At 39.8% G+C, this 72,089-nt stretch overlaps 3 protein-coding genes, 1 long non-coding RNA gene and 1 pseudogene across 6 annotated transcripts; 4 read left to right on the top strand and 1 right to left on the bottom strand.

The window, feature by feature from the left end:
• Positions 1-1,087: 1,087 nt before the first annotated feature.
• LOC108438908 (cytochrome P450 2K1-like) lies at positions 1,088-10,776 on the top strand. The gene is made up of 9 exons (XM_017717033.2): positions 1,088-1,362; positions 1,457-1,619; positions 1,794-1,943; positions 2,264-2,424; positions 3,604-3,783; positions 5,677-5,818; positions 5,915-6,099; positions 6,179-6,320; positions 10,408-10,776. The coding sequence occupies exons 1-9, from the start codon at positions 1,156-1,158 to the stop codon at positions 10,593-10,595; spliced, it is 1,518 nt and encodes a 505-aa protein (XP_017572522.1). The 5' UTR covers positions 1,088-1,155; the 3' UTR covers positions 10,596-10,776.
• A 10,605-nt stretch (positions 10,777-21,381) lies between these two features.
• LOC108438911 lies at positions 21,382-22,907 on the top strand (annotated as a pseudogene).
• Positions 22,908-28,304: 5,397 nt separating this feature from the next.
• Positions 28,305-28,976, bottom strand: LOC119265106. Its single transcript, XR_005131407.1, has 3 exons — positions 28,782-28,976; positions 28,516-28,676; positions 28,305-28,363 (listed from the first exon to the last, which is right to left on the bottom strand). It is a non-coding gene; the product is annotated as an uncharacterized LOC119265106 (long non-coding RNA).
• Positions 28,977-32,544: 3,568 nt separating this feature from the next.
• LOC108438907 (cytochrome P450 2K1-like) lies at positions 32,545-55,699 on the top strand. Of its 3 annotated transcripts, none has more exons than XM_017717031.2 (9): positions 32,545-32,850; positions 38,495-38,657; positions 39,945-40,094; positions 44,858-45,018; positions 45,178-45,357; positions 50,275-50,416; positions 52,454-52,638; positions 54,022-54,163; positions 54,254-55,699. In XM_017717031.2, the coding sequence occupies exons 1-9, from the start codon at positions 32,653-32,655 to the stop codon at positions 54,442-54,444; spliced, it is 1,512 nt and encodes a 503-aa protein (XP_017572520.1). In that variant the 5' UTR covers positions 32,545-32,652; the 3' UTR covers positions 54,445-55,699. The 3 variants fall into 3 exon arrangements, with proteins under 3 accessions (XP_017572520.1, XP_017572521.1, XP_017572519.1); XM_017717032.2 differs by having other exon boundaries at positions 39,912-40,094; positions 45,289-45,357; XM_017717030.2 differs by having other exon boundaries at positions 39,912-40,094.
• LOC119265147 lies at positions 32,867-34,279 on the top strand. The gene is made up of 2 exons (XM_037544903.1): positions 32,867-33,073; positions 33,290-34,279. The coding sequence occupies exons 1-2, from the start codon at positions 33,003-33,005 to the stop codon at positions 33,891-33,893; spliced, it is 675 nt and encodes a 224-aa protein (XP_037400800.1). The 5' UTR covers positions 32,867-33,002; the 3' UTR covers positions 33,894-34,279.
• Positions 55,700-72,089: the final 16,390 nt, after the last annotated feature.

Here is a 72,089-nt window from a genome sequence, read left to right as displayed (position 1 = left end):
GACAAACACATTGTCCATTCAAGCACTGTTGTGAAATCACATCTAAACATGTCTCTTTACATTAATTGTACTTAATGTACAATCTACTCTAACCCTAACTTTAAAATCAACCCAAAGTCTAATCCTAACCCTAGTCCTGAAACTAACTTTGGTGTTAATCCTAATTCAAACCCTGGAACACATGAGAACAAACTGGTCTTCTGGTTCCACCAGAAGAATAATTTTGGTAATAATATCATAAAATATATAACATAACATCTGTGGAGTATCTATGGGAAGTAATCAAATAAACTGGGACTATGTTTTGGTACAGCAAGTAAGGATCTTTTCAGTGGAAATATTGAGTGATTTAATTCCTTTTTCTAAAGATACCTTAACCTACATTATGTGACTAAATTCTTAACATCACCTGAGAACACTGTTCTAAGGGGCCCTGACCCAGACAGTTCATTAGAAGCTTGCACTTTTGCAAGTCAGTAAGTTGTAATGTTTTACTGACACTCCAGTAAAACTATTACAGCACTAAAAATAATGTATTGCAGCACTCCTTTCAGTTGATTCCTTGATTTATTCAGGACTAGAATAAGGGTAAACCATGCCCTGCTATAATAAACAGCTTCTTCTGTAGAGCTGTATCAGCATTCACACACTTCCATTCTTCTTACAGGTCAAATGGAAAAGTAGATAAAAGGTCACCAGTTTAAAGTGTTGCAGAGGTTACCGACTATGATATTCAGAAGTGGAACTAGGAGGGCAAGTTATCGGTTCAAAGGCATGAGGATTGGTGAATGATTGATGAAGGTATACATACACATAATGGCTTAGTGGGAGAGTAAATTTTACAGAAGAAGAGAAAGCTTGGGAGAAAAGCTTCAGTATTCATATTACTTTAAAATATATCTGTGAGTTTAGAAAGTGTTTATGCAATGCATAATTTGGTTTAGTGATTTATCACAAGGTGTAATATTATTATGCAGATCATTGTTATCTTTCCCATTATAGCCTATTATTGTAAAGTTACTCCTCCCCTCCATCAGTTTAAGCCACTCCCTTTTTTTCTATAAAGGGTACAGCAGCTCTTGTTGTCACCAGAGGGGCTAGGAACAGAAGTACCTTGACTTGTTATCAGACTTTATACAACAAATTCTAATTCAAATGGCTTTAGTGGAAGGACTTCTCTTACAGGCTACCAGCACAGGCATATTACTTGGTCTTGTCATCTTGCTTGCGGTTTTTTATTTTCTCTTCTCCAGCTCGAGCTTTAAAGAAGCAGCTAATGAACCTCCAGGACCCAAACCACTGCCTCTCTTGGGTAATCTGCTCCAGCTGGATCTGGACAGACCCCATGAGTCTCTCTGTGAGGTAAGAAAAACAAGCAGAAAACACTGGACAGCACTCAATAACACAAAAAGAGGACATTTATTTGCTTATAAGTGTTAAACTCTGGGTTCTACAGCTTGCCAAGACGTATGGATCCGTGTTCAAAGTGTATTTTGGTCCCAAGAAGGTCGTTGTATTAGCAGGATACAAAACAGTCAAACAAGCACTTGTAAACTATGCTGAAGAGTTTGGAGAAAGAGAAATTGCACGGACATTCAAGAATTTCAGTCAGGAGCACGGTAAGGAATCAGGAAATAAGCGCTTATGTTACAGCATATGGTTGTCCCTAAATCATATAGTGTCTTTACCTTTTATATGAAAACAAAGCTTGTTAAATAATTTATCCTGAAATATAAAGCAAGTGACTAATCATAATTGCTGTTACCTACTGGACACCTGTTTTGTGTCTATAGGCATCCTGTTTTCTAATGGGGAAAACTGGAAAGAAATGAGACGCTTTGCCCTCACCAACCTTCGAGACTTCGGAATGGGCAAGAGAGGGAGTGAGGAGAAAATTATCGAAGAAATTCATTACCTTAAAGAAGTGTTTGAGAGCTTTGGAGGTATGAAAAGCATAGATTTGTTCATTTCCATCAGTAGTATTCAGTAGCACACCTGATTTATTTTAATGAAACAATATTAGTCAAACTGCATATTCAATGGTAGCTATAAATACTGGACTTCCTTAAGGAGAGGTTTGTTTAACCTAATACACTGATAGACATAAAGCATAATGTTTGGTTTGTATTCATCCTAATGCTTGTTTTTTTTTATAAATATATGCTTACAGCCCAGATAATTAGCTTTACATACAATTTCTCAGATGATTCTTTGAAGAATTTTGTGCAAATATGTTTATTACATATTTTCTCCTTCTCTGTAGGGGAACCTTTTAATACAACTCAGCCAGTGAATTACGCCGTCTCCAACATCATCTCATCCATTGTGTATGGAAGCAGATTTGAATACAGCGACCATCATTTTAAACAGATGGTTGAAAGAGCAAATGAAAACGTCAGGATTGGAGGATCAGCTCCTATTCGGGTAAATGTTTGCCCTGTGCATTTACAGTTAAATACAGCAAAGTGTTCTAGTCTGAGTCTTCCCACAAACTTATACTTGCTTATACTAAGCTCATAAACTATTATCTATATTGAAAACAGATATCGCTGCTGTCAGATCAAAACCTTGTATCTCCAAAATGGTTACTTTACAGGAGAATGAAAAAACATACTTTACTTTGAATGTAAGTTAATGGAACCAAAATTTTTCCATGGAATTTTGGGTCATTTCTATTGGTCTGTACATTGTCAAATTTACATACAATGTAAAAGGCAATAGGTATTTTCAAAAATAGATCAAAAACTGAAAAATGGTCAAAATGGAGATACAATGTCCCGACAGCAGCTATATAAAACATTACAACAGAGTACAATCTGACACAATGATGCACAACTGAAGGTGATCTGATGTTTTGCCTCAGAAGTAGCAATAAATCTATGAAAGTGCCTGCTCAGCATGGAATCTTAATATACAAGGTGATAGCTTGCTTGAGTGGCAAGACACAGATCATTGAACTTTAGAGTGGAAGTAACTGCAAATGATAAAACTACTGCTGATGAATGATAAAAGCTAGGGCTAACTAGGTGTAGGTATACAAAACTACGTGTTTTCTTAGGTTTGGTTTCCTAGTCCAGCCCCTTGTTTTGTGACTCCAACCTTAATTGTCGCCACCTTTTTTCCGCCTATCCCTCATTATCCCTGTGTTTTATAAGCCCCGTGTTTGCCCTTTGTTTTGGCTGGTCTTTGAACTGTTTGAACGTGTTTGTATGTGTTGTAGTGTTTGCTTCCTGTTCTGTGTTTTGGTTTGTCATGTCTGACCTGCATTCTCTCCATATTGGCTGTTTGAACCTAGACCGTTTCAACTATGACCCTGGATTTTGCTTCCACCTCCTCGCTCCCCGTTAGAGTCTGAAAATTGCAGTTATTCAAAAAACAATCAAATACATACTTATAGACATGCCAAAGTCATATGTAAAATGTTGCTCATTGAGCTATATTAATAATTAATTAATATTAATATTATCATCAAAAGTATGATTCAAAGGGCAACTGTCTGGGATCTTATAGGGAGAGAAGAATGGTACACATATAACAGCCTCTCTGGAAATGTATTGGAAATACAGACATGACTCTGATTTGTGTCCCTTCTCTCTTCTCTAGCTCTACAATGTGTTTCCCTGGATAGGCCCATTCTTGAGGAGCAAAAGAACACTTGAAACAAACGCTGAAAAGAACAAGAAGCAGATTAATGAGCTAGTGAGTGCTCTGAAGGAGACGCTAAATCCAGATGACTGTAGAGGATATGTTGACTGCTTCCTCCTCCGCAAACAGAGGGATGAGGTACAGAACACTAACCTAACACTTACTTTTAACCTAAGGTTTATTTGTAAGATATGATTCTTTTTCCATCAGGCGCCACCGGTTGCATTAAAAAAACAATTTTTTTCTCATTTTTATGTTCTGCAGCATTTGAGCACAGCAGTTATCTTTTAAATCCTATTACAATTTTATCATGAAAAGACCAGCAGAAATGTTCCAAATTTACCAAACCTGTTATTATTATTAGATTATAACTATTATAACTATCAATATTAAACAGGTTTTTGCCTTCTCCTATAATGTTACCATTTTGGAGATGCTTGTTTTTTCCAGTCCCAAGTTGATTTTCAAAACTCTTCACACACCCTGTAAAGCACTTTGGACATGAAATGAACTATTGTGTTAAGCTGCATGTAAACATATAAACAATAGTTCATTTTATGCCCAAAATGCTCTATAAGTATAAAAACTGCAGAAACACTTCAAAATAAGTAAATAAATAAAAAGTCCATCAGAACATCAACATTAGGAATACTTTATCAGAGTACAGTTACTTAGAAAACACTAACAACTGTTAGCATTAAGGTAGATCCAATGTTTTATGCTGCTAACAAGCATTTTCAGTACTGAGTTCTCATTTATAAAAGTCTTTAGACAGTAAGTACAACATTCTGTTTAGACCAAACTATGAACAGATATAAAACTGCAAATCAATTTGCCAAATCACAAATATGACACTGGACAACAATCAAAAATAGCTTATTGTGTGTAAACGGGCCAGTCACAATGGATTCCTATCTGATCCAAGGCTAGCCCGAGCCTAGACCATCTATAAAAAGGGGTCACTTTCAGAATTATTTATAATGGATAAGGCATTATGGACCCAGCACACAATAAACAAGTCTTTAATTGTACATGCATAAACATTAGAGAACATTAGGCTTGATGTGGATAAAAATATGTGGCTTTTTTAGATTCTAAAAATTCCTAAAATAATCATGTCATTTTGTTTTGTGCTGTTTTTCTGATATGATGACTTTTTCTTCAACTGTAAAAAAATACAATAAAATAGATTGTCAAATCAACATAAAAAATGTATGTGGTGACAAACAATTTAGCTGCTTTTATGTAACCCAAATAAATACTTTCAATTAAAGAATGCAAAGAAAACATTTAGATTAGATGAACAAATTCAAGTCAATTCAAAAACACTTCAAATCAGCTTCTATTCATTTTTTCTTTATAGTTTTGTGTATATGATCAGCCATAAAACTGATTACAATTACAATATAGATTTGAATAAAATAGTGGATCTAGCTTAATGTCAAAAGTTGTTAGTGTTTTTCAGATGACTGTACTCTGATTGACAAAGTATTCTGGTTATAGGAACACTAGGTTTGAGGGAATTATTTTATTTTGAGGTGTTTCTGCAGGGATTTTATAACTGTAGAACACTTAACATATTAACTGTGATGTACTATAGGGTATGAACTGTTTCAAGCTACATGTTTCTCCAGGAAGAGGGTAGAAGAGTTTTTAAAAATGTAAACTTCGCAATGAAAATTACTTCTTTTAATACTTATGCATTTTTGCTTCGGAAATACTTGTGCCTTCTGTGCCCAGCTAGCTTTAACTGCCTCACTTTACTCATTCACAATTTCCATTTTTGATTGTCTGTTGGAGTAACTGCGTGAGCAGGATGCTTAATCTTAGGCATCCCTTGTCCTGGATGTATACCATAAACCTATGATCAGGCTTTATCAATAGACTGACTTAAAGAAAACACACAGTGCTCTATAAAATCTCACATTGCAGTTTTGTCATTTTCCTGCCTGGAACTAAGTTCTTGTTTTTGAAATAGTAAAACTGTGAATTCTAAACATGCATAATGTTCTGTGGATATCTGTCTATTAGCAATCAGGACAGAAGAACTCTCGATTCAATGAGAAGAATCTCTTTACCACTGTTGTAAATCTCTTTGTGGCTGGTACTGACACCACTGGCACGACACTGCGCTGGGGGCTGCTGCTTATGGCCAAGTACCCTCACATACAGAGTAAGACCATAGTGTTATGAACTAACAGCTACAGTTGTTTTTAGTGGAAGTTTAAGTTTAATCCTAAATTATTCACAACCATGTTTCTGTCTGAAGATCGTGTACATGAAGAGATTGACAGGGTGATTGGAGGTCGCCAGGCAGTGGTGGAGGACAGGAAAAACTTGCCTTACACAGACGCAGTGATTCATGAAATCCAGAGACTGGCCAACATAGTGCCCATGAGTCTCCCTCACACAACCAGCTGTGATGTCCAATTCAATGGCTTCTTCATTAAAAAGGTAATGTGAGCTATCAGGTGTATCATCACTGAAAATGTGACCTTAGCTTGGGAGTAAATTTACTGTTGTCTTTCTTCAGGGCACAACAGTGTATCCTCTCTTGACATCTGTATTGAGGGATGAGAACGAGTGGGAGAGCCCCCACGCCTTCAACCCAGCACACTTCCTTGATGAGAAAGGCAGATTTGTTAAGAAAGATGCCTTCTTGCCCTTCTCTGCAGGTATTTATTTTAGTTTATGTTCTAGTTGTTTGTCTTTTTTGTGGAAGTCAGCAGTTTGGCAGCCCAAGGATAAAAATGTCTCTTGAGTATTTGTTTGGCCCTCAGTTCTCTTGTAGTGGTGGAAGGTGCTAGTCAGTCTGAGCTGTCAGACTGTATAGTTACGCTCTCCTTTGTAGCTGTAGACATATTTTTGGATCTGTGGATCAGATTGCCAGATTGCTGTGTGGATCTTAATGTTGAGGCAGGGGCTTCTCTAGCCTGTACTGACGTGATCTGGGGGCATGGTCCCCAGAGAGTATTTTAAGGGCTCCTCTTCTTCTTTCGGCTGCTCCCTTTAGGGGTTGCCACAGCAGATCATCTTCCTCCATCTTGCCCTATCCATTGCCTCCTCTACTTTCACACCAACCATCTCCATGTCCACCTTCACTACATCCATAAACCTTCTCTGAGGTCTACCTCTTCTCCTTCTACCGGGCAGCTCCATCTCCAACATTCTTTGCCCAATATATCCACTATTCCTCCTCAACACATTTCCAAACCATCTCAACCTGGCCTCTCTGGATTTATCTCCAAACTGCTCCACCTTCACTGTCCCTCTGATCTGCTCATTTCTAACCTTGTCCATCCTTGTCACTCCCAACGAAAATCTCAGCATCTTCATCTCCGCCACCTCCACCTCAGCCTCCTGTCTTTTAGACAGAGCCATAGTCTCCAAACCATACATCATAGCAGGATGCACTACTGTCTTGTAAACCTTCCCTTTCACTCTTGCTGCTATCCTTCTTTCACACATCAGCCCTGAAACCCGTCTCCACCCACTCCATCCTGCCTGCACCCTCTTCTTCACTTCTTTTATACAATGTCCATTGCTCTGGATGGTTGACCCAAGATATTTGAAGTCATCCACCTTTACGACCTCTACTCCTTGCATCTTCACCTTTCCACCTGCCTCCCTCTCATTCACACACATGTATTCCGCCTTATCTCTACTGACCTTCATTCTTCTCCTCTCCATGCAAACCTCCACCTCTCCAGATTCTCTTCCACCTGCTCTCTACTCTCACCACAGATTACATTGTCATCTGCAAACATCATGGTCCATGGAGTCTCCTGCCTGACCTCATCTGTCAACCTGTCCATCACCATTGCAAACAAGAAGGGGGTCAAAGCTGATCCCTGATGTAACCCTACCTTCACCTTGAAACCATTTGTCACTCCAACTGCACACCTCACCACTGTCTCACTATCCTCATACATGTCCTGCACCACCCTAACATACTTTTCAGCTACACCTGACTTCCTCATACAGTACCACAGTTCCTCTCTCGGCACCCTATCATATGCCTTCTCTAGATCCAGAAAGACACAATGTAGCTCCTTCTGACCTTCTCTGTACTTCTCTACCAAAACTCTCAACGCAAAAATTGCATCTGTGGTGCTCTTTCTGGGCATGAAACCAAACTGCTGCTCACTGATCTGAACCTCTCGCCTTAGCCTTGCTTCAACAACTCTTTCCCATACCTTCATGATGTGGCTCATCAACTTTATACCTCTGTAGTTACTGCAGCTCTGCACATCACCCTTGTTCTTAAAAATGGGGACCAGTACACTACTTCTCCATTCATCAGGCATCCTCTCACTCTCCAGGATTTTGTTAAACAACCTGGTTAAAAAGTCCACTGCCTTCTCTCCTAAACATCTCCTCCATACCTCCACAGGTATGTCATTTGGACCAACTGCCTTTCCATTCTTCATCCTTTTTAAAGCTGCCCTCATTTCCACCTTACTAATTCTCTGCACTTCCTGATCCACTATCTCTCCCCGTTGTCCTCCTCTCTCTCTCGTTTTCCTCATTCATTAATTCTTCAAAGTACTCCTTCCATCTACTCATCACTCTCTGTTCACTCACTAGTACATATCCCTCTAACCATCCTCCTCCTTCAGCTTCCACCATCTAATCTTTAGATCCAGTATGGCAATCATATTTGTGATCCGCATGATAGTTTTGACACAGGTTTTACATCGGATGCCCTTCCTGACGCAACCCTCACCATTTATCCGGGCTTGGGCCCGGCACCAGAAGGACACAAAGTACACCCCTAATGGCTGGTTTGAGTTTTTTTAAGGGCTCAAAAATGTTTAAAATGCATTTTTAGAGTGGCAACAGCATAGTATATCAAAAAAATGTCTATGGTCAAATTGGCACACAATATATCTGTCCCTTCATACACTCTCAGAAAAAAGGTATGGCACTGTCTCTAGGGCAGCACCCTTCTCGTCACTGTGGTGGTACCCTCAGGGGTACATCTCAGTACCTTTAGTCAAGGAACATAACTGTCCCATAATCCACTGAAATGATATTTTCTAAGATATATTGACCCCACACACCCTGTCTTGTCTCCAGGCTCTTTATTTTATTGTTCTGTTTTAAACAATTAGTTTATAAAAATATGCAAATATCTACTTTTCCACTGGGAAATACTTATTTAAGGTACACAATTGAACCTTGAAAGCACTGTTGTACCTTTGAGGGAACATTTACACTGTTTGTACCTTGATGAACGAATCGTGTACCTGCATGGTACCTTTATTTCTAACAGTGTAGTTTGTATCCATCAGAGTGCTGGTATGACTTAAATACTATAGCCATCCACTTACAACAGGCACAGATCAAGCAAAAGTACTGAAGTCAAGCAATGCTATCTCCTCTCTCTAAAATAAGTCCTAAATACAGTATTCAAATACACAGATTACAGATGACTCTCAGTTGTGCAATCAGAAAGCTGAATATTTAATTAGCTAGCCAATATCATTTATTTATTTTCTCAGTTAAGTTAAATAATATTAAGTATTCATTTTAAACGAAAGCTAATAAAACACCAACCTCCATCTGATCTGCTCCTTCAGTCCCATCAGCCTCCTATAGCTTCTTTCTATCTCTCTCTCTACCTCTCTCTCTCTCTTCCTGTGTTTAGTAATACACTAATTTTATTCGAATCAGATTTACAAGAACCCAAGGAAATAATGCTCCATCAATTAATTTAGTAGCACTAAAAATCTCATCTGACTGGCCTTCAATAGAGCTGCTGCCTCTGAGTCTGAGGAATTGAGGGATATAAAAGTGTATTTTGATGACCTTTTCACACAAAGCTGAAGTTAACTTCTTGTTTGAATTTTCCACCTTAAATGCTAACATTTATTTTAGTGAGCTTTTAGCCAAAATCCTGTCTTCAGCTCGCCTATCGATTTCTTTGTAGTGCATAAACAGATCCCTGGGTCCCGCAGGTCGCGACCCGCAATTACAGTATATATCGAATGAAAATGAACTTTAGATGATTTGGACTAGTAATGTACATTTACTTAGGAAGGAGGGGAGAGGGGGCTAAACATTAACATTTAGACTAAAGTCCCTCTAAAACTGGAGTTGCAGTGCCCATGTGTGGTGGACTGCAATAACCTTGAAGATGCTCACCCTTTCCATCAGCTTTTTTTTTGGCTGAAATCAAAGGAAGAAAATAAACAATCTGTTTTAGACATGCTTAATCAAGTCTTGCAGCAATGCTGCAGTAGTCTCTAAAGTGATATTTTTTTAGCTGAAAAAATAACACTTTGCTACACTCTAATTCAGGCTTCAATGCATGGTCATGCACGTAATCAGCAGTGCAAAATTCAGTTGTGGAGTGTTTTAATCAAAGAACTTGTTAGATCAGATTCATCTGATAATTGTACTTCATGCTGAAAATCATTAAAAAAAATCTTCCAAATGGGTTAATGGAATGTCTATGATTCAAGAGTTTTATTGTCATATGCACAGCAGAACAGGCAATTACACTGTACAATGAAATTCTTACTTTGCTGTTCCTCCATTCACCAAATATAATCTTAAGAGAATAAAAAAAAGAAAATATAAGAATAACTCTAAAAACAGTAGTAAAAAGTAGGAGTAAAAATATACAGTATGTGCAAAGTTGAAATAAAATGAAAGTTACATGTGTGTATGCACAAATATGTAGCAGCTCATAAAGTGTTCATAAAGTGCATCAAGTAACAGATGTAAACAGTAGATCTAAGAACTGTTTTTTTTTAGGGCGCAGGGTGTGTCTGGGAGAGAGTCTGGCCAGGATGGAGCTCTTCCTCTTCTTCACCTCCCTCCTGCAACACTTCTGCTTCTCTCCTCCACCAGGCGTGTCTGAGGATCAGCTGGACCTCATGGGTGTGGTTGGGATCACACTGAATCCCTCTCCTCACAAGCTGTGTGCAGTGAAACGGTCCTAATTTCTGCATTTTGCAGATCTTAGGAGACTTGGGCTGTTTTGCTTTTGTAGTAGTTTTGTTGCTTGGGTCCATTCTGCTGCAGCTTTGTGGTCTAAAATATAAAATATTTCATTATCCTTGTGTTCTGTGATGCTGAAGATGAATGACTGACTGCTGACTGCCGCTAACACTTTGCTAAAGCACAAAGATCTGAGAACATGTTTTTTTTTTTTTTTTTTTAATTGTATATTTATTGGATTTTATAATTAACAGAGGGAAACAACAACAAAACAACAACAAATCAGAAAAAGAGGAGAAAAAGAAGAGAGTAATGTAGAATAAGATAAAATAAAATATAATAAAACAAAAACATATGTTAATCGCCACTATGATATATGCAATTTGGCATTATTGCAAAATGTTCAAGAATGAGTGAAAGGGTATGGTAAAAAAGTGTTAGGTAGTAATTACATAGAAATTACAATGCAGGCAGGGGTACAGATGAGGTGCAAGAAGAAAGATCATAAATCCTCCAACACTTTCCAAACTGGTGACCATATTTCAGAGAATTTTTGTTGTCTGTTATGCATTTCAAACGTGAGTTTTTCTAGTGGAAAGACATTCAACAGTTGTGTCAGCCACATCTTGACTGTTGGGACAGTTGGAGTTATCCAGAGCAGTAAAATACATTTCTTTGCTAGGTATGACAGTGAACCCATCAGGTAGGATTGGTTTCCATTTAGCACCCCATTGGGATCATGAGCCAAAAGATACAAACATGGTGACATGTGGAAATGTTTTTCTAACATCTTCTGAATGACCTAATGAACATCTTTCCAGAATACTTGGATTTTAGTGCACTCCCAGAACATGTGCATAAATGTACCTGTATCAGAGTTACACTTAGGACATAGTGGAGATGGGTTTTTACACATCTTATACAGACGTGAAGGTGTTAAATAAGATCTAAAAAAGAATTTGAAATTCTGTTCTTGGATGTTAATGGAAGTGCAACTAGGAAATATTTTCTTATGCATATTATTCCAAGAGTCATCGTCAAATTTAATAGAAAGATCTTTCTCCCAGGCCTGTCTCAATGGATTGTAACATGGCTCATTGACATCAAAGAATGTAGAATACACATACGATATTTTACACAGACGAGGATTTGGCTTAATAAGAACATTTTCCATGTCATTCAACTCCGTTCGGAGTTTGGTTTCTTTGGAGCTTATGAAGTGACGTACCTGAAGGTATTTATAAAAATCTGATTTGGGGACCTTAAACTGTTCTGTTATCTGCTCAAAAGACATTAGACTTTGTCTGTATATGCAGGATAGATCTCTTATTCCAGATTTGACCCATGTATGTAGTCCTATAGACCTTAGTTGAGAGGGGAAGTCTGGGTTATGGCAAATTGGAGAGTACAGTGAGATATTTTTTTGGATTTTTAGATATTGTCTAACGTCTTTCCAGGCCAAGAGTGTGTTATAAACTGTGTATTTGTCTTTTAAACTGTGACATTTTTCTAAATTGTTTATAAATGGGAGAGATTTTAATTCCAATGGTTTGCAGGACAAAGACTCAATTTCAACCCATTTAGAATCATGTCTATCTAAGAACCAAGATAGCATTTGTATAATTTGTGCTGACCAATAGTATAGTTGGAAGTTTGGTAAAGAGACCCCTCCCTGGTTTTTCGTTTTAGTGAGTATTGAGAACCTGATTCGAGGTTTTTTCTTATTCCAAATATATTCCGTTATTCTGGAGTTTATATTCTTGAAAAAACTAGCAGGTATGTAACACGGGAGAGTTCGGAAAAAATAATTAAGTCGAGGCAGGACATTCATTTTAATTACATTAATTCGGCCAAAAAAGGAATTTGGGAGAGCGGTCCAGACACGCAAATCCTGCTCAATTTTGTCCCAAAGTGGTGTATAATTAGTAGTGAATAAGTTGTTCAAATTGGGTGTAATTACTATGCCGAGGTATTTAAATCCGGTGTCAGAGATATGGAAGGGAGTTATCTGCCGTATATTGTCACTTTGTGAGATATTGATTGGTAGGGCCAGCGATTTATCCAGGTTAATTTTATATCCAGACACTGAGCTATAGTCAGAGATCAAATCTAAGACTATATTAACAGAAGCGTTTGGATTGGACAAGTACAGAAGGACATCGTCTGCATAGAGGGAGATACGATGGTCTTCTCCACCAATCTTGATGCCTGTGAGGCGTGTACTATTTCTGATTGATTGGGCCAGAGGTTCAATTACCAGACAAAAAAGAAGTGGAGAGAGCGGACAGCCCTGACGACATCCCCTGCTCACTGGGAACACATCTGAATGAAAAGTATTAGTATTGACCACTGCGTTTGGATAAGAGTAAAGCGATTTAATCATATTTATAAAAGACGAACCCAAGTTAATCTTCTTTAGTACCGCAAATAAGAAATCCCAGTGAACCCTGTCAAAAGCTTTTTCTGCGTCGAGAGAAACAATAAAAGCTGGATCTGGATTTCTGCTAAGGTGATCTACAATGTTTAGAGCACAGCGTACATTATCTGAACCATGTCTTGACCTCACGAATCCTGTTTGATCTGGATGTATCAAGCATGGCAGCAGGGCATCCAGTCTGCGTGCAAGGACCTTGGCAACAATTTTAAAGTCCACATTCAATAAACTGATTGGTCGATAAGACGAACAGTCCGATGGATTTTTATCTTTTTTTAAAATAAGAGAGATGGAGGCAGTCTTCCATGAATTTGGTATGACATTGTGTTCGTATATATGATGGAGGGCGGGCATGAGTATAGGTTTTAGTTCGGGCCAGAACTTCCTGTAGTACTCTACGGGATACCCGTCCAATCCTGGGGCCCTCCCGGTGGGCATTGATTGAATTGCATCCCAGACTTCTCTCTCTGTGAATGGGGCACTAAGGGTTGCTTTTTCAGATTCTGTAGCCGATTGTAAGGAGATCTTGTCTAAATAATTTTCACTATTCACATTGTTTGGAGGCGGACACGAGTAGAGATTTTTATAAAAATTTGTGAATGCTTCATTAATTAAATGTGGGTCGTATGTAATGCTCCCATTATTTGTCCTAATTGCTTTAATGGATTTCATGGTCTGTTCTGCTTTTAGTTGGGAAGCCAATAGTTTACTTGATCTGTTGCCATATTCGTAAAATTTCTGTTTGGTTAGGAAGAGAAGTTTCTTTATATAATCTGTGTAATTGAGATTGAACTGTGTCCTGATTTTGGTTAACTGATTCCAATTCTTTGTGGTGGGTGTGTGTTTATGTTGACGCTCCAAGTGTAGTAGTTTAGCCTCCAGGGCGCGTTGCTTTGCTTCTCGCGATTTTTTAATAAAAGAGCTCTGGCAGATTATTTGCCCACGAATTGTTGCTTTGGCTGCATCCCAAATAGTGCCCGGGGATACTGGGGAGTGTTGATTATCTGACCAATAATTCTTCAGTGAGTCCCGAATTGATTCACAAAAAGCATCATTGTTCAACAAAGACAAATTTAACTTCCAGTTTTTTGTTTTTGGTGAGGATACATAAAAGTTGCAGTTTAAATAGACTGGACTATGATCAGAGAGCAGTATGGGTCCAATCTCACATGCTGTTACTGTGTGGATATGAGTGGTATGCATAAAAATATAATCTAACCTGGAGTATAATTGATGAGGATTGGAATAAAAAGTATAATCTTTCGTCAGAGGGTGGCGCTCTCTCCACACATCAATCAGCCCAGTGTCTTCACAGAGTTTTTTAAGTATTTGGGGGGATTTTGGATTCGTCAATGGTGAAGGTGATGATCTGTCCAGTGCATCATTAAGAACGCAGTTAAAATCACCAGCCAAAAGACCAAATTCTGTACAGTGTTGGTTAAATAGTAAAATGATATGGGACATAAACTGAGGACGATCTTCATTTGGAGCATACACATTCATTATGGTAATAGTTTTTCCCAGAATTGAACCGATAATTAAGATGAAACGGCCTTCAGGGTCTCTTATTTCAGAATCGAGAATAAACGGAATATTTTTGTTGATGAGGATAGCCACGCCCCTTTTGTTAGATGTAAAGGAGGAGAAGTAAACTTGTCCTACCCAATCACGTTTAAGTTTGGCATGTTCTTTGTCTGTAAGATGAGTTTCTTGAAGTAATCCTATTGACACTTTATCTTTCTTTAACAATGTTAAAATTTTCTTCCTTTTGATAATATTACCAATACCCTTAACATTAAATGTTACCATCCTTAAGGCATCATTCATGATGAGTATAAATTAAAAGCAGAATGAAAATAATGATGCATGACAAAAACAATTTGTGTGGCGATAAACTGAACATTTTTACAAAGAAGGAAAAAAAGGATAAAATAACGTAACAAAAACCCAGGCCCACCCCCCCAGCTCCGTCCCCAATTGACGGAGCAGGAAGAAACAAATCTAGTTGGTCACCCAAATTGGACATGTCCCGAAAAAAACAAGTCAGTCCACAAGGACTAGCTACAGCTCCTAATATAAGATGTGTCAGTGGTGAACCCCACAATGAGAACTAAGATAGGGTTATAATACAAAAACACTGCACACATTATTATTATTATTACTGAGTTATAACCCTGTAACACGAATATGTGAGTGGGAATTCACAGTTAGTGTTTAGTGTTTAGTCTCTCCGGAAGAGGAAAAAAGTTAAGATCCACATGAAGTCAGTGCGGACTCACTCAGAACCAAGGGAATCCAAAAAATCCGTGGCAGATTTTGGGTCCTCGAACAGCCGAACCTGGCCCTCGTGAACGCAGCGGAGTTTAGCGGGGTATGCGAAGCCTCGGAACATGTTGCGCTGAATCATACGTTTGAGCACCGCATCGAAGGCGCGGCGTCTCCGGAGCACATCCGCTGATAAATCCGCATAAAAACGGAGCCGCGATCCTTTATACGACACATCCCGCTTTTTAATAGCCGCCTTCAGAACAGCCTCTCTGTCTGTGTACCGTAAGAAACGGACGCTCCTCGGCCGTGAGCCCGGCGCTGGTACGGGAGCGAGAGAGCGGTGGGCCCGCTCGATGTCGATCGCGTGAAAGTCCTGCGGGAGACCGACCCAAGAGGGAAGCATATCCTGCAGAAACTGGACCAACGGTACAGAACCTGCTGCATTCTCGCATAATCCAATTAGTTTCAGATTCTTACGGCGACCTCTATTTTCCAAATCGTCCACTTTTGTCTGTAACTGGGCCACGGCCGTGGTCAGCGATGTTACGGTCATGGACATGTTCTCCCCCGTGTCCTCACACGCGGAGATTCTGTGCTCGGCCTCGTCGAGTCTGTTCTCAGTAGATTGAATCCGCTGAGTAAGAGTACTGATGTTACTTTCCATGGTCGAAATAGATGAAACAATTGTATTTAATCGTCCATCCATGGTGTCTAACTGCGAGCCGATGGTTTTAATCTCTTCTAAGATCCGGGCCGCGCTAGCTTCCATATTAGCTTGCGTAGCTAGTTCGTCTGCGGCTTGAGGATCTTTTTTCTTTTGTCTTTGAGGACGAGACGAAGAGAAAATGGAAAAGTCTTTCTCGCTCCTATGTTTTGACATGATCAGGCGTCAGTTTTTAAGAAATATGTGATCTCTTCCGGAGAAAAACACTAGTTTAAAGACTTATAGGAGCAGAGCCAAGTTTCAAGCAGCCATCTCCTAGCTGGTCACGTGACACCCCCCGAGAACATGTTTTTTAATGTGAAACATATTTTCCAATGTAATATCAGTTTTGAATCATTTTGTTCTAAGACAGCCTTATTGTGAGTGGGTAGAGTTAGAGTTTTATGCAGGGGAATCCATTCCCAACAGGAGGCCCTTTTCTATAGTGTATTTGAGAGAGCATGGGTTATAATTTTTGTTAAGGAACAAGAACAGAATGATATAGAATAAACATGTATATTAACAAACATTGTGTATATAATAAACTTTGTATATGTATGTGTGTTTATGCTTATGTTTTTGCATGACTCTGGAATCAAAAGTTTTCTTGATCCTTTCATTAAATGGACAGTGTTTTTTAATAAAGCAAAGAGCCAAATAAAGCAAATGAACCTCTGGTTAACTGGACACTTGGTTCAGTGCAAGTGGAATGTACAAATTGTCAAGTTTGGCAGCAAGGAAAAACAAATGTAGCAAAAAAAAAATTGAGGCATAGCCTTGTTGTGTATCGTGGTGAGAAAGTAAATACATTTTAATTATTTAGCACATTTAAAGCCAACATGCTTTATAATAAAAGAGAAAAGATTTACACTCTCTGTTCAACACTTTTATAGGCAAAACATTCATACAACAATAAACAGTTCAACAGCTGCTGAATTCTTTATGATAAAAATGTTTTTTAAGGACCCTGAAACTGGAGTAATGCGCTCACTTTTCTTCACCATCATCATCGTCGTTAACCGCTTAGTCCAGATAGGGCCGCGGTAGCAGTTGGGAGAGCAGAGAATCCCAGATGACCCAGTACCCTGCAACTTCCTCTCATTCCCAGGGACCCCAAGCCGCTCCCAGGCCAACATAGGGATATAATCCCTCCAGCAGGTCCTAGGACAACCCTGGGTCCTTATCCCAGTAGGCCGTGCCTGGTACTCCCCCTGGTACTCCTTTGCCTTATGGCTCAGCTCCCTATTCACCACTACAGTCTGGTACAGTGACCGCATTACTGCTGCCGCCTGTCCCAGCTTGCAGCCGATCTTACAATCCCTCTTCCCATCCCTTGTGAACAAGACCCCGAGATACTTAAACTCCTCCACCTGGGGCAAGTCCTTTCCCCTTACCTGGAGTAGGCATGCCATTCTTTTCCAGGCTAAAACCATGGACTCGATGGATTTGGAGGTGCTAATCCGCATACCAACCCGCTTCACACTCAGCGGCAAACCGTTCCAGTGAGCGCTGGAGGCATCCATGTGATTCAGCCAAAAGAACAACATCGTCTGCAAATAGCAGAGATGCCACCCTCCTGCCTCCACACACAATGCCCTCCAGACCTCGGCTACACCTTGACACCCTGTCCATGAATATCACGAACAGGAGGGGAGACAGGGCACAACCCTTTAAAAAAGGGGACCACCACCCCAGTATGCCAGTCCAAGGGTATTGTTCCTGAGGTCCATGCAATATTGCAGAGGCGTGTCAGCCACGACAGACCCACAATATCCAGAGCCTTAAGCATCTCCGGACGAATCTCATCCACCCCTGGTGCCTTGCCACCGAAGAGCTTGCCAACTACCTCAGTGACCTCCACCAGGGACACACCAGAGGACTCCAGCCCTGACTCCTGTGAGGGAAGCATGTCTCCCAGATTAAGGAGTCCTTCAAAGTGCTCCTTCCACCGACTGACAATACCCTCATTTGAAGTCAGAGTTTCTCCATCCTTGCCAAATACAACTTGGGCACAGCCACTCTGACCACTCTTGAGTTGCCGTACTGTTGTCCAGAACCTCCTTGAGGCTGGCCAAAAGTCTTTTTCTATGGCTTTGCCAAACTCCTCCCATGCCTTGGATTTTGCCTTGTCACCTTTTTCGCCTGTCGGTACCTCTCTGCTAAGTCGGGAGTCCTTCGGGCCATCCAGTCCCTAAAGGCCTCTTTCTTTAGCTTGACGGCTTCCCTTTAAAAAGGCTGAATAGGAGAAAGTGGGTATGAAAACCTCTGGGCTTCAAAATTACATACTCTATATTGCCAAATGAATTTGCTTGTCTGCTTTCGCACACATATGAACTTGAGTGACATCCCATTCTTAATCCATAGGGTTTAATAAGATGTTATAATGAATATAAAAGTGGATCTAATAGATCTGTATATCGAGCCATAAGAATGACAAAACAATTAAACAGAACAAATTTAATGTCAACAGTTTTCTGTGCCTTAGTCTCAGAGATGGGGGAGTAGCTAAGTAGCGCACTACTTTTTGTTGTTAGCTGCAAATTTTTTATGAAATGTAGGTAGTAGCTGTAGCGCAATTTTTTTCATAATTTTGCTACAGGCTTCAGTCAATCCATGCAAAATCTGAACCACAGAATGCAGTCGTCCACTGAGCTGGTGGCGACTGTGCAATCCTGATTAAGCCGCGGACTGTTCGAGCAAACGGTCACGCGCTGATCACCCCTTACTAGTAGGCTTAGCTCAGGGATTACAACCAAGGCATTTCATATCTGTTTTACCATCTTGGCTGTTAATAAGTCTCAACATGTGATAAATGTACTAATATAGGCTAAAACACAATATGAACAAAACGCAGACTTACAATGTTCTGCTTTAAGCTTTAGGTCAGCTGTAGCCGTTTCTCGCATACATCAGTCAGGAAACTTTAAAATGTAAAATGTCTGTGAACGTCTGACTTTTTCTGAGGCTGAAGTCAGATTATCAGTTACCAGGTTCTTAATCGGATTGTCCCATTTCACGTTAAATGGTGCATGAGGCGCCTGGATGTACGTTACTGCTGCACCTTTTAAGGTGGACTGGGAGAATTTGAACAAGAAGCAAACTTCACAACTTAGTGTTGACAGTTTCTCGTTGCAAATTAAACGGATCTGCAAATAAGTCATCTCCAAATTATTGATGTTCATCTTAAATCTGGGGACAGACTACTATGTGTAATGTTGGGGAGCGAGGAGGCAGTACTATATATACATATATATATATAGGAATAATATACTAATATGCTGAGATAAGCGACTTTTATTATGAGCAAATCCAGGCTCATGGTCAAAAACGGTCCAGGTTCATATAGCCAACACGGATCGAATGGGGGCAGACATGATGAAATACAACCACGAAAACCAAACACTTCCAACAGAACAATCAAACAACTCAAACATCAAACAAACAAAGACCAGCACTAGACAAAGGAAAACACAGGGCTTAAATACAAGTGGGCTGACGAGGGTTCACAAGACACAGGTGAAAAACAGGTGCAAACAATCAAGGGCAGAAACAAGAAACAAGGAAACCAAATAAAGAAGCACATGGATGATAAAAAGTAAACAGAAAAGCACATGGAGGAGTGGGAGGAGCCAATCGTGACACTATGCCTCATTTTAGTATGAAATTTGATTTGTTCTTTGTGATGTCACTGAATTATCAAAATCTGCCAAGCTCTTTGTTATTTTCTCAACCAATCACTGCTTATTAATTGTTGCTGTCTACAATTCCTTCAGTAATCAGCGCCTGTGATGTTTGTAACTAGCGCTAGGACTTTGAGCTCCTCAGAAGTATCTCAGGGATTTATAAGATTCAAATAGCGAAGAAACTACAAAGCGAGCAGGCAGAGGTTCTCAGCTGACCTCAGTACAGCTGTGGCTTGGTCATAGACTGCTCTGTTTGTCTCTGTATGAGATGCTATAGCCCTGAGCATCAGAATAACTTTGACTTGTTGAGATAATCAGGTATGTGCCACGCCTGCTGCAAGTTAACAAATATCACTATGGCAAAATTGTAGCTAGCTGAGAGTTTATGAGCACAATTGACACATTAAGATTGTGAAATGAAAACCGAATATTTAATTTTTAGTGCACTACTTTTCATAAAGTAGCTAAAAAATAGCAATTACTTTTTCTGGAAAAGTAGTTAAATTGTAGCTAGCCACAAAGTTTTGGAAAGTAACTACAACATAGCTAACTACACATTTTTCAGAAGCTATCCCAACCCTCCTTAGTCCTTAAAACAGGTTGATGTGAAATTCTAACCATGACACTGTCATACAACACAAACACACCTTATAAGCCGCTTCTCCTTCTGGGTCACAGGGTTGCTGGAGCCTATCCCAGCTGTCATTGGGCGAAAGGCAGGATACACCCTGGACAGGTTGCCAGCCCATCGCAGGGCAGGCAGACAAAAAGACACATCCACTCACACCTAGGGGCAATTTAGCATGTCCAAACTGCCTGACTGCATGTCTTTGGATGGTGTGAGGAGACCCGCGCAAACACAGGGAGAACATACATACTCCACACAGGACCGCGGTTGCCCGGCCGGAGACTCGAGCCCAGGCCCTCCTTGCTGTAAGGCGACAGCGCAACCCACCACACTACCATGCCGCCCCATGCAACACAAGCCTTTATTTTAAATAACAGTCACACTGCTGGCTGAAATAGACTGCACTGTGTGTATTGTATGGCAGTTTAATGGGAATAATTCTGAAGCAACTTATCTGAAGGACTAAGGCACAGAAAACAGTTACTAACGAAGTGGGAGAGTGCACTGTTTGACCTTACACTTACACCTAAACATCGTTCTGTTGCATTATCCATTCATTCTTATAATAAGCAACAATTTTTAGAAAGCTCCATTTCATGTGGGGTTAAGGTGACCCAGATGGGGTTACAGCATGCAATGAGAGAGAAAAACAAGAGCTTGCCTGTCAACTAATAGATTGATGTTTTAATGATGGAAAGGATAAAAAGATAATGGTTTCAAACTATACATCTCATGAACATGACTTAAACCCACAGAATCAGGACTAGTAATGTTTTCCTATTTACATCATGACAATAAATTCCTTATTAATAAACAGACTGAGTTAGAACTATGTTAATAATGAATGACTGCCTTTATTAATGGTTATTCATATTTGAATAATATTTGATTCAGTTCTTTGTCATATACACTTCATTATTTCCTGATGTATTAAGTTTTAGTCCATTAATTAATTAAATTAAATTAAAATAATTGTGTTAAAAGAAAGAATTAAGTACTAATACATGCTTATTTGTGGACCAGTATTGTAAAATGTTACCAAAATAGTTAAGGAAACAAGTGACATAGTACTATGAAGAATTATTTTCTTGATTTCTTGCAGATCTATGATGTGTTTCCTATACTGAGATCCCTGCCACTTCCCTTTAAGAAGGCCTACAAAAATTACAGTTCATAAAATGGCTGCACACATGCTCAGCACACCAAGTATCCCTGGAAAGCCAAGAGACTTTGTCAACTGCTATCTGTATGAGCTTGATAAGGTGTGTGCTATTGTGACTGGGAGGATTGTTCTGGGGTGATTTATGTGAACTCATTTCATCATTGCACTTCCACCATCTTGGTTTTCTTGTTTGAGATAAATGATACGAAATTATGTACATATTCTTATCAGATAGTGTCACATGTTCAACAGAGAGGAGATGATGGATCTTCCTTTAATGAGGGACAGCTTGTGAGATACATTTTGGACTTACATATAGCTGGGACAGATACCAACTTCAGCACCCTCCTAACAGCGTTCCTGTACCTCATAACACATAGAGACGTTCAAGGTATAAACGAGAAATATTTCATTGAATCTATTCATTAGCTTTGATTTATTTAACAGAGACAGCAATGGTGCTGCGTGCCTCCAGTTTCTTTTTTTCATGTTGATGAATCTAGTTCAGGTTTACATTACGAATTTAGTTAACATCAGTACAATAAAAAAGCAGAATGCAATGTGTCAAATACAGTGACAGTGGAAATAGCATTTAATAAGATGGTAACAGTGCCATATGCACGCTGGCTCATGTTCCTCTAGGGAGATGTCAGAAGGAGATGCATCTTGTGAGGACAGACTCAAAATGGCATACATACAGGCCGCCATCCATGAGTGTCACAGTATTGCCAATATTGTCCCTCTGAGTGTTTTACTGCACCAGTAGAGATATTGATGGGTTACAGCATCCCAAATGTGAAGATATCAATTATTTTCCAAGCATTACTCTTACATATTAGTGTCATGTGCTGATCTATTTTCTTCTTTGTCTTTCTCTTCGTTGCAGGGCACTATCATCATCTCGAACCTCTCTTCAGTGCTGAGTGAAGAAGGCCAGTGGAAGTTTCCTCATGAGTTCAACCCAGCTAACTTCTTGAACGAGCAGGGACAGTTTGAGAAGCCCAAGGCCTTCATGCCCTTTTCTGCTGGTGAGAGATCATGACAGTGTATGACATGTAAAAGCGCATGACATGTAAAAGACACAGCAAAACTATTCACATCCAATTTTCCCTTTTGATTTATTTTTGTTATTTTAGGATAATTGTAACTAAAGTGTTTAAACTTGGACCTTACAAATGACTGTTTTAAGGTAAACAAACACAAATTCACCAACAAAGCATATTGATATGTTATATATGTCTGCTGGGACTCGTACGTGTGTTGGTGAAGGTCTGGCTCGCATGGAGCTCTTCCTCATCTTGGTCACTCTGCTGCGTTGGTTTCAGTTCTTCTGGCCTGAAGATGCAGAACCAGACTTCACTCCTGCATATGGAATCACACTCAGACCCAAACCATACAGGGTGGTAGTCAGACTGAGACAGCCAGCTACAATATGATTCCAAATATCCATAAAATGTAATGACAATTTCTCTGTAAATGTGTACAATAATTAAAGTTTACAATAAGGATTGTGTAACCCACCTCAAAAGGACATTTTCTATACTACTGTATACTGCTTGCAGTTCACAGCACATTCCTGTAGGGGGCAGCGTAGCGCAGAGTAGGCTAGAGTTGCAGCTTGCAGCTCCCCCCCTTTATGAACTGAACTGAAGTGTTTGAACTGATTTAAGACATATTACAGTCAAGTAGTGAGAAGGATTAGTGTTTTTTCCGATTTTTTGGGAGAAGTTGGTGTTCTTTTTGGAGGGTTTCTAATCGAGAATTCCTCATTTTGGTGTGCAACTCCGGTGAGTCATATTTTTCAGTGCTATGCTAGTCACTATATTAGCCGGTTTCTAACTTTAAAAAATGTAAAATTCAAGGCAGAAGTGTGTAAAAACAGTTTTAAAGAGAGAAAAAAAACAATTGGAGTTGTGATTAAGTTCATTTTGATTATTAAGCAACAGTATATTTTGTATTTGTTTTTCATTTATGGTTGATGCACGAGGGAAATAAAAGCTAACTGCTAGCACCAGTATGTGGGGCTAGTCACACCCATGCTTGTAATTTGATATGTGATGTGCAAATTAGCCTCTAAACGTACCATTTTGACTCTAAGTTGTCATATATCATAGAGCTATAAGGTAATTTGAAGTATTGAAGCTATTTTTACTGTTCATAAGGGAGAAACATGTCTGTTAGGCATTTCACTTGTTTTTTTTATATGTGAGAATTGTGGTTATTTTATACCAGCTTTCAGATTTAAATCTGTAAAAGAAATGTGTGTAATATGAAGTAGTAACAGTTGTGTTTGTTTGTTGCATAGATTGTTTTTTTTTCTGCCTGTTGAACTGATCTGGATTGTGAAACACGTGAGTGCAGATTATTAGGAGAACGGAACGGCAAGCCAGACCCTGTGTGGACGAGTCATTCTGCTTTCGTATAGGGAAAAGACAGAGCCGGAGCTGCAGATAAGACTTCAACCAGCTATTCGTGCACATTCATAAGCAACACACTTTTTTTTTGGAGAATACACACACATTTTGGACTGCAACAAACAAGCTGAATAACTGAGTTCAGGTTGTCCTGGAATTGAACTCTCTTTGTTTTTTTTTAGAACAGTGAGATCTCTTGACTTTTTTCAGAAGGAAAAAAAAGAAAACCCAAAGAGCTCTAATTTTGTTTTATTTACTTTTCCTCATTAATATCATTTTTCCATTTTTTTGTGTTGGGTCCTTTTCAGTGTACATTACTGTGATTTTGATTTGTAAATTTGGTGATTTATCAATACAAATAGTTGTGTTGAAAGGGAAATTTATCGTTGTGTTCTCAGTCTCCTTTTTTTCTGAACCTAGCAAAACCGTGACATACCCTTTTCAGTAGAAACAAAAGGGTTACAATTGTATCAAAAGTAGTATTAGGAGTCTTGCCCATGGACTCTTATTGTCATAGTGAAGGGGGTTGTGAGCTGGGAAATTGAACCCTAGTTTACAACATGGAGGGCAGACATGTTACCCATTACACTGTACCAACCACTATACTAGTTTTGCACCATGATCCAAAAAGTAAAATTCTTGTTAGCTAAAATCACATTAATTGGGCATTTTGATGTACACATCAAAGCACTGTTTCTGTGTATTTTATTTTTTAACAGAAGTACTACAATACTTTGCGCTTTGAAAGACTAGCCATGCCACAAACAAAGTCCAATCTCCCCACCTAACTGGACCCCCATTAATTTGCATTTTGCCCAAACTGCTGCATACCGTCTTTCATTCTGGCCTTGACCAACTTGGAAAACAAGGATAGTTAAGTTAGAATTCTCTTCACACACTTCAAGTCAGCTTTTAATACAGTTATCCCACAGCAGCTAGCAGGAAAACTGAAACTTGCAGCTAGATTCTGGACTTCCTGTCCAAGAGGCCCCCATTAGTCTGGACTGGAGACAAAACTTCAGTATCATTACACTGAGGACTGGTGCCTCCAAGGAGCACTTACTCAACCCTTTACTTTTTCCACTTTTGACTCATGTCTGTCCTGTCAGGTACAGCTTCAGTCACATCATTACAGCATACACTGTCATCAAACCTGTGCAGGTGCAATCCCTTTAACTGCTCCAAGTGGCATGTAGCCTAGTGGTAGGAGAAGAGAGTCAGCAGCTGGAAGGGTGGAGGTTCAATTTCCAAGACTGAATGGGTGTATCTGGTTAGACCCAAGGCATTTAACCTGCCCTGCTATCCCAGGCGACACTTCTCTGCTGGTGATCCTGTGCTGTTCCAAAACTGGGAATAGTTGGGCAGCAAGTGGATCGCTAAAGTACATAACCAACGTCTAAAATTCATGTAGATCTTCAATTATTCTACTTTTCATTTAGTTTGTGAAGCTAATAATATAATTCATAATGAAAAACATATTAAATTCAAATGAAAGGCAAAATAGGCACATATTCACCTGCAGTGTCTGATTTTTATGGACCCCACTGTATGTATCATTCACCCTATTTTTGTAATGTACTTGTGTGTAACTGTAATGGAATACAGTTACCTTTTATCCTGTGTATGTAATGCTGTTACATATATGTATCATTACTACCCAGCTCTGGATGTATATTATGTCTTTAGTTGGCTGAGCACTATGGGAACACATAGAAGCTAAATAGAAGCTGGGTGAGATGTTGTCAATGTGCACATCATTCTTTACTATATTACTACAACAAATTCCCCCCTGCTATTGTTAGACATTACTGTTCCTGTTTATTCTAACATCAGAAAAACAGTGGCCCTTACCATCTTTATCTGTTTTCCAGATCTGAATCAGATCAGCTATGGTGAGGCTAATGCTATTGTCAAATCTAAAATATGAGCTAATGCTAAACTTGATGATTAAAGTGGCCAGTTTGTAACATTTAATTAACATTATTGAACAAGCCCATCTTGTGAATCAGACATTACAGTCATTATTAATGATGAGGATTGGAAACTCTTTTTGAAGGCAATTCCAGAAATTTAGAAAGTGTGAGAGCATAACCAACTGCAGTCCTGCAGCCATAAAACCCTAAAACCACTGCACTCTAAAAAGAAATGTGTTAAAAATGACACAGACTGTGTAGAATTTTAACACATTCTGTGAGTGTGCTCAGAGACAACACATGTTGTGTTGATTCTGACACATCCAGTGTGTAATCCAGTTTTACACGCTAAATGTGTCAGGCTAATGAACACACAAATGTGTCATTTTTACACAACTTGTGTTGATTATGCATAATCAAGATAATGGATCAAATAAAAAATCTTTAAAAAAGAAGCATGAAACATGATTCCATTTTTATTACCATGCCTTGTACATGGTTCAACTTTATTTTCTTTTGGAATTAGCAATGATTTAACACTCACAACCGTGTTTGTAACATTTTGAATGTAAAAACAGACATATTTGTAACAGTTCAAAATTATTTTCTTTTGGAATAAGTAATGAATTAACACTCAAAAACTTGTTTGTAACATTTTAAATGTAAAAACATGCATGGTTGTAACAAGTTCATTGTCTTTTGTGATAAGTAATGAACACCTGAAAACAAAAGGCCAAACAGTAAAGGGATGTATAAAACATAGCTCATATAAAATTAGTCACAAACGTTCACTGTTCTCACATATTTTTACATAACCTTATGAATTTAACATCGAACATCAGTACCTCTTTCACACAAGTAACACTCCTTGTTACATCCATTAGTGTTACATTTGATCCAGAATACATTTTTGCAACAAATGACACTGCACTGTCACTTATAGGGGTAGTTTTAAAAACTGGAGAAGGCATGACAGTTTCCTCATTAGCTGGTGTCCTAGCCTCGGATAAATCTGAGGATTCCATTTGCCATGTGTGAAAATACTCACTGTTCACGGTGGTACACGTTAACTGGTGAACTCTGTAAAGATGCTTAGTAAATGATTTGATGTTGTGGTACGTCCTTGGACAACCATCCTGGCTGCAAATGAGAGTGAAGTTCAGTCCCTCTGACAATGCATGTATTTCACGAAGATGCCAAATTAGTTTCTTTACTTCTGTGAATTGTGACTGTCGACATTCTGGACAAGTGTACATTATGCTGTGAATTGTACAGCTTTAAGCTTCGAAATGAGGTTCAGTACCTTGGCTTTCCGGCTAGTTGAGAGAGGCATGTCATAGATGTGTTCAAAGAAGCAGAACACTGAGCTGAGCTGACATGGATAGGCCAGGTTACACACCCAGTAGAGCTTGAATAGCTTGTCCACAGCACGTCAGTCCTTCTTCAAGAGGAATAGTAATTCGGTCACTCTTTCCAACGATGACATATGCCTTGCAGCAGCCCTCAGATTTCCAACACAGATTAGCTGGGGCTGGTGGGTCTGTGAAGAACAGTCATCACAAAGAGAAGCAATGCTGCTTCCAGCCTAAAATGTAAACAAACAAAAAAAATAATTTGAGTGTAATCAGCTGTTACTACATACACTTGCTAAAAATACAAACGATCGATTTCTTTCGTTTTTAATTTTTAGGTTACTCCAGTTAACAAGCATGTCTACAATTACATACTTTCACACTTGATTAAACTAATCAGCCACCTACATGTCCTTTATGATTTATTTGTTGCACTAGAAAAGGCAAAACGTATCTGTCTTATAATAAAATTAATTCTAGATAGACAGACAGATAGATAGACAGACTTACTGGAACAAAATCAACAAGGAATGTTATTGCAGACTTCACTGAACAGCGACTCATTGCAACTGGTGGCAGTAGATGTGTAAGGACTACAAGCATAGTGTAACACTTCTCATCTGAAAATGAGACACAGACACAAATAAATTTACTAGCCCACCAAAACGATTACACAGAGACTGTGTTATATTTGAGATGTATACCTTCATTCTGGTGTTCCATGTTCTTAATAAGAGATGCAAGATCACCCGTCTCCATGATGCACAATTGCCTTCAACTTGGGAATGATGGTAGCCTCCCATCTTCTTAAGAACAAATCTCCCTTTTCCTCATACATTTTACCAAACGCTGTATCAAGCTTTTAGGAAACAAAAAAATTAGACATTTTAATTTAAGGAACATGATATTACCAGCTATAACACACACAAATTTGAGCAGATGCTTATCCTTAGATCAGTTAACCACAACATAAATAATATAACATGCATGTGCAAGAATCATGTTCAATTTTAAAAACAATATGAAAAATATTATGTAGTAAAAAAAACATTTTTTCCTTCATTAATTAATATGATTCTGTACGATCTACAACTGAGAAACAAAGCATGTACTTACAAATCCTTCCCCTTTTCCATCTACCTGGACTCTCAGGGACGGGAACACAGTGATGATGTTCTTTGCTAGAGCCACTTTTTCAGTACTTGTTGGATAACTAATTAATAGAAGAACAACAAAACCAAGTCAAAACTGAAATATGAAGCATATGCTCTGCTCTACTTCAGCAGTATAATACAAGCCACTATAAATTGCTGCATTTTTTAATTTGCTTTTTCATGAATATGTTAAGTGGTTTGTTTTACTCACAATCCATGCTTTTCCACCAGGTCAGATATGCATACTTTAACAAGCTTTATTCTTGCTTTTTCTGTCACAGTGCCTTTGGTTTTGAGTTCATCAAGTGTCTCTTGCGCTTTCTTTTCCAAAAGCGACCTCAGTTTTTCATGCTCTTGTGAAACTTGAGTATGCTACACAAAGAAAATCAGCATATACTAATATACTTTACCATCACAAATTCGGACAACAATCTTAAACACAAACAAAAAAATATAATACAATATAAATGTAAGTACCTGAGCTTGGCAGACTGCAGTGGCCATAGGCTGAGATGATTCAGTCTCTTTGCATGATAAGAACAGCTGGAATGTATCAAAGTTACTGATGTCTACATTCCTATCTACGTCAATAAATTCCTGAAACTGTGGGTTGAATTTCAGAATTCTCACTACAACATATCCAAGTTGTTCTGCCGATGCTTTTTCAATAAGATGCTCAGTGTTGCGAACATCATAGATCTTCCTTCAATATTCTCTCTCATCCCTGTAGATGGTGGCAAGAACTTGAAAAAAATTGTTTGCAGATTCTTGGTTCTGAAAACAAATGTGAGAAGAAAAAAAAAAAATTAAACGTGAGAAATCTTACGTCACTCTCTGTCCCCAGCACGCCACTGTACTCTCACAGATAGCTAACCTAGTTAGCTAACTAGGTCAACTAGCTAGGTTATCTAGGCATTTTATTACTCATAGGAAAATATTTTGGATTAAACTATTGAGTTTACCGGGCACTTAGCTAAGCTAGTTAGCTGTTAAGTTAGTTAACCTAACCTAGATTAGCTAGCGGTTAACTAGTCCTGCACCAAATTTAGCCAGCTAGTTAATGTTAAGAAAACAGCCAAATTGTGCAGGGTGTAAATAAACTAGCTAATTTTAGCTGTTAGACGTGCAGGAGTAGACCCTTTTTACTTCACCTTGCTGTAGCTGCTGAGGCACTTTTTAGCACCATTTCCTGATTAAACAATGGAGTTGAGGTAAAGTTACACTAACTAGCTAGGTTAGCTATCTTACCTAGGTTAGCTTGCTAGCTAGCATTATCCCTTTTTACTTCACCTTGCTGTAGCTGCTGAGGCATCAACTACGACAATCTTTTTGGCGCCATTTCCTGACTAAACAATGCAGTCGAGCTAAAGTTACACTAACTAGCGTTAGCTAGGTTATCTTATTTGGATAGCTAACTAGCTAGCTAACATGAATTTACAACTTAATATAACGCTAGTTTATAATCCAGCTCTGGCATTAAGGCTAATTTAATGTTAGCTGACCTAGGTTAGCTAGCATTGATGCACTTGTTAGTTAGTTAGCTAGCTAGGTTAGCTAGCTAGCTAGCTAACTAACCTAGTACAGCTAAAACATTAGCTAGATTGTTAGGTTAGCATTAAAAGCGTTTAATGCTCTCACCTAAGCATGGGTGCTAACATTAGCCACTTATTAAACTTTTGTTTATCCCAGAAGTTCATATTATCAAAAATAAATAAATAAATAAAATCCTACCAGTATTGCTGGAACCTCCATCCTGACCACCAATGTATAAGAGACTGAGGCGATTGCTGGAATCTTTGAAAAAAAAAATGCACTGAATAGACTTGGTCATTTTTTTTCCCTTACATGTAATGCAACAAACAAATTTATTTTACCAATTTGCGCCTGAAATTACATACCCACATTTTAAGGCTTTTTCCTCTAATATTAAATAAGAGGAAATTTTATGAATTAACATTACTTAGAAGCCTTTACAAAATGAATTTGTTCTCACAAAAAAAAAAAATCTCCTGTTTGAAATAACGCACTCTTCTGGCTCTAATTCACTAACCGTTCATTCTACAACATGGTAATTCTGAGAGCCAGACGGTTTGATTAATGTATAACGTGCCCACATTGGATAAAATATGGACGTAAGAAAAACGCAAATATGGAATCATATTTTTAAATAAAAAGGTATATTTCGCCCTAAATGTTTATTTTCTGAAAGGAAATATAGCTAAATTGGCTAGATAACAGAAAAGCAGATATTCTAAGCTTTAATATGGCATATTGAGTGTCTATATTGAGCCTATAATTATCCATACAAACTGGCAAATATGAATTATGACCTATTTCTGGCCCGTAGGCAGGCCAATGCACGTTAAGAGGTTAAGTAAAATTCAATCACAATTTTTCCTGTATAAATGTATTTTCTCAGAGGTTAACACATAAATGTGTGGATTTTCTAGGGGTCATATTACACAAGTGTGTATTAAAAGAATCCAGAATTGGCACAAAATGTGTTACAGTGCTCACAACATAGTAGATGTGTAGAAAAAATAACACATTTGTTCTTAGAGTGTGAAGGCCCCAGTACAGCAGCCTTAAACAGCTGAACTTTTAATCAAGGATAAAATGATTAAATAGCTAGTTTAAAATGATTCACAGTAGTTTTCACATGCTTGTTCCATGGGACACACATTGTAATATAGCAGTTCTGTGAAACCTCAGCTTGTGAAATCTCACCAATAGATCTTTAAGCAACACCAACTTTACTGCTCATCGCGTCCTCACAGTCAGAATAGCCCCCCATGCAGTAAAACTGTTTCAGCACTAACCCATTTAAACTTTTGGGTACTAGGAAATGTAAATTTGTCATTTAAATTCAACTTGTTAATTAGATACATAGGTGTGTGTGTCAAAATGAAATACACTCATCGTTGTTAATTTTACTTCATTTAATGCTTACAATAACTGCATTTATTTTGTTTCAATTTTCCAATGTGCTGTTGCTCCACTCAGTATTCTTTAGAGGGCGCTCTTGGAGTTTTGGACTGGGTTTCCAGCACTGATATGAGTTGGACGCGTTGCAACAAAATCCGACAAAAGTACAAAATAAATATTATTTATTTGTTTTACAATATTATTTAAATATTGTTTTGACATCTTGAAATATAGCTCTATTAAGCTGCACTTATATTGTTTTGATGTTCCAGAAGAGTGGACATTTATTATTTCTCCAAGAACTGTGAGTGTAAAAGCGTCGATTTTAACTGCATACTGAGTGCTAGTCTGGATAAACGTTTTTCAGCACCTGTGGCCAATCCAAAATCATCACACGCTATAGTTCTTGTGTTGGTAGTCGGGTTTAGTGGATGTATGGTGAGAATTTCACCCCACCAACAGAAACTACACATTTTAATTGAATCCACATCATTCATATTCCAGATTATACTGTTTCTTTATGCCTCTCAAGCTTATGCATGTTATGGGAAGTTGGAGGAATGGCCCTTTTGTATTGTCAGAACAAAACTATGGAAGGCAAATCCTGCCAAAATGGAAATGAAAATGAAAACAATAAAATGTAAATGCAAACCTCTATTTGCCATTTCTTTTTCCAAACATCTGCGCAAATATCCTGAAAAACTTGAATGAATGCCTTCATTTGCAATTTCATTTTTCACATGAGCACGAGCTGTTTGTGACAGAAATAAAAATAAATTGAAAATGCCTATTTATCATTTCATTTTAGTCGTTATTTTTCACGGCCAAATCTAAAATGAAAAAGCTAACAGACAAAAGACAACGTAAACTTCACTTTGGCTTTTCTTCACGAAATGCAGTATACATGTCTAAAAACTAAAATCAAAATGCAAAATTTACTTTCTTATTTCTTTTTGATAGCGATTGGCTGCAAATCTGACAAAATTAAAATGAAAATGCAAAATGGATAAATTAACAGCAAAGTGCCAGTCTGTGATTCCGCTTTCTTCGTGGGCACACTTTAAGTATCAGAATGAAAAGGAAAATGAAAACGAACATCAGAGCCACCTGCTATAGATTCACATTTAATTTTCCAGTTTTCTATTTCTTTTTCTATCTGACCAACATGCAAATATATGTTAAGTACCACTAAAAACTGTTTTAAAAAACTGAAGTTTTTGAGTTTTGAAAAGTGATCTCTCTCTCTCTCACTTTCTCTGAGCTCTATATTTTAACATAGCTCCACCCCTGGTGCAGCCACTCTTTCACAGCTGCTCTTAAGGGACCAGGAGGTACCTGTTTTGCAACCTGTTTTGCAAGGCTGTTCCTGTTACTCGCTTTGCGCAGATTTTGAATTTTTTTTGCAAAGACTGTTTCTTTAGCAATGGCTTTGCTAACAGAGCTTCTGCCTGTCAGCACAGGCATATTGCTTGGAGTTGTATTAATGTCACTGCTGGTTGTTTATCTCCTTTCATCTGACTCTCAACAAGAGTGGAAGGAACCTCCAGGTCCCAAGCCGCTACCTATCCTGGGAAACCTACTAGAGCTTGATCTCAAGAGACCCTACCTCAGTCTCCTTTCAGTAAGTGTTAACTGAACATAAGGAGGCATGAGTCTGTGAAAATGACAAATGAAACTAGCTGTGAAAGTGGAATATACATATGATTACATGTTATTACATGTTTTCTCCAATGGATTGGTGACCTGCTCAGGGTGTTTCCTGCCAATTACTCAATGACCGCTGGGATAGGCTCCAGTACCCAGACCCAGAAGCAGAAGAAGTGGCTTAGAATATGTGTGTGTGTGTATCCTCTTGTTAATATATCGAGATGTCACTCTGATGGTATTGATTTGAAATTGTCCTGCTCTTAAACTGTCCTCCTCATGTCTTATCTCTAGTAATGTTTATGGCTTTATATGTTTTGGCGTATGATGACCAAGATGGCGTCGCGACCACACCGCGAGGCCCGGCGTCTTACCAGTTTCAGTAATATAACACTTATTTACTTAACTATTCTCAGTATTTTCGCTCAGATCGCTCGTGCGAACTACAGCTACAGCAGACAGACACTTTTGGATATCAACATTCATGGCACAAACATCGGATTTACACATCAGTTTCACTTTAACCAGCTTCCTCCAGAGTTGATCCGGACACCGGGACCTAGCGAGTCACTCTTGCCGACCGCAAGTGCCCGACGCCGGCGACGCCAGCGCAAACAAAGACGGGGCAAGCGCGGAGGTTTGCGTGCTAAGCTAAGGCTAAACCCACACCGGCCGGCGTTACCTAGCGTTTTTCTCGCCAATGTTCGCTCGCTGCCGGGAAAGCTGGACGAATTAAAGATCTGGACCCTCACACAGAGATGGCTCAGGGACTGTAATTTGATGTTTTTCACGGAAACGTGGCTAAGGGGCGATGTGGCGGACAGCGTGGTGGAACTGGAGGGACGTGCGCTGTTCAGAGCTGACCGGTCAACCGCGACAACGGGGAAGACCCGCGGCGTAGGAACCTGTATCTACGTAAACAAAGCGTGGTGCACGGACTCTGTTGTAGTGGAAACCCACTGCTCTGCGGACCTGGAGTTCCTGACCATTAAATGCAGGCCCTTTTTATACGGCTCGTGAGTTTAGCTGCTGTGGACGAAACCAGTCCTGCGTGTTCGTTGATGCAAAATAAATGAGACGAGTAGATCAGACTGAAGTGAAACAAACGGTTTTATTACAGAATTCTGGAGAGGTTACAAACAGAGAACATGCATCATGTATCTCCCAAGTAAGCTCTGACCCCTTCTCATCTGACTCCCTTTTTATAGTCGCATGGCCGCTCCTTCCTTACCCAAGATATCAGTAGATTCCATCAAGCCTCCAATTGTGTGTGTTAGGCCATCTCACCAATCCACATCATAAAAGTTTAAGGATGCGCTCGAGACGTGAGCGCGTCTGCAAGGTCAGCTTAAGGTATTCCCTGTGTTTACCAACTCCCCCCGTTTTCCAGACAATGGCTCTGCTTATCTGACCAGATGAACCACATGTGTGGTGTGCTAATCCCAGGGTCTACTACAATTAGCTTCGAGGTATTTCCTGTTATCTGACGTCCTTGTGTATTCCAACATTAGTCAGCACACAGCCTTATGTGCTGACTCTTAGCTCTTAGAATTGTACAATATAACCATTAAGCGTTCAATGCTAAACATAATACATCTTAAAAAGTAATATGAACAATACTAAGGCTAATAATTCCACACTGCATCGTCGCTTTATTTTCTACGGAGCCTCAAGAAAGCTCACCTGTCTCGCAGGATCCTGGTGAACTTTTACCGCTGTACCATTGAGAGCATACTCACCAACTGCATCTCCATATGGTACGGCAGTTGCTGCGCTGCTGACCACAAAGCACTCCAGTGGGTAGTAAAAACGGCGCAGTGCATCACAGGCACCGATTTACCCACCATCGAGGACATATACTACAAACGCTGCATGGGCAGGGCAAGAAACATCATCAAAGATGTTACCCACCCAAATCATAGACTTTTCAGCCTCTTACCATCTGGCAGGCGTTACAGGAGCCTCCGCTCCCGCACCAGCAGGCTTAGGAAAATCTTTTTTCCTGAGGCGGTTATCCTGACGAACGCTACACAGTCACTTTAAAAAACTGCACTTCCTACACCTTCTGCACTGATGATATACTTCATTCATACAACTTTCATTTGTATTGCTGCTCCCTGATCTGTACAGTATCTATTACATCTACATGTCTATATTTGTATATGCATGTGTATATAATAACCTACATTCATATTACTGCATATCTCACTTTATGTATGTTATGTATATATGTATATTATATACTATATATTCAATATGTACATTCCTGTATATAAACTTAATACACAGATAGATAGATACATATAACACTGCATATATAACACTGTATATTTTATATTGTATGTCTCATATTTTATATTTCATATTTCACATACACACATGTATATAACAGTTATATTTATGCACTGGTCACTGTTACCACCGCACTTTATGTAAATAATGTTATATATTGCACTTCTGGTTAGATGCTAACTACATTTCATTGGCCCTGTACTTGTACTCTGCACAATGACAAAGTTGAATCTAATCTAATCTAATCTAATATACAGTAAGGTCCAAAATTCTGGTAAAATTCTTCTATTTTGCATTCCTTTCTAATTTAATACAAGGTTTTAAACTACAAATGATATTATCAGCATAACAATGAGTGTGTTTACGTGTCCTTAACAATCCGATAAGTGCAGAAAATCATATATAATGGGGACACTCCTTTATGAGTCTACATGAGTCAGGCAGTAATTGGATTTCTGCTTTACAACCAGCCAATGAGCTTACAGAAGAAGATCTGACGTAAATGTAATGTAAAACTCAAAATTTGTGCTGCGGCTTTTTTTTTTTTTTTAAACATTGACCCACGAAAATATAAACTTTCATCTAGAAGATGAAAAAATGTAAATCCTTCATTTCATCAAGCATGTAGTTAATTTTAGTAGCGTGTATCAGAAAATAATCAGATAACTCTAGAAATCTGATTATGATCGGATTATTTAGTGCATGTAAATGCACTCAAGTTGAGTGAAAAGTCGAATCTTTGAATGTTTATGTGAATTTCAGAATTTCTTAGTATTTGATTTGCCCTTGTTTTGCTTTAATGACAGTGTTTTCTCAAGTTGGCATGAACATGCAAAAGCACTCTGATCAGTAGATCAAATCCACCTGAGAGTCATCTGAACACAGGCTTCAATGAAAGGAATAAGATTAAAAAAACTGACCTTGATGACACAATCTATGTCTGAGTAGTGCTACTCTGTGCTACAAATACTACAAACCTCACATAGCTTGTTTTGATTAACTTGAACTTGTATACTATACAGTGTGCATGTTTTATTCACTTGACCAAGTGTTTATCAGCTCTACTTAATTAAACAATTACAGACTGGAGTCCATCTGTTTCTCTGCATACTTTATTAGCCCCCTTTTACCGTGTTCTTCAGTAGAACCCCAGAGCAAGTGTTATTCAGGGGGGGTGGATCGTTCTCAACACTGCAGTGACAGTGACATAGTGGAGGTGTGTTAGTATGTGTTGCGCTGACACAAGTGGATCAGACACAGCAGTGGTACTGGAGTTTTTAAACACCTCACTGTTACTACTGGACTGAGTATAGTTCACCAACCAAAAATATCCAGCCAACAGTGTCCTGTGTGCAACATCTCTGGGGCAGTCGTGGGCTGGAGATTAGGGTTCCAGGCTCGTGACTGGAAGGTCGCTGGTTCGATCCCCAGAGCCGACAGCACATGACTGAGGTGTCCTTGAGCAAGACACCTAACCCCCAACTGCTCCCCGGGTGCTGCGGATTGGGCTGCCCACCGCTCCGGGCAAGTGTGCTCACTGCCCCCTAGACTAGAGCAGGGGAGGCAAACCTTTCAGACATCAAGAGCCAGAAAAAAAAAGCTCATTACTACTAGGAGCCACAGGCTATAACTACACAAACATTTATAGTTTTTAAACCCATTTTACTACCTGTCATGTAGATGAGTTTAGTGGGACTTCTGGCATTCTTTGTTTTCCACAATCCGTTTCAAATCTGGCTTGTATTTAGTTGTTGCTACTCGAAGCAGTTCTTTCACATGTGTATCAGTAAGAACAGAGTGATGCTTTGATTTCACGTTTCAGGGTGGAAAATACTGATTCACAAACATAGGTTGAGCCGAACATTGACAGGAGCTTCAGTGCAGTGGGATACTGCTCCACAGGCACGATTTTCCAAAATTTCAGGGGTCCCTCACTCAGTACAGACCTGAGTCTGTCATCTTCAAAGAGTTCAGTCATCTCCATTTGATATGTAGCTTCATCTGTCACCAGGTTTCAAACCGTCTGAATCAGCAGCAAAAGGGTTAACAAGGAATGTAATCTGTGGCCTTTTCAGCTGTAGATCATGGAATCTGTCCTCAAAGTTCTGGCGTGCAGTGAGGTAAAGTGGTGCTGAAGATTGGAAGCTTTAAAATTGGATAATGACGTTTGGCATATCAAACAGAATGGCTTCCCTTTCTGCTCAATAAAAAAATACAAATCCTCTTACTCTGGTAAGAAGGTCCTTTGTTCATCTTTATATTTTCGTTTGGCTTTACATTTCCCAGACGCTGCCATGTTTCGGTGGTTGGATAGCTAGTAGCCTGGCTCAGTGCATGGTTCTGCTGCGACGTTCTCCTTGCAGGGGAGGGGCAGGGGTGTAGCATCAGCATGGCAACAGAATTTGGCTTCTTCCAGTGCTGAAAATATTCAAGCAGTGACTCAAATACACAACGTATGCTACAAGTGTGCAACAAAAATAAATGTGTATTATAATTGTAAATAGAAGAGCTACACACGTGCAGGCAAAGAGCCGCATGCCGCAGGTTGGCCACCCCTGTACAAGAGGATGATTAACACAAACTCTGCAGCAACAGATGAGCTACTCTCTCTAACTTTACATCTACAAGGTAAATCAACATGGTAGGTTTGTCTAATAGAGTGGACAGTGAGTGGATACAGTGGTTAAATACTCCAGCAGCACTGCTATGTCTGATCCCCTCATACCAGCACAACACACTAACATGCCCCCACCACTTCAGTGTCACTGCAGTGCTGAGAATGATCCACCACTCCGATAATAGCTGCTCTGTGATGGTCCTGACTAGGAAAGAACTGGGTAAAGGGTGGCTAATAAGGTCTACAGAGAAACAGATGGACAACAGTCTGTGACTGCAGAACTACAAAGTGCACTTTTTTGTTAAGTAAAGCAGATAAAACAGACAATGACTGAAGATATAAGAGGGTGTTACTGAAAATGCTTCTATTTCACATTCCTTTCTAACTGCAATTTTTTCATTACAAATGATGTGATCTGAGTGAAAAGTTGAATCTTTGAATGTTTTATATGAATTTCAGAATTTCATTACTATTTGATTTGTCCTTCTTTTGCTTTACTGGCAGTGTGTACTTAAGCTGGTGTGAATCTGTAAGTGTGGGTTAAAGCCTCTATCAAATCACATCCACCTGAGAGTTGTCTGAACACAAGCTTAAATTTTTCATTTTTATTATAAATAACATAATTTGGGTATTTTCATTTTCCATTGTATTTCATTTCACTGTTACATCACATAAAGACGTTTACTGTCTTATTTTCTGCCGTTGTTTGCAGATGTCAAAACAATATGGATCCGTATTCACTGTGTACTTTGGTCTAAAGAAAGTGGTTGTTTTGGCTGGATATCAAACTGTCAAGCAAGCCCTGGTGAATCATCCAGAGGAATTCGGAGACAGAGACATCAGTCCCATATTTTACGACTTAAACGAAGGATACGGTAAAAATTCTTTGCTCTTCATAAAACGTCATTCAGAAAAAAGTATTTTTTTATACTTGTAGTTTCTTTATAAAGAATATGGTTTGCTGGGGGTTAAAAAGGACCCTCTGGTGCAGACACATTTGCACTGTAAAGACTCCATCCATCCATCCATTTTCTAAGCCGCTTCTCCCTCAGGGTCGCTGGAGGGTGCTGGAGCCTATTCCAGCAGTCATCAGGCGGAAGGCAGGATACACCTTGGACAGGTTGCCAGTCCATCGCAGGGCAGACAGACAGACAGACACAGACAATCACTCACACATTCACACCAAGGGGAATTTAGTATGTCCAATCGGCCTGACTGCATGTCTTTGGACTGTGGGAGGAAACCGGAGAACCCGGAGGAAACCCACACAGACATGGGGAGAACATGCAAACTCCACACAAAGAGGACCCCGGTCACGAAATGCGTTTTTGCTGGTTGTAGGACTTTCATATCATATATCATCGGCTACACTGACATCGTATGACAAGCATCATATGTACTTAGCCACACAGCGCCACATTCAATGAAAATATGAGTTTATCAGCAGTTAGGAAGAGAGAAAACAGTCATCTAGATAAGGTGTCAAGATGTCACCTAAAGCTCTGCATATTTATCATAAGGAAGCATTAACACACCTGCAAGTCTTTGGAAAAATATTTTGCATATCACATTTGTATAATGCTAAAAGAAGAGAAGAAATACAAAACACCACTTGCTCTCAGAATTATTCTTAATAAAGGAGTTAAAAAAAAAAAATTACATTTGAACAATGAAAAATTTTCATAGTTTTTTTTTCTTGTGAATGATTCTATAGAGAGCGGCATGGTGGATAGCGCTGTCGCCTCACAGCGAGGAGGGCCTGGGTTCGATTCCCCGTCCAGGTGACCGGGGTCCTCTGTGTGGAGTTTGCATGTTCTCCCCTTTTCTGCATGGGTTTCCTCCGGGTTCTCCGGTTTCCTCCCATGGTCCAAAGACATGCAGTCAGGCAAATTGGACATGCTAAATTGCCCCTGGGTGTGAGTGTGTGAGTGACTGTCTGTGTCTGTTTGCCCTGCGATGGACTGGCGACCTGTCCAGGGCGTATCCTGCTTTCCGCCCGATGACTGCTGGGATAGGCTCCAGCACCCCCCCACGACCCTGACGGAGCTACTTAGAAAATGGATGGATAGATGATTCTAAAGATTGTTAAAATTGTCTTTTTAAAGATATTTTTGTGAATCTGACCCCAGATTATCAAGTACAAGGATTTTGTTCAACTACAGGAATTCTATTTTCCAATGGAGAGAACTGGAAAGAAATGAGGCGCTTTGCTCTGTCCACCCTTCGAGACATTGGGATGGGCAAAAGAGGGGTTGAAGAGAAAATCGCCGAAGAGACACGCTATTTGAGAGAATTGTTTGAGCAGTTTAAAGGTAATGTCATGTCACTTCATTTCCAAATGTGGTCTGTATGTACAGCTATATAAATTTCAGTCAGCATATGATCACTATTAGGTGAACCAATTCTGCATAGATCTCAAATGTAGAATCGCTTTTGTCTCTTTTGTTTTTTTATCATGTACACAAACTTTCCATCAATGACACATCTGTGACAAATATATGCACATTAATTATAATGTCTTCATTACGTTATATATTGTCTTATATTACATTATATAATGATAGAAATATCATCTATAAAACACTTTTGTACAACCCCAATTCCAATGAAGTTGTGTAGTGTTGTGTAAAACATAAATAAAAACAGAATATGATGATTCGCAAATCCTTTTCAACCTATATTCAATTGAAAACACTACAAAGACAAGATATTTATTGTTCAAACAGATAAACCTTTTGCAAATATTCACTCATTTTGAATTTGATGCCTGCAACACGTTCCAAAGAAGTTGGGACAGGGGCAACAAAAGACTGGGAAAGTTGAGGAATGCTCAAAAACACCTGTTTGGGACATTCCACAGGTGAACAAGTTAATTAGAAACAGGTGACTGTCATGATTGGGTATAAAGGGAGCAACCCTGAAAGACTCAGTCGTTCACAAGCAAGGATGAGGCGAGGTTCACCACTTTCTGAACAACTGCGTGAGCAAATAGTCCAAAAGTTTAAGAACGTTTCTCAACATGCAATTGCAAGGAATTTAGGGATTTCATCATTGACAGTCCATAATATCATCAAAACTCTGCCATGCAAAGCGAAAGCCATATATCAACACCACCCAGAAATGCCGCTGGCTTCTCTAGGCCTGAGCTCATCTGAGATGGACTGACGCAAAGTGGAAAAGTGTCCTGTGGTCTGATGAGTCCATTTAAAAGTGTTTTTGGAAATCATGGACGTTGTGTCCTCCGGGCCAAAGAGGAAAAGGACTGTCTGGATTGTTATCAGCGCAAAGTTTAAAAGCCAGCATCTCTGATGGTATGGGGGTGTGTTAGTGCCCATGGCAGGGGTAACTTGCACATCTGTGAAGGCACCATTAATGCTGAAAGGTACATACAGGTTTTGGAGCAACATATGCTGCCATCCAAGCAATGTCTTTTTCAGGGACGTCCCTGCTTATTTCAGCAAGACAATGCCAAGCCACATTCAGCACGTGTTACAACAGTGTGGCTTCGTAGTGAAAGAGTGCAGGTACTAGACTGGCCTACCTGCAGTCCAGACCTGTCTCCCATTGAAAATGTGAAGCGCAAAATACAACAATGGAGAGTGTTGAGCAACTAAAGCTGTACATCAAGCAAGAATGGGAAAGAATTCCACCTACAAAGCTTCAACAATTAGTGTCCTCAGTTCCCAAACGCTTATTGAGTGTTGTTAAAAGGAAAGGTGATGTAACACAGTGGTGAACATGCCCCTGTCCCAACTTCTTTGGATTGTGTTGCAGGCATCAAATTCAAAATTAGTGAATATTTGCAAAAAACAATAAAGTTTATCTGTTTGAACATTACATATCTTGTCTTTGTAGTGTATTCAATTGAATATATATATATTTATGTTTTACATAACATCCCAACTTCATTGGAATTGGGGTTGTACTTTGTGTGGCCAAAAGTATGTGGACAGCTGATCATCACACCCATATGAGCTTGTTGGACATCCGATTCCAAAACCATGGGCATTACTATGGAGTTGCCCCTGCTTTGCAGCTATAACAGCCTCCACTTCAGGGAATGCTATAGTAAGATTTTGGAGTATGTCTGTGGGAATTTCTGCTCATTCATCCAAAAGAGCATCTTTGAGAGTCAGACACTGATGTTGGATGTGAAGGTCTGGCTCAGAATCTAATTTCCAATTAATTTGTAAAGTGTTTACTGGGTTGATTTCAGGGCTCTGTGCAAACCACTGAAGTTCCTCCACAAGAAACTTGTCCTTATGGACACTCAGGCTGTTTGAAGGGCAGGGGCGAAAAAATAAAAAGGGCACATGGGGCCCCACCAGTATGCAAAAAAATGCATCATATATGATTAATAGTCTTTATTCTTGATTTAGATTAACATTATTAAAGTGTTTATTTCACAAACACCTCACAAGAAAAACACAGAAGGAACTATTAACATTGGTTTCACAAACAAAGACTGACACAAATGTGATAAAGTCAATGGCTATGTTTTTGGCTATGCCAGATTACAGATTCAGACAGAAGTGTTTATATACTCACTCTGCTCAACAATCTGATGAAAATCTTCGTTTAACGTGCTCACTACAAGTAATCCGATGCAAAATGACGCGCATGCGTGGAGTAGCGCTTAGAGTAAACGTTACCATGGCAGCGAACGTCACGTGGGGTCCAGTCGGGGTGAGATGAGTTTCCAGTTGGCGCGCTTGTGGTTTTAATGGCTTTAAACTGATGTCAGACTCAGAAAAACGTCCTTCACATGTACACGTGTCCGTCCCACCGCCATCTTTTACAGATCAGAGCATAAATCTCGTCTCCTCTGCAGACCAGTCTCTTCAACATGTTGAACGTTATAAACCTTTCGCTATATCGCGACGCGCATGCGCAGAACGTACTTACACGTTCCGATTAGAATGTAATCGGATTCAGGCGTTTACACGGATGTTATTGTTCTATTTAACTGATTATTTAGAGGTTTACCCACCTCGTTCAATCGGATAGAATCTGTATTCCGACTGCCCTCAATCGGACTAGACTATTCCGATTGAGGTGTTTACACGGACATATTCTATTCCGATTGAGCTATTAGTCGGATTATTAACGGATTATTAGGCTGCATGTAAACGTGGCTACTGTGAAAGCTATGATTTAGACTTAAAGTCAGGAGTAGTCACTTTTAAGTTTGCAGATAAATCAATCCACACCAAACTTTGAAGTCTGTGGGCATTTTGTGCAGAATACCATAAAATATTTCCATGAAAGTCCACAGGTTAACATAGAATCAGCCAAGCAAAGTATCCATTTAGGTAACTCCATTGCTAGGCACGTAGGCTAGAAAATGTGATACAGCTATCTATAAAAGAACTTGCAGTTCATATATATTAGTATTTAGTAATGCATCATTGATAAAACTCAGTCATTTCAACTTCAAAGAAAGCTTGTGGTATTACCTCCCACACACACTGTAATAGGAAGTCAGGGTTACAGCTCAGACTGTATTAAGCACCTTCTGTCATCTGAACAGTTTAGAGGGGGTGTATCCAAACCTGAAAACTTAAATTGACTGAATGGAGTTTTTCACAATGGTAGTGAGTATTTTAAACTTCATTGTATCATATTTAGCAACACTTTACTTTGTATTTTACAGTGTATTTTACAGCTGGGCCAGTTTTAGGGGGTTTTGTAAACCAGTCATGTCAGACTTCATAAGTTGTAAGCTAATAATACTCGACCTCATAAATTGTAATCATATCAGACCTATGGAAGAGTTTCTGGTTTGGCAACTGCTGAGGCTTAAGACAGGATTTTGGTTAAAGCTCACTAAAAAAATAGATCTTATTCAAAGTCTATAATATACACATTGAAACTTTCAGTAGTTACGGAGTGAAGACATCCACCTACAATATGGAGAATTATGGTCAGCATGGGTGCCTGGTGTGTTTTTACTTGTTTGCATGTTAGTTAGCTAACTTCGGGTTTATCAGAGGCAAAGAAAATAGGTTAGGATAACTCAACATTAGTTAGCTACCTGATAAGCTAATTCGTTAAAAAACGTGAAAAATAGTGAGCGTGTGATTGAGCGACAAAGATAGAAATAACATAATTGACAGCTCTTTGTAATCTTTATTTCTCTTCAGTATTTGGAAACAGTGACACCAGTATTTGTCATATATTGTTGTTGTAAGTTTTTATCAGTTGCATGCCTCAATTCTTCAACCTGTAAATGAAAATTAAAAAGGCCAGTCAGATGAGAAGGTTTTTACCAGCTAAAACAAACAAAATTGAATTGACTGATCTCTTATTATTTCCTTGAGTTCTTATAAAGAGTTTAATCCATGCTATACTAAACACAGGAAGAGCGGGTGAAAAAAAGAGTTGAAGGAGACTGACCATGACCATGAAATTCTGTCATCTATCTTATCAAACATGCCTAATCACACACTTTCTGATAGCACCAACTGAAGACTGAACTTAGAACCCTATAGCTTAGCTAAGAGTGAAGAGCTAGCACTGCTTGATTTCAGTACATTTGCATGATGTGCCTGTTGCACATGAATGAATGTAGTGTTTAAGTCCTACTAGCTCTGTGCTGGGCGGCACAGTTGCACGGGGGGGTAGCGTTGTTGCCTCCCAGGAGGAAGGGCCTGAGTTCTGTTGCCCAGCTGGGTGTCCAGGGGTTCTATATGACCCATTCTACTGCCTGTGTTTATCTTTGGAGATTTTATGGCCATGTGCTTGATTTTATACATATGTTAGCAATGCATATACCTGAAACAGCTGAAAATAATTAGGAGGGGTGTCTACATACTTTTGGCCACATAGTGTATATGAGAGAGCACTTATAAGAGAACACTGCTGTTTCATCATGAGATGTTATTATAAATTGTTAATAGCTTGTGGTACTGCAATATATAACTTCTAATAAACCCTACTAAATAACATCTCTATAATTCTTATGTGAATGTTTCTAGCATTTTCCAGAGAGTATATATGGATTAGAAAGTATGCATTTTAAAAAAGGCATGTAAATCTTTGGAATTTAATCTGGAAGTTGCTTACTGCATTACAGGAAACCCATTTGATGCCACACAGCCAGTGAATTATGCTGTTTCAAATATCATCGTAGCCATTGTGTATGGAAGCAGGTTTGAATACAGTGATTCTCTGTTGAAAGACATGGTTAACCGGGCCAATGAGAGTAGCAAGCTTATCGGCTCAGCTTCTATACAGGTATGCTGCATCTAAACAGTGGGCACTTAGTATACTGATTTCCTATATGCATTGATTATATACACCTGTATTATATACACCTGTACTGTGATTCTACAAAAAGAGAGTTATATATATTAATAAATTAATATTAATACATGTACCTGAATGTACCTCTAGCTGTACAACATGTATCCCTGGCTTCGTTCCTGCCTAAAGAACTGGAAACTCATCATGCAATACCGTAAGCAAAATATCAAGGAGGTAAACAAACGTCTGGGTGTTTTGCAGAAGACACTGAGCCCTCAGCACTGCAGAGGCCTGGTTGATTGTTTTCTTGAACGCAAACAGAATGCAGAGGTATGGTTATCTGGTGCTGTATTCAAAAATCTAAACTAAAAAAGAATGTATTATCTTTCTGCTGCTGATCATCTTTCGTGGTGTCTGTGTAGTACTTCTTTACAGCTTTCTTGTGTTTTGGTTAAAAAAAATGTGAAGAGGTTCCGGTTTGGCTATGTAGAGGGGAAGACGCATCGCGAGGAGGCTCTTGCGAATTCGAACTTTTCAGTTCATTACAGCACTCAAAAATACTCCATTTCATAAAAACCTGACTCAGTAGCTGTTTTCTTCTAAACTACGCAACAATGACAACCAAGTCGCAACGCCAGCAGAGGAATAAAGGTCAAGAAGTTGTTCACGAGGAGTCAATGCTAACTGAAGCTAAGCTAACCCCTCAGCCGGATTCCTCAGCTCTGCCCGCGGAATGGGAAAATCTACGCACGGCCCTGATGGCGGAGCTCACAAAAACTCTCTCCACATTGATTAGCTTGGCTTTGGAGAAGGCGCTAGCTCCAATCTCAGCTTCACTTTCCTCCATTCGTCAACTGGCCGACTCACAGAACCAACGTCTGACAGATTTGGAATCCGCACTATCAAGCTACAGCGACAGGATTGTGAGTATGGAGGAATTGCTCTCCCAACTCCAAACAGAGAACAAACGCATCGTCAACAAGGTGGACGACCTGGAGAACCGCTCCAGACGCTCCAACATGCGCATTATTGGCCTACCTGAGGGAGTGGAGGGCTCTGATGCCTGGGGCTTCGTGGCAGACCTGCTCCCGAAGATACTAGGACAGGAGTGCGTTCCGACCCCGCCGGTTCTGGACCGGGCTCACAGGATTGGAAGGTCTGACGATGCTCGCTCCAAGTCCAGAGCAATGATTGTCCGGTTCCACTACTTTCAGGATAAAGAGAAAGTGCTCCGGAAGAGTAGAGAACTTGCGGATCAACTCACTTTTCAAGGCAGATAAATCAGCTTTTTCTCTGATTTCAGCACCAGTATCATTCAAAAGAGAGCAGGCTTCAAACAGGTGAAAACCCGGCTGTATGAAAGAGGTTTGAAGTTTGGAGTGCAGTACCCAGCACGTTTGGGAAATTGGGATAACCCGCTGCCGTCTTCATTTGGGGAAGGGGGTTTAGGGAGTTTGGGTTATACCGGTTGCACTTTAGCTAGGAGTTCCACAAGCACGTTTGGTGTGTTTTTTTATCATTTTTATACTTTTTCTTTTTATCCAACAATTATTTTATGGGCTGAGAATACCTTACAAAGCTACCTTCTGTCATTTGATTTCCTCTGTTAAATGTAATGGCTAATGCATTTAATTGCGGGGGAATTTCTCATGGACTTCCTGTTAATTTCATATCATGGAATGTAAGGGGTCTGAATGGTCCAATAAAAAGGTCTAAAATTATTTCACATCTAAGACAATTAAAAACAGACATTGCTTTTTTACAAGAAACACACCTACGCCCTAAAGATCAAACCAAACTCCAGGGTCCCTGGATTGGTCAGTCCTTTTTCTCAAACTTCAGCAGTAGGGCTAGGGGTGTGTCCATTCTAATTAATAAGAAAATCTGACCCCAGAGGCAGATATGTTGTTGTCTCTGGAGTCCTATTTCAAACTCCTGTTCTTTTGGTTAATGTATATGCACCTAATTGAGATGACACCACTTTTGCAAACAAATTGCTACCTTCCCTACCACTCTTTGATATTGGGAGGAGACCTTACTTGTGCTATCGACCCTAATTTGGACCGTTCAGACCCCAAATCCTTGTTGCCTTCAATGATGTCTAAGATATTCTCTTCATTTATGGACAGAAATGGTATAGTTGACCCCTGGAGACACTATAATCCCAATGGGAAAAAGTTCTCTTTTTTTTCTACAGTTCATCAAACTTTCTCACGTATAGATTACTTTTTCATTGATCAAAAACTTATCGAAGCGGTTGATTCTACAGATTACCTGGCGAGCGTAATTTCTGATCACACCCCTCTATCTCTGAAAATTAAATTCCACCACTTTCAAAAAAACAAGTTAAGCTGGAGACTCTGTCTGATTACTGTCAGACTCTGTCTGATTACTGTCTGATAATGCGTTTAAAGATCTTATATCTTCCTCTATACATACTTTTTTGAGAAACAACAAAACAGAAGACACCTCATTTTCATTGCTGTGGGAATCTTTGAAAGCATATCTTCGAGGCCAAATTATTTCATATTCAGCTTATGTTTACAAATGTCACCATATAGAAATTGAAAATTTAACAAATTCCATTATAGATATAGATAATCAGATCCTCTCTAATCCCGATCCTCACTTGCTTAAAAAGAAAACGGAATTGCAGTCCAAATTTGATTTATTATCTACAACCCAAGCAGAGAAAAGATTGTTACAGTCTAAGGGTGCGTATTATGAATATTTTCTAACATAAGGAAGTTGTTAAGCATTGTTTATACTGCTCCACAATCCAATGTTCCAGAAGTTATAATTTCATTAGATGCTGAAAAGGCATTTGACCAGATCGAATGGGAGTATCTGTTTGCTGTTCTTGGAAGGTTTGGCTTTGGGCATAGACTAATTGATTGGATCCGGCTCTTGTATGCTTCCCCACAAGCAAGTGTACATACTAATAATAATAGATCAGGATATTTCTCTTTAACTAGAGGAACACGCCAAGGCTGTTCGTTATCCCCCCGCTTTTCACGGCATTGTCAGACAAGATCAGGAATATCGCCTCTCTCTGTACGCAGATGACCTTTTATTGTTTGTCACTGACCCCTTAATCTCTGTTCCCAAAATAATTCATATTCTTGAAGAGTTCGGTAAATTCCCAGGCTACAAACTAAACTATCAGAAAAGTGAATGCTTTCCAATCACCCATCATGACCCTTCTCATAAACTGTCGACTCTTGCTTTCCGCATTTCAAATTCAAATTTTAAGTATTTAGGAATCCACATTACTCGCAAATTTTCTCACTTACATGACATTAATCTAGAAACATTATTTCAGAAAACTAAACTGTATTTCCAAAAATGGAAAAGTCTGCCTCTCACCCTTATGGGCAGAGTAAACGTGGTCAAGATGACAATATTGCCCAAATTTCTATTTGTTTTCCAATGTATCCCTCTATTCATACCCAAAAGCTTTTTTCGATCTTTAAACCAACTAATTTCATCTTTTCTATGGGACGGCAAACCCCCCAGAATAGGTATTAGAACGCTTCAGAAACCTCACTCCCAGGGTGGCTTAGCTCTACCCAACTTTCTTTTCTATTATTGGGCAGTTAACATCCAGAAACTCATATTTTGGCTTCAGACTCCTAGAGCCGATTGGTGTTTGTTAGAAGCGTCATCGTGCAATCAATCTTCACTTCCTGCCTTAATCCACTCCTCTCTTCCTATAGCGCTTGCCAGGAAATCCACAAATCCTATTGTTTATTCAACTCTGCGAATATGGTCCCAATTTCGTTCACACATTAAAGATTTTCACGCCTCCCTGCACGCTCCTATTAGGAACAACCATCTTTTTACACCTTCGACCATGGACTCCTCCTTTGCTTTTTGGGAAAAGCAAGGGATAACCAAATTTAAAGACCTATTTGATGAGAACACAAAAATTTTTCTTAACTTTCCTGACCTCCGTGAGAAATTTGAGATCCCCCAAAGAAATCTGTTCAGATATTTTCAGATCAGGGATTTTGTGCGTACCCATTGTCCATCATTCCCAACACTACCTATACACTACCTACACTTCCCAACACTGACCCACACAACATCCTATTTGAATTAACACACGATCAGAAAGGCCAAATCTCGCACTTATACAACTTTATTCTAACTCATGAAGATGACAGCTCTGCTCAGAAACAAAGACTTGAGTGGGAGGCAGAACTAGAGACCAAGTTTAGTGATGACTGGTGGAGGGAGGCTTTACGTCGAGTTCACACATCGGCATCTTGCGCACGTTTTAAACTTATTCAATTCAAAGTCATATATAGAGTTCATTATTGTAAAGCTAGGCTCACAAAGATTTATCCCCACATAGATCAGACCTGTAATTGGTGTGGGGGCATACCTGCTAATCTAACTCACATGTTCTGGGCATGCCACAAACTCCAATCCTATTGGATCTCCATTTTTAAAACATTGTCCAAAATCATGGATCTCAACATAACTCCATCTCCTTCCATCACCATTTTTGGGACACCAGATTCCAGTTTGCAACTAACCTCTAAACAATCTCAGATTATGGCTTTTGCTTCTCTTATAGCCAGGCATAGAATATTACTACAATGGAAATCCAACAAGCCCCCTTCTTTTAGTTCCTGGCTCACAGACATGATGATGTTTCTGAAGTTGGAAAAAATTTAATTTACCCTGCGTGGATCAACAAACAAATTTTATTTTTATTGGAAAACTTTTATTGAATATTTTGAATCGCTGTCAGACCTCCCCACATATTGATTATTAGCCATAACAGAATGATATATACTAAGGCTTATAAGGTAGCTTCTAGATAACAGAAATGTTAATACCATATTATTTACCATCTGTTACACATGTTGGATTCCCTTTTTTTTTTTTTTTGCCCCATATATACACAGGAAAATGCAAGTTTAAATGCTTATTGTGACTGTATACTCTATCCTTTCTTAAGATGTCTCTTCCAGCTAGTGCAAAGGGTATGGGAAGGGTGGGGGGGGATGTTTGTTTGTTCGTGTACTGTATACTGTATACTGTATGAAAAAACAAATAAATAAAAGTTAAAAAAAAAATGTGAAGGTTGTTTTGAAAAATTGTTTTGAGACATTGTGAACTTGAGATGAATAGACTAAAGAGGAGCTTTAAACCCTGACAAAAATATGTATGAATGTGTTCATGACTAATTATGCTACTCATGCTTGCAACCCTTATGATCTGTTTGTTTTTACTCAGAAATGTGGAGATAAGAACACTCTATTCCATGAAAACAATCTTCTTTTCACTGTTACCAATCTGTTTGCTGCTGGTGCTGACACAACTGGCACAACCCTGCGCTGGGGTCTTCTCTTAATGGCCAAGTACCCTCACGTACAGGGTAAGAATATCCAGAATAGGGTTCCTACAATAAGTCAGTGTATGTGATCAAACAGTTTCCTCACCACTGATTTCTCCAAATTTTCATTTTCATCTATTCCTGTGTACAAGCTATAGCTTCCTTAAACCAGTGTATTTCAATGTTTGCTTAAACTGGTGTTTCTCTCACATATATATCCTCTTTCTGTTTATACATACACACATATACACACAGTCACACAAATATATGTCCAGGATGGGCTGCCCTAGCAAATGTAACCCAAGAGCAGTCTATGGGATGCTAAAATAATTCTTTAAGACCCCCAAATTAACCCCCAGCAGACTGAAATTTAATACAATCCAGATACCATTACTATGTCTAAATTTATATATCTAAACTACACACACACACACACACACATTATAATATATATATATATATATATATATATATATATATATATATATATATATATATATATATATGACTAATTATGCTTCTCTATGCTACAATGATATTATATATATCTGCAGCCACAACTGACAATCCACAATAAATCTTTTTCCACTGTTTAGTGTAAAATGGAAAAAATGGTATCTCAATGGTATTTCCATGATGTAAAGGTGCCACAGTCTGTCATAGTTAATCTGCAATTTACTATTCCATTGGGAAAAAGGAGAAGACTGCATATGACAATTAGGAAGTAAAAATAACAGGCATGTCTTTAGAAAGATTTTAAGATTTAAGATTATTGTTTTTAATTACACAGATGCAACCTAAAACTTAAAATAAATATATTCTAAATATTGTCTTTTAAAATCATATCATAGACTGAATACACATACTTCATTTTTGTAGTCTGAATATGTACCACTGATACTTAATCATGGCCCTGTACATACATACATACATACGGATATACCAACTGGTCACTTCATTAAGTGCCCCTCCTTGTATCTGTACTCTAGTTTTAGGTCTATACTAAGTCCATATAAGTTAAATTATATTTTAATGATTTTTTAAAATCATAATTTTGACATCATCATATTAAGATACGCAGTGTCTAAATCTCTATGGGATCACCTTGGGTGTTCCAAGTGGCAAATTCTAATTGTAGTATTGAATTTTCATTTTCAAATTTCTCTTCTGGTAGATCTGTCCTAGTCAACTGCAAGTGATATTATTGTGAATTGGAAGTGTCTGTGGCAACAATTTGAGAAGCCCCTTTACTGTTCTAACGTGATAGTGCCCTTGTGCACAAAGTGAGCTATATAAAGACATGATTTGACGATTTGACAGACCTAACCCCCCCGCCCCCAACCTCAACTTCACTGAACATGTTTAGAATTAACTGGAACATTGATTGCGAGCCAGGCCTTCTTATCAGACTTTATCTGACCTCATAAATGGTCTTTTTCTGACTGAATAGGCAAAAATTCCTAGACACATTACAAAATGTGACCCAAGAGGAGTGGAGGGTGTTAGAGTCACAAAAGGGGGCCAAATTGATATTAATTACCGTGGTTTTGTAATGGGATGTACAACAAGCTTATATGGGTGTAATGTACAGGTAGCCATATACTTTTGTGTATATCTGTATGTGTGTGTCTGTTTACCACCACCTTACTGCATAACTGCCTTGAAATATCTCAGAATACATTAAATATATTAGCTTATTTAAAGCCTTCATCTTACAAAAATACAGAACATGTTTTGTTCAAAATATAAAGAAAATGTTTAAAATGTAATTTTCAAAGATAATGGCAATTTATATTTTTAACATGTGTGTGTTAGTGGTGATTGTTCTATTTCATCATAATTTTTACTTTCATATGCACCACCTGTTAAATATTGTGATACTGTGAAACTGTGATAATTTTTTGACGAGAATATTATATTCTGAAAGTCAAACCATGATGCTCCTAATCTAAAGAAGATAACACATAGAGGAAGGTGGTGAAGCCATATTGTTTGCCATGCTTTCTACTTGTTTTAGTGCAAATATCTTGTTTTATATTTGTTTATGAATACTGAAACTAAAGCTTCTCTCGATTCCAGACCGGGTTCAGGAGGAGATTGACAACGTGGCTGGAGATCGTCAGATAGTGATGGAGGACAAGAAGAACTTGCCTTACACTGAGGCAGTGATCCATGAAATCCAGAGAGTGGCCAACATATTGCCCATGAGTCTCCCTCACACCACTGCTTGTGATGTTCACTTTCAGAGATACTTCATCAAGAAGGTCGGCCTATGAAATTAAAAGCACCTAAAAATAAATGCAATACAAACATGGCATACTATTTTCACAAGTCTATTAACGATCTATAGAAAAATATATGCCTATTTTGAATTTGATGCCAACAACATATTCCGTTGGATGGAGACAACTAAAGGCTGGTAAAATTTGTAATGCTAAACACCTGGTTAATTGGCAACAGATTGGTGTCATGATTGGATATGAAAAGGCATCCTAGAGAGTCTTTCAGAAGTAAAGAAGAATAGATGTTCACCACTCTGTGAAATCAAATAATACAACAATTCAAGAATAGTGTTTCTTAACATAAAATAGCAAAGAAATTTTGCTTTTCATCAACAGTACATAACATTACATACACTACAGTACATAACATTAAAAGATTCAGAGAATCTGAAGAAATCTCTGTATTTAAGGGTCAAGGCCAAAAACCAGTATTTGCTGGCTGTGATCTTTGGACCCTCAGGTGGCACTAAATTAAAAACAGACATGATCCTGCAGCGGAATTCACTGCATGCAACTCTTCATGCAACTTCTGAAAACCACTGTCAGTGAAAACAGTTTGTCGCTGCATCCACAAATGCTAATTAAAATTCTAAATTGCAAAGAAGAAACCAACTATAAACAAGATGCAGAAACACCACCAACTTCTCTGGACTAGAGTTCATTTAAAATGGACTGAGGCAAAGTGGAAAAGTGTCTTGTAGTACGATGAATCAACATTTAAAATTCTTTTTGGAAATAATGAATACTATGTCATCTGGGCTAAAGACCACCCAGATTGTTATCATTGCACAGTTCAAAAAACAGTATTCATGATGGTATATGGGTACAAGACACCCTTAATGCTGAACAATATATACATCTTTTGGCAACATATGCTGCAATCTTGATTATTTCAGAAAGACAGTGCCAAACCACTTTCTGCACAGACCTGTTACCACTGAAAACGTATTGCACATTATCAAATGAAAAATACAACAAAGGAGACCTAAACTGATGAGCAGATCAAACAAGAATGGGAAAACATTTCACTTTCAAAACTACATAGCTTATTTTGTTATCTCCTGTTATGTTTGCATATAATCTGGGTTAGCAGTCATTTGTAATATGATCTCATGTAGTAAATGTGTGTGAAACCACTCCTTCAGTCATAAAATCTGATCACATGTTATTCAAGAGGCAATCAAGACACATGGAAAGGCCAAGCTGCTTGTCTTGCTGTGCAATTATGATCAGATCACCCAATACACATGTTAAAACCAAGTCTAAGCAGGGCCAATCAAAAGCTACTATAGGTACATGACAAGACTACTATGTGGATGAATGTGCTACACCCATTGAAATGTGACAGGCTCTACTTCTTTGCAGGGTACATGTGTATTTCCACTATTGACATCTGTGTTGAGGGATGAGAATGAGTGGGAAAGCCCCAACACCTTCAACCCAGAACACTTCCTTGATGAGCAGGGACGATTTGTCAAGAGAGATGCCTTCATGCCATTTTCTGCAGGTATTTTTGAATGATTTACCCTGATTTATTCTGTAATTCAAAGAAATCATACAATAATTTTACCCATACTATCTGTGACTCTGTTTTCAGGGCGCAGGTTGTGTCTGGGAGAGAGTCTGGCCAGGATGGAGCTCTTCCTCTTCTTTACCTCGCTCCTGCAACACTTCCATTTCAGCCCTCCACCAGGCATGTCTGAGGATCAACTGGACCTCACACCAGCTGTGGGTTTAATCTTAAACCCCTCTCCCCACAAGCTGTGTGCTATTAGTCGCAGTGCTTAAAGCAGGGCTGGTGAACTGTGACTCTGGAGGGTTGGTGTCCAGTACAGTTTGTTGATTTTTCTGGTCTTAACCAACAGAGTAAACTCTGTTATCTGCAGCACTCTAGCCTAGTAAATAATTTACTGGCAATGTTTCAAGTTAAATTTCAAAGTCCTTTGTCCTACATGTGGAAATGAGTAGTTTGTAGATTATGGAGTTAGAGCATGCCATTATCAATTTTAATTTTAAAGCAAATTTGAAATGTTATTTGAATCTGTATCATGCCATCTGAAATTAAATGTTAAGGTTTGTAAAATCATTATAAAATCTTATATTTAATTTTAAGGTTCATTTGAAGAATTAAGTTTCTATTGAACACCTAATCGCATATGTGCTCCCCACTCTCTTGTCTTACCTTGTACTGGTCATATGATCAGAAACAACCACACATATACACTTGCAATTATTGACCTGGTTCTTGTGAGGACTCTGGGTGCAGCGTTGTGGACTTACTGAAGATTGTTTAGGCTTTTTCTGGAAGATCCAGACAGCAGGACCTTACAGTAATCCAACCCTGAGGTAATAAATGCATGAATTCCCTGATGAAAAAAAAAGCACTTCATTTTGTTCAAAATATGGTGAGATTTGTCTAAGTGTATTGTAAATATACTAGCAATTGTATGTACTTATTTTAAATGTTAAAAATACATTCATATTATGGTATAGTTGGGCTCACCTCAAAACACAGCTTGGGCTCTGGGTCCAAGCTCCTTGAGAGGGGCTGGACTTTATTCTTTATTCTTTATTCATTTGTGCATCCGATCCAAAAGCTGTATACAAGCACACATCACACAATCAGACTGGAGTTGGAACGGTGTTGATATCTCAAAAACTGCGGGACGAGTTATGCTGCAAAGAAATGGCAGAAAAATAAGAATAAAAGAGGAGAATAATATAAATCATATAACAATATCGTTGTACAAATATATTTCAAATGTTCTTTAACTATAATGGGGAGAAACATTTTTCACTTTTAAAATATTATGTTATGTAAATGTTAAGTTTACATCAAGTCAGTAGTCCAGCTCCTGCCAAACACACTTTGTGCCATGTCCAAATCTGCTTTCCAGTTGGTGCATTTTTATTGAATTTTCTCAAAAATGCACACTGCACACTCTTGTTTGACTGTGTTTGAGCATATTTTGACACACAAAATGCCTTTTCATCTCTATTGAACGCCTTTCTTAAACCCGGGAATAAAACATTAAAAATTAAAGTTGGTTAGTTTTTACATATTTTATTCAAATTTGTGATAATTTGAGAGAGAACTGGCAATGTTATTAGACTATGAAATTATGTAAATTTTTTGGGACACCCTGTGCATCTGATAAACTTTAGGAGCTTTGAAAAAAAAAAACAATCTTAGGGTAACATATCGTTCAAAATTGTACTCAGGAAAAACTATGTATCAAAACAAGCTGATACAAATCTCTGTCACACAAAGGATTCTAACCCTGTACTAGCCTAGCATTAGTCCCTTTCAACATTGTTTGATAGTGGAATAACATACATTTGTCTTTTGACATTGTACATTTTCTTTTAAGTGAGTGAGGATGCACTGCAAATACATTGTTGGCACTTCAATCATAAAATGTAGAGGATGTATTCAGTTGAATGTCTCTACAAAATGTTTCTGCTGTTTGCAAGCCCCTTTACAAAAACACAGGAGATATTTGAGATATATATTTGTAGCGGTAGGTCCATCTTAGTTAAAGATCACCAAATTCATGGTTTGCAGAAGGTTTCATCTATTAGCTGTCTAACTAAAATTCTTTTTGTAAGAGTTGTGCTATTATGTGTGATATACACTCACTGGCCACTTTATTAGGTACACATTGCTAGTAAAAGGTTAGTAAAACCTCCCTTTTGCTTTCAGAACTGCCTTAATTCTTCTTCATGGCATACTTTCAACAAGGTGTTGGAAACATTCCTCAGAGATTTTGGTTGGTTATTTGAGTCACTGTTGCCTTTCTATCATCTCGTTCCAGTCTGCCCATTCTCCTCTGACCTCTCACATCAACAAGGCATTTTCCTCCACACAACTGCTACTCACTGGATATTTTCTCTTTGTCGGACCATTCTCTGTATACCCTAGAGACGGTTGTGCGTGAAAATCCCAGTAGATCAGCAGTTTCTGAAATAGTCAGACCAGCCCGTCTGGCACCAACAACCACACCACGTTCAAAGTCACTTAAATCACCTTCATCACCCATATTTTGTATTTTTCAGGAGGGGACTTGCAACAGAATCTGCATAGCAGATCAGTGAATGGACTTTACTTTTTTTTGTTTAATTCCACTTTGTTCCAGATCTTTGAGCTCTGCTACCAAAGCAGTCAAGATTGTGATCATATTTTTCTCACCAAACCATAGGCACAGGATGCATATATTAGCCTGGCGATCTTTTGGCAAAAGTTCTATGATTTGGGACTAAATAGGCTATATCTGAATTATTATTTTCAAAAATTAGAACTTCATCACAATTCCAAATGATTATCATTTCCGACTTTGACACTCTGTTTCAGGTGTTTATATTCTGCACCACATTGTATGTCACAAATACTGCCTGCTGTTGTTTTTCATTTAAATTTATCTTTGTTTTCTCCAAAATGTCCACTATCTGACTTCCCCGAATAAGCACGAGTAAATAAGAACTAACTCTTAGATTATAGTTGTCAATTTAGCATATACAAGAAGAGCAGTTTGTTGGAGCTTTCTCTTCAGTGTTGCTTTCTTTAAAACATGTAAAACAGCACATTAGTGTTCCTGCTAGTTACAGGGGAATTTTAGCATAATTCTTACCAATCACTGAGGCATAAATAGAGTGATTCAGAGTAGTTTGCTGTGAAATGTTTCAAATTTCTTTACAGTGGTGGTGATAGGAACCAAGGGTCACCATAACTACAACAATTTTATTTGACTAAACATTTTATTTACTATCCAAAACCAGCAGTGAAGCTACACGTCTTCTGAGTTTTATATGGAACTCCCTGCATGTACCTCTCCACCACGAATGGTTTATAAGACATCCATTGTAGGTCAAAACATTCTCAAACCGATCATAAAACAGTGGCTCATGAATTAGGCTTATGTAGCCATTACATGTAACAGCATTCTGGGATTTTAAAAAGGTATTAAACTCTTCAGGCATTCCTTTCACAACTGTGCACAATTCTGACTCTACAACGGAGCATTTTACATCAAACCACTCTGAATGCCTTTGTTTTTATTTTAGCCATTTAATTATGCAGAAAAAACTGAAAAGTGACAAAAATGGAGATACAAGGTTTCTTCTGACAACAGTGATATGTTTTTTGCCTGTATGCTGGTCAGCAGCAATGGGAGATGTTATGTTAACCAGCACCAAAACCACCATATTTTGTGTTTTGGATGCTGGTAGACAGTATAAAGCAGAACAGGAACTTAAGAACTTTTATCCTGTATGCTGTGTGTGTGTGTGTATGTGTGTCATAGTTTTTGGCTGCCTTTTTTCTGGTTCTGCAGTGAGATTACATACAACGTTAATTACAAAATAACAACAAAACGTCATACTTATTCAATAAGGCCCAATTTGAGTAATTTTTGACATACATGTAACCCCTTTTAGCCTATTAATGAACTACAGCAGTAACAACCTTATGTCCAGCAGCACAGCTGGTTACCATGAGGCCACAACACTGCAGAATAGAAACAAATCCTGAAGTTTCAGTAAGGTTACAGACCAGTACAACCAGGTTCATTGAGGAGGTGGAAGGTGTGTGACAGCATACACGGGAGACAGGAGTCATGTTGTAAATAAAAATAGTCGCTTTTACTGAGTGATAAAAATATATACAAAACACAAAATAAAGAGAACGTTCAATAATCAAACAACTTTTCCTTCTGAGTTCAAGTTGATCTTCTTAAGTGCTTAAATTAAATTTTGTCCTTTTTGTGTTCTGGTTTAAAGGGTTTACGGCTTAGTTATCTTTGATTTAGTTAAGGCTTAAGGCTTTAGGTTTAGTATTAAATTATTGGTTTAGTTTAGGATTTATTGTTACTTTGGTATGAAGCTTAGCTAGAATTATTTCTCCAATTTAGTTCTATATAGCTGGTTTAGACAGATTTAAACCCTTTCACCCTAAATAACACTGTCAACAGAAAAAAAAAATAAACAACCAAAAATACACTTAAATAACAATTAAATGAAATACTGGTGCCTGTTCACAAATATAGAATATAGAGAATAAAAAGTCCTTTAGTCTCAAAGACAGATCTCAAAGGAAACCGTTCTGTTCGTGGGTGGCTCGCCATCAACTTCTTGGGAGATCCAAGTAGGATTTGATTCCCAGATTTTGATGATCCTCACAAACAAACTGACCTCCGGAATGTTCTAGAATCTCTGGTGGATTGCCTGAAACCAGTAATGGCATTTATCGTATTGTTACAGCTAATTCTTTGGGGTTTCACACACATTACTGGGAGTTTAAGGATTCGGGTCTCTTTTTTACTAGGACACCTAACTTTTATTGACTTGTTCCTTTTGAGCTACTTTTCAACTTTCCTTCCAGAGTTTGCCCTCTGAGCGTCACAGCTAGCAGAACAGCTGTTTGCTCCAATAAGAAAGCTGAATTGTTCTAATCACACTCTCTCAGTAACCGCTAGGCAGGATAAAGCCGAACTCTCCGTTATGATTGGTTGCGCAGCAACATTAACCCTTCGTTTGAAGGGAAGGTTTTAAGTGTAAACGGTGTGAACAAGGACGGAGAGGCACTGCAGCCGCCGCCCCGCCCACGGACTCCACAGCCAACCTCAATCGAACTGAGCAGCTCTGCAATGCAACATTCCATCCAATAAGAGTTGCCAGGTTTGCGGTTTTCACGAGAAAAAGGCATATTGCAAATACTGCAAATGTGAAATAAGAGCTCATCACAGTGACCTGATTGCTCATGCTGCCACAGATGCTGCCACAGATGTGTTTGACACAGGCAGCTCGTTTACAAGATCGAGTATTCCAGTGAAAGAGACAGAGTTGCAGCTCTTACGATTGCCTACAAGGTGTTAACAGAGCAGGATCCTTCCTACCTGCACTCGCTCCTAAAGGCTTACAGCACCGCCCGGCCATTGCGATCCTCCAATGAACATCACTTAGCTTTGCCAAACAGTCACACAAAGCAATCGAGACTGTTCTCATACTTGATTCCCCAATGGTGGAACAAGCTACCTTCCACTGTCAGAGCAGGGGCGTCCCTCGCTATTTTTAAGAAACTCCTGAAGACAGAGCTCTTCAGGGAGCACTTACTCTGATCGCCTCTTGCAAATCTAACCACTACCAACCTCATCTCCTTCTTGCCCTCCTTCCCTTCTCTACCCCGCTATTACCCTTTGGCCTCCTTTAAGGCCTGACTATGTTTGTTCTATGTACCACATTATTTGTAAGTCGCTTTGGATAAAAGCGTCTGCTAAATGTAATGTAATGTAATGGCTGCTCATGTGGCATGCCATTCAAGCATTCTAACTGTTCATTTAGGATGTGTAGTAGAAGACATTTCAAAGAAAGGCATTAGTTTACACAGAACAAAATGCACAGCATGATTAATTCAGTGATTGGGCCTGTAGCACATAAAGATCTTTTAGAGGATATAAGGAGTGGGCCATACTCTCTAATCGTTGATGAGAGCACAGATGTTACAACCAAAAAACAGCTATGTGTAGTCATCAGATACCTCAGTAAAAAACACTCAAATCATGAGCACATTTGCAGGAATTTTACAAATTGCATCTGGTGATTCACTGACAATAGCTAATGCTTTTTATTCAAGTTCCTGGATGACAACAAACTGTACAGAATTGCATTGGTTTTGCGACTGATGGTTGCAATACAATGTGTGGACAGCATAACTCAGTGCTGCAGAAATTTCTGGAATGTAACCTCCATATTGTCTACATCAAGTGTGTATGCCATTCCCTTCAACTCTGTGCATCAAAGGCTGTGAATGTTTTGCCCTGAAATGTGGAGTACATGGTTTCACAGACCTACAGCTGGTTTTCAAATGCCACCCAGAGGCTTCAGAAATATGCAGAATTGTACAAGACCATAAATGTAGGTGAAAATCCTCTGAAAATACTGCAGTTAGCAGACACTAGGTGGCTCGCCATCAGTGAGTGTGTCAACCGTATCCTTACACAGCTCCAGGAGCTGAAGTTGCATTTCCAACTGGCGAAAGATAGTGAAAGAAGCTATGCTGCTGAGTTGCTTTACCAAATGTACAGTGACAAAATCAATCAATCTGATCTACCTGAAATTCCTTCAACCAATTGTGTCAGAATTAAACAGGATTAATAAAATATTTCAGCTTGACACAGCCAATCCTGCAAAACCTCTAGAAGAACATGTAACATTCTACCAATCAATTCTTGAGCGAATTGGGCTGCCACAGACATTCAAGAGCTGGCATGACATCATTGAATTCAACCTGTTTGATCATCTTTTACCCATTGATGCTGTAGATTTTGGGGTTCAGTTCTGTCTTGCTTTGCACGAATCAAGGGGAATAAGTGACCAGGCATTACAAGACCTGAAAACCAGATGCAGGGACTACATGCTGGAATTGGCTAAAGAAATCAAAAAGAGGCTTCCAGATAATTTGAAACAACTAGAGGCTCTAAAATTTGTCACCAAGCAATGTTCTGCACATGAATAAGCCAAAGTTGGATGATCTTCCCTTCTTCTCTCACTTAAAAGGAGACATAGGAAAAGCAGAGCAACAGTGGAGAATCATACATACTCTAGATTGGAAAAACAAAGAGGACAATCAAATTGAGGACTTCTGGATAGAGGTTGCAATGCACACAGATGCTGCAGATGACAGGGATTTTGAAGAACTGGGCAACTTTGCCCTGTCTCTGCTTGCTTTACCATTCAGCAACGCTGCTGTTGAACGTTCATTTTCTCAAATGAACCTCATAAAGAATAAGCTGTGAATCAGATTGGAGCAGAAAACTCTGCTAAATACAATGGCATAGTTGCAAATCTAAAACTAATGCTAAACCTGTTAAACATGAAAATGGGACAGGAGTGGTGTTTCCTTGTGAGCACCATTCCTGTCCCATTCACATGTGCATCAGGTTTGCCCCACTCAGTGAGACACCTATTGAAAGAGCTCTGGTTACAGGTGATTGTATTTTACAGCACATGAAAACAGCTTGTCTTTCAGGGGTGCCAAGTGCTGTTAACTGTATGATGGGAGACAGGACACCAGACATTACAAGGAACTTGAAGCTGTTATCTAGCTGTAGATAGGTATTCTAGGATAATCATTCATGTAGGTTCATGTTCTGCAGCAGTCAGAAATAACTAAAGACAACATTGAAGAGGTGTGTAAATTAATCCAGACAATGTCTGATGCCGTAATATGCTCTGACCCAAACACAGTTCAACATGGTGGCAAAATCTACAGCATGTTATGGTCGCTGAACTGCTGGTTGTCTAAAACAATCTCTTATTGTTCTCTGATCAAGCAAACATATCTTTGTTGGTGAGGCATTTGATACCATAGACCTATCCTCCCTTTGAAGATTTTCCAGTAAGAGCGGATTCTCTCAAAGTTTCTTTGGTAAAGACCAGGATGGCAGCTCCTGCACAAAGATGCTCGTCTTAGTTCTTAGAATTACAACACACAAATACATGTATAAGGAAGACTCCAGACTGATCAGAATCCATGTTACCCATTTACTCAAACAGACAAAAAACAGAATCTGAGCCAAAAACTGTCCAAAAGTTAAAACACCAGAAAAGTTCACAAAACGGCAAAAACACCAAAGGGAGATCCAAAAGCAGAGTGCAAGAGTACAGAAATGGTCAAGGTAATCCAAAAACATCAGTCAAGAAAAAAGGCTTAGTATGCAGGGTAAAGTGGCTATACTTCGAAATGAGCCAGTGTACTGAATATCCTTTATATGAAGGTAAACAAGCTGCAGGTGAAAAGGGTCAGGGTTTAACTAGAAGACGTCAGTATTCAGGTGACCTCTGGTGGCAAAGGTGGTATTACACCTGACAACATGTAAAGAAATGAGCACTGTGACCTCTGCAGACCGCTCAATGTTAAGTATGGTCATCTGACATGTATAGAAACTTTTGTTATTTCATAACAGATTTTTTTTGTTTAAAAAGATACTGACAAAAGAAAAAGTTACATAGTGTAGGTTTAACTAAACACTAAGTTTTATCATTCCATTTCAACCTCATCATCATCTGGTACTGATGAAGAATTTGATGCTCCAGATATTGAGATCACAGATGATGAGGTTCTGCTCTGCAAGCTCAGTAGTCCAAGAACAGATTCAATGCACTCCTTTATACATTTTACCAACTCAGGCAGTTCTAGATGCAATTATGCAATTCCACCAATTTTTCAAAATGTATGCATAATTAAATGGTTAAGATTTAAACAAAGTAATTGAGAATGGTTTAATGTGAAATTCTAGAGAAACATACTCAGAATTGTTCACAATGTTACCAGACACCTGAAGAGTCTCTAAAAGCTACATCACAAAAAGCTGACATTAAAAAAATGAAACGATTATGAATACACTGCCTGATATGTGAGCTATAGCACCAAAATGACTTTCATGCCATCTACAGCACATTGTCTATCAATCTGAAGAACCATTTCACCAAGCAAAGAGCTTTTGAATTAGGCAAATGGTTCTTTTTGTGTTCTGTCTTTACTAAAAGACCTTTTGAATAACTAGTTTTTTAAGTGTGTAGTTATAGTGCCAATTTAGAGCCAGCTTCAAGGAAAATGCTCCTTTAGGATTCTCCTGTAATAAAACGTAAAACATAAAAAAGTAAAATGTAAGATTGTTGCAACAAAATGAACTAAACAACAATGAAACTGTATGTTACCCATGCAGCAGTTTCTATCAGTGTGACAAGAAGCAAACTTTTGTTTAGCAAGCTAAACAGGGCAGAGAGGTTAATGCAAGGCATTGTAAGAAAAAAACATTACTCAAAGAATACACATTTTCATCAGTTTAGCACTATTTGCCATTGTCAGTGATATAAAAACTAAGACATGTAAACTCACTGTTCATTTTGGAGAGCAGATAAAATGGTGATTATTTGTAGTGTAGACAGACAGACGTCTAGTTCCTATTAGTACAATGGTGAACAATTTTGACTCTGTAAATTTCCCTAGAAAGATGCTTTTCATCCCAAACTACTCTGAATGATTTTGTTTACATCTAAACCATTAAATGATTAATTTAATTTTGCAAAATTGATGGAGTGTTAGGGCTGAACGATTAATTGCATTTGCGATAATCTCACGATATTTTAAAACGAGATTCTGTAACCGCACAGGCTGCGATTTAAACTGGTCACGTGACTTGGGAGCGAGCCGGGCCGAGCCGAGGACGAACGGAGTAAACCCGAGCAGGAGGCAGGGAGGTGGAGAAGTGAAGTCAACACAGCGCACTTTAACTTGTTGCACAATGGCTTCAGGCTCGACAGAAGCTGACACAACTGAAAGTCTAATACCAAAGAGGGGCAGCACATCAGTTGTGTGGAATTACTTTGGCTTTAAAAAAGAAGATGCTGCTCAACGTCAGGTACTGTGCAAAACGTGCCTTGCTACTGTTGCTACGATGCGAGGTAACACTACAAACCTTTTCCAGCATTTAAAAAAACACCACAAAGCCTCGTATGATATTTGCAAGGCTAAAATGCCAACGACCAGTGCTGCATCTTCAAATACGCCAAGTACCAGCCGACAGGGATCACTGACCGAACTGTTTGAAAGTGTAACTCCTTATGGATATAATTCGAAGCGGCACACTGAAATAACTCGGGCAGTAACGGAGTTCATAGCGAAAGACATGATGCCCGTTAATATAGTGAACAAGCCCGGCTTCATGGCTTTGTTAAACACACTGGATATGCGCTACCAAATGCCCTCACGCACATATTTTAGCCAAGTTGCTATACCTGAGCTGTATAAAAAATGCCGAAACAGAGTTTCAGCTGAGCTGAAAACAGTGGAGTTTTTTGCCACAACAACTGATCTGTGGTCCAGCCGTACATCGGAGCCACACCAGAGTTTAACGGTTCATTACATTGATGAAGATTTAAGTTTAAAAGCTCGCTGCCTTCAAGCATCCTATTTCCCGGATGACCACACGGGGGAAAACATTGCAGCTGGCCTATGAGAGGGGCTTGCCAGCTGGGATCTACAGGAAGTTAATTTTTTTTTATATCTATTGTTTTTTCTATTTTAAAAAAAAAACAAATGGTGAAAAGGGAAAGCATAGATTTGTTTGCTTTATTGTTATCTGTGCTTTAAATAAATCTGACATTGTTTATTATTAAACAGATTGATTTATTGCTTCTGTTTGTTGAAAAATACTTGAGAAGACATTTTAAAAAATCGCATTTTAAATCGCAATCGCAATTTATAGATAAAAAATTGCAATTCGATTATTTTCCAAAATCGTTCAGCCCTATGGAGTGTTGTGACTAAGAAGGTTACAAAAGAACAACATGACAAAAAAGGTAGAGTGTGGCTGTAACTACACCAGTAGTGGGCTTAGAGCTGGATGATATGGCCAAAAATGTTATCACGATAAACAAAAATCATATCGTTCCATATTGCAATTAATTTCCAATCATAATTTCTTTCAAGTTTGAAGGTGGATTGGATGGATCACACTGCCTTACTGCCGTCACTCCTACCACATCCATATCTCAGTATTCAGACATCAGCTAGCAGACGACTGGATTTCTCTATTCTATTGCAGTAGTTTAAGGGGTGAACCGCAATATATCCTTCTTTTAGGTATGTTTAAACTGAAAGTGGTGCTTTTGTGTTGTGCTTGATTTATGATTACATTTATGATAAAACCATGATGATAAAATTATGATAAAAATTATTCTCTTTCAATGAAATCACTCCTTTGCCATTTGCAATTGAACAATGCAGTTGACCACTATTTTAAATATCATACCTTGGCTTAATTTTTCTTTTCCTGATGATTTCTTCTACACTGTCCATTTGTAAGCCTGAAGTAGGACAGTTCAGTGAAGCCTTCAGTTTTCTTCTTGCTCTCAAATAATCACCTGATCAGAATTGAGAAAACAATTAGTTCAACTTTGTAGTTTCATATCTTAAAAACTGGAATATTTTAAAACGTAGTAAAATGTTTCCCAAATTCAGTCATTTGCACTCTGTTCCTAAAAAATGACTCATAAAAAATAATTATTTAATTATTAACCTAAAGGATGTTTAAAATATATATATATATTCAAACATTATATAGTGTAGGTATTAGCTGCATGACAGTATTTTAATTCAAAATGATATTTTGTCTAATGTAGCAAATTAGTTCCATCCCTAATTAAATACATATTTTGCTTGAATAACGAAACCTTACTAGCTTTTGAGAGGATTCTAACATCATAATGTTTCAAGTCTGGTCCTGGCTCCTCATGTTTTTGAATAGCTCTGTTAATGTGCGAATAGCTCTGTTAACTCTCTTATAGTTTGGCCACAGAGTTACACTGTCATCAAGCCAAGTTTGATATAATATTTACAATCTTGGTGTCAGTAAATTCTACAACCATGAACATCTGAAAAATAAGATGCAATGTTTAAGTTCCTGCAAGGAAGACATCCAGGATGTTATGTATGCAATATATGCAACTACCTACAATTACAACATCTAAACTTGACAATTTATTACTGATATTTTCTCAAATTGAATTTAGAGTCCTGAAAATAAAAGACAAAAGACTGACAAGATCAAATAACATCCCAAATAACATGGCTTACTACTGGTACCTAGAATTAATAAAGTTGCATCGGGGGGAGAGCTTTCTCATACAAAGCCCCCCAGCTCTGGAATAATCTTCCTGTTAATATTCGGGAATGAGACACAGCCTCAGTCTAAGTCTAGGCCAGGGGCGTTGTCTGGGTATGTAAAGATCCGGGGCTCTGCCCAATTAATTATATATATATATATATATATATATATATATATATCCTCTCCATGGATCACCACCTTATCGTGGTGGAGAGGTTTGTGTGCTTGAAGGACCCTAGGAGCTATGTTGTCTGGAGCAAAAGCTTCTGGTAGGGTCTCCCATGGCAAACTGGTCCTAGGTGACAGGCCAGACAAAGTGTGATCCATAACCACCCCTATGAGGACAACAAAGCAGGACTTGTGTACCCTGCCCGGATCAGGGTTACCGGGGCCCCACCCTGGAGCCAGGCCTGGGGGAGGGGCTCGCCAGCGAGCGTCTGGTGGCCGGGCATACACTCATGGTGCCCGGCCGGGCCCAGCCCGAAGGAGCTACATGAGTCCCCCCTCCCATCGACCCACCACCGATGGGAGGGGCAGTAGTAGGGGTGCGGTGCATTGTGGATCGGGCAGTGTCCGAAGGCGTGGGCCTTGGCGTTCTGATCCTCGGTTGCTGAAACTGGCTTTTGGAACTTGGAACGTTACCTCACTGGCGGGGAAGGAGCCTGAGTTGGTGCGCGAGGTTGAGAGATACCGGCTAGATATAGTAGGGCTCACCTCAACACACAGCTTGGGCTCTGGGTCCAATCTCCTTGAGAGGGGCTGGACTTTATTCTTTTCTGGAGTTGCCCATGGTGAGAGGCGGCGGGCAGGTGTGGGCTTTCTCATAGCCCCTCGACTCGGCGCCTGTATGTTGGGGTTTTCCCCGGTGGACGAGAGGGTATCTTCCCTACGCCTTCGGGTTGGGGAACGGGTCCTGACTGTTGTCTGTGCTTATGCACCGAACAGCAGTTCAGAATACCCAGCCTTCATAGAGTCCTTGGAAGGGGTGCTTGAAAGTGCTCCTCCTGGAGACTCGATTGTCCTACTGGGGGACTTCAACGCTCATGTAGGCAACGACAGTAAGACCTGGAGGGGTGTGATTGGGAGGAATGGCCTCTCTGATCTGAACCCGAGTGGTGTTCAGTTTTTGGACTTCTGTGCAAACCACAGTTTGTCCATCACGAACACCATGTTTGAACACAAGGATGTCCATAAGTGCACATGGCACCAGGACACCCTAGGCCGCAGTTCAATGATTGACTTTGTAGTCGTGTCATCGGACTTGCGGCCATGTGTTTTGGACACTCGGGTAAAGAGAGGAGCTGAGCTGTCAACTGATCACCACCTGGTGGTGAGTTGGATCAGGTGGTGGGGGAAGATGCCAGTCAGACCAGGCAAACCCAAACGTATAGTGATAGAGATAGAGATTGATCTTCAACTCACACCTCCGTCAGAACTTTGACCAGATATCGGGGGAGGTAGGGGACATTGACTCAGAATGGGCCATGTTCCGTTCCTCCATTGTTGAAGTGGCTGACTGTAGCTGTGGCCATAAGGTAGTTGGTGCCTGTCTGGGCGGTAATCCTCGAACCCGGTGGTGGACACCCCAGGTGAGAGATGCCGTCAAGCTGAAGAAGGAGTCCTACCGGGCATGGTTGGCCTGTGGGACACCAGAGGCAGCTGGCAGGTATCGACAGGCCAAGCGATCTGCGGCTTCAGTTGTTGCCAAGGCAAAAACCCGTGTATGGGAGGAGTTTGGTGAGGCCTTGGAAACTGACTAAGTCGGCTCCGAAAAGATTCTGGCAAACCGCCAGGCGACTCAGAAGGGGAAAGCAGTGTGCCACTAGCACTGTATATAGTGGAGATGGTGTGCTGCTGACTTCGACTGAAGACGTCATTGGGCGGTGGAAGGAATACTTTGAGGACCTTCTCAATCCCACCGACACGTTCTCCAGTGAGGAGGCTGAGTCTGGGGACATGGGAATAGGCTTGTCCATTACTGAGGCCGAAGTCGCTAAGGTAGTTAAGAAGCTCCTTGGTGGCAAGGCTCCAGGGGTGGATGAGATCCGCCCTGAGTTCCTCAAGGCTCTGGATGTTGTGGGGCTGTCTTGGCTGACACGCCTTTTCAACATTGCGTGGACATCGGGGGTGGTGCTTCAGGTTGGGGAACGGGTCCTGACTGTTGTCTGTGCTTATGCACCGAACAGCAGTTCAGAATACCCAGCCTTCATAGAGTCCTTGGAAGGGGTGCTTGAAAGTGCTCCTCCTGGAGACTCGATTGTCCTACTGGGGGACTTCAACGCTCACGTAGGCAACGACAGTAAGACCTGGAGGGGTGTGATTGGGAGGAATGGCCTCTCTGATCTGAACCCGAGTGGTGTTCAGTTTTTGGACTTCTGTGCAAACCACAGTTTGTCCATCACGAACACCATGTTTGAACACAAGGATGTCCATAAGTGCACATGGCACCAGGACACCCTAGGCCGCAGTTCAATGATTGACTTTGTAGTCGTGTCATCGGACTTGCGGCCATGTGTTTTGGACACTCGGGTAAAGAGAGGAGCTGAGCTGTCAACTGATCACCACCTGGTGGTGAGTTGGATCAGGCGGTGGGGGAAGATGCTGGTCAGACCAGGCAAGCCCAAACGCATAGTGAGGGTTTGCTGGGAACGTCTAGCAGAAGAACCTGTCAGATTGATCTTCAACTCACACCTCCGTCAGAACTTTGACCAGATATCGGGGGAGGTGGGGGACATTGACTCAGAATGGGCCATGTTCTGTTCCTCCATTGCTGAAGCGGCTGACTGTAGCTGTGGCCGTAAGGTAGTTGGTGCCTGTCGGGGCGGTAATCCTCGAACCCGGTGGTGGACACCCCAGGTGAGAGATGCCGTCAAGCTGAAGAAGGAGTCCTACCGGGCATGGTTGGCCTGTGGGACACCAGAGGCAGCTGGCAGGTATCGACAGGCCAAGCGATCTGCGGCTTCAGTTGTTGCCAAGGCAAAAACCCGTGTATGGGAGGAGTTTGGTGAGGCCTTGGAAACTGACTAAGTCGGCTCCGAAAAGATTCTGGCAAACCGCCAGGCGACTCAGAAGGGGAAAGCAGTGTGCCACTAGCACTGTATATAGTGGAGATGGTGTGCTGCTGACTTCGACTGAAGACGTCATTGGGCGGTGGAAGGAATACTTTGAGGACCTTCTCAATCCCACCGACACGTTCTCCAGTGAGGAGGCTGAGTCTGGGGACATGGGAATAGGCTTGTCCATTACTGAGGCCGAAGTCGCTAAGGTAGTTAAGAAGCTCCTTGGTGGCAAGGCTCCAGGGGTGGATGAGATCCGCCCTGAGTTCCTCAAGGCTCTGGATGTTGTGGGGCTGTCTTGGCTGACACGCCTTTTCAACATTGCGTGGACATCGGGGGCGGTGCCACTGGATTGGCAGACTGGGGTGGTGGTGCCTCTTTTTAAAAAAGGGGACCGGAGGGTGTGTTCCAACTACAGGGGAATCACACTCCTCAGCCTCCCTGGCAAGGTCTATGCAGGGGTACTGGAGAAGAGAGTCCGGCTTATAGTCGAACCTCGGATCCAGGAGGAACAGTGCGGGTTCCGCCCTGGTCGTGGAACACTGGACCAACTCTTCACCCTCTCCAGGATTCTGGAGGGTTCATGGGAGTTTGCCCAACCAGTCCACATGTGCTTTGTGGATCTGGAGAAGGCATTCGACTGTGTTCCCTGGGGTATTCTGTGGGAGGTGCTTCGGGAGTACGGGGTACATGGCTCTTTGCTACGAGCCATTCAGGCCCTGTACAAACAAAGCTGGAGTTTGGTTCGCATGGCCGGCAGTAAGTCAGACTTTTTCCCAGTGAGAGTTGGACTCCGTCAGGGCTGCCCTTTGTCACCGATTCTATTCATAATTTTTATGGATAGAATTTCTAGGCGCAGATAAGGGATGGAGGGTGTCCGGTTTGGTGACCTCAGGGTCACATCACTGCTGTTTGCAGATGATGTGGTCCTATTGGGGACATCAGGCCGCGAACTTCAGCTTTCGCTGGATCGGTTTGCAGCCGAGTGTGAAGCGGCTAGGATGAGAATCAGTACCTCTAAATCTGAGACCATGGTTCTCAGGCGGAAAAGGGTGGAGAGCCCTCTCTGGGTCGGGGATAGGCTCTTGCCTCAAATGGAGGAGTTCAAGTATCTCGGGGTCTTGTTCACGAGTGATGGTACAAGAGAGCGGGAGATTGACAGGCGGATTGGTGCTGGGTCAGCAGTGCTGCAGGCTCTTTACCGGACTGTTGTGGTAAAGAAAGAGCTGAGCCACAAGGCAAAGCTCTCGATTTACCGGTCGATCTACGTTCCTATCCTCACCTATGGTCATGAGCTTTGGGTAATGACCGAAGGAAGAAGATCACGAATATGGCCGAAATGAGTTTCCTACGCAGGGTGTCTGGACTCTTCCTTAGAGATAGGCTGAGAAGTTCTGGCATCTGGAGTAAAGCCGCTGCTTCTTCACGTCGAGAGGAGCCAGTTGAGGTGGTTCGGGCATCTGGTTAGGATGCCTCCTGGACGCCTCCCTCGGGAGGTGTCACAGGCGAGTCCACCTTGGAGGAGACCCCGGGGAAGACCCAGGACATGCTGGCGCGACTATATCGCCCAGCTGGCCTGGGAGCGCCTCGGAATCCCCCTTGGAGAGCTGGTGGAAGTGGCTGGGGAAAGGGAGGTCTGGGCTTCATTGCTTAGGATGCTGCCCCCGCGACCCGAACCCCGGACAAGCGGAAGATAATGGATGGATGGATGGATGGATGGATGGATGTGTCAGGGCTGGTGGGACGTATGATATTTTGATTATAATTGTCATAACTTTTCTAAAATCAAACTTTTCTAAAATTTTTCTTGTGGTAGTTGGTAGTTATGTTAGTTATGTAGTTATGTTAAAGTTAAACAAAAAAAAAAAAATTTCCAATTGGATCTCAGAACTTTTGTTTTCCACAGTGTGAATATTTATTTTATTTATATATATATATATATATATATATATATATATATATATATATATATATATATATATATATAACAATCATTTTAAGCATAGGATATTCATCTTCTGTATTTTAAAAACATTTAAAACATCACTATATCCATCCATCCATCCATCCATTATCTTCCGCTTGTCCGGGGTTCGGGTCGCGGGGGCAGCATCCTAAGCAATGAAGCCCAGACCTCCCTTTCCCCAGCCACTTCCACCAGCTCTCCAAGGGGGATTCCGAGGCGCTCCCAGGCCAGCTGGGCGATATAGTCGCGCCAGCATGTCCTGGGTCTTTCCCGGGGTCTCCTCCCAGGTGGACTCGCCTGTGACACCTCCCGAGGGAGGCGTCCAGGAGGCATCCTAACCAGATGCCCGAACCACCTCAGCTGGCTCCTCTCGACGTGAAGAAGCAGCGGCTCTACTCCGAGTCCTTCCCGGATGACTGAACTTCTCACCCTATCTCTAAGGGAGAGTCCAGACACCCTGCGGAGGAAACTCATTTCGGCCGCTTGTATTCGCGATCTTATTCTTTCGGTCATTAAACATCACTATATCTCTGAGTAATTCTACTGTGTGCAAAAAAAAAAAAAAAAAAAAAAAAGACTTGTGTTGATTAACTTGAACTGATTCCTGTTTCAGTACACTGTTTGCACCTTTAACTCACCTGACCAAGTGTTCACACACAACAGATGGGCAGTTAGGAAAGTCCCAGATTCTGTATTTAAAGAGGCAGTTTTATCTCCCTGTTTTAAAAGCTTTTGTTTCTGATTCAT

This window comes from Pygocentrus nattereri, chromosome 14 (genome assembly GCF_015220715.1).
Source record: "Pygocentrus nattereri isolate fPygNat1 chromosome 14, fPygNat1.pri, whole genome shotgun sequence".
Taxonomy (NCBI): domain Eukaryota; kingdom Metazoa; phylum Chordata; class Actinopteri; order Characiformes; family Serrasalmidae; genus Pygocentrus; species Pygocentrus nattereri.
Note: the sequence above shows the minus strand (reverse complement) of the source record. Positions and strands in the feature narration are given on the sequence as shown.

Coding starts and splice junctions, on each gene's coding strand:
- LOC108438907 (XM_017717030.2), top strand. CDS start 32,653: ATGGCTTTGCTAACAGAGCTTCTGCCTGTCAGCACAGGCATATTGCTT. Junction 45,019..45,177: donor TCGGCTCAGCTTCTATACAG/GTATGCTGCATC, acceptor ATGTACCTCTAG/CTGTACAACATGTATCCCTG. Junction 45,358..50,274: donor AACGCAAACAGAATGCAGAG/GTATGGTTATCT, acceptor GTTTTTACTCAG/AAATGTGGAGATAAGAACAC.
- LOC108438908 (XM_017717033.2), top strand. CDS start 1,156: ATGGCTTTAGTGGAAGGACTTCTCTTACAGGCTACCAGCACAGGCATA. Junction 1,363..1,456: donor CCCATGAGTCTCTCTGTGAG/GTAAGAAAAACA, acceptor TGGGTTCTACAG/CTTGCCAAGACGTATGGATC. Junction 6,321..10,407: donor CTTCTTGCCCTTCTCTGCAG/GTATTTATTTTA, acceptor GTTTTTTTTTAG/GGCGCAGGGTGTGTCTGGGA.
- LOC119265147 (XM_037544903.1), top strand. CDS start 33,003: ATGACCGCTGGGATAGGCTCCAGTACCCAGACCCAGAAGCAGAAGAAG. Junction 33,074..33,289: donor CTTAGAATATGTGTGTGTGT/GTATCCTCTTGT, acceptor AACTATTCTCAG/TATTTTCGCTCAGATCGCTC.